Source organism: Spermophilus citellus, assembly GCF_964194105.1.
Source record: "Spermophilus citellus genome assembly, chromosome: 5".
Lineage (NCBI taxonomy): Eukaryota > Metazoa > Chordata > Mammalia > Rodentia > Sciuridae > Spermophilus > Spermophilus citellus.
The window spans coordinates 63076857-63148945 of NC_138186.1; the positions used below are offsets into that span (position 1 = coordinate 63076857).

At 37.8% G+C, this 72089-nt stretch overlaps 2 protein-coding genes across 2 annotated transcripts in view; both read left to right on the top strand.

The window, feature by feature from the left end:
* Window positions 1-13295, top strand: part of ADGRF4 (adhesion G protein-coupled receptor F4) — a 31823-nt gene extending 18528 nt beyond the window's left edge. The window contains exons 5-9 of the mRNA XM_081296180.1: window positions 860-1093; window positions 1916-3277; window positions 4191-4232; window positions 7287-7346; window positions 11029-13295. Coding sequence (XP_081152306.1) covers window positions 860-1093; window positions 1916-3277; window positions 4191-4232; window positions 7287-7346; window positions 11029-11196 — 1866 coding nt within the window. The 3' untranslated portion in view covers window positions 11197-13295. The remainder of the gene's footprint in view (window positions 1-859; window positions 1094-1915; window positions 3278-4190; window positions 4233-7286; window positions 7347-11028) is intronic.
* A 9054-nt stretch (window positions 13296-22349) lies between these two features.
* LOC308649990 (adhesion G protein-coupled receptor F4-like) lies at window positions 22350-35226 on the top strand (the record flags this gene model as incomplete). Its single annotated transcript, XM_081295917.1, has 8 exons — window positions 22350-22436; window positions 23400-23454; window positions 26347-26498; window positions 27765-27992; window positions 28955-30337; window positions 33740-33781; window positions 34209-34268; window positions 35179-35226. The coding sequence occupies 8 exons, from the start codon at window positions 22350-22352 to the stop codon at window positions 35224-35226; spliced, it is 2055 nt and encodes a 684-aa protein (XP_081152043.1).
* Between the last annotated feature and the right edge of the window lie 36863 nt (window positions 35227-72089).

The following is a 72089-nucleotide window of genomic DNA, read 5'->3' on the forward strand; positions in this document are numbered from 1 at the left end:
AGATTCCTCTTCCTGTGAAAGGGTAGGCTGGAAGTCCTTTCGAGCAAGGTCAGCAAACTTTTCTATAAAGGGCCACAGTGAATAATTTCAGTTTTGTGGGTCACATGTTCTCTGTTACTGCTATACAGCTCTTCCATTATAGTGTGAAAGCAGCCATAGACAATACTTAAGTGAATAAGCCAGTGGAGTTCCAATAAAGTTTTATTCACAAAAAAGAAAAAGCAAAAACCAAACAAACCAAAAAAAAAAAAAAAAAAAAGACAGTTACCTAGGGGCCATAGTTTACCATTTCTACCATAAAGCATGGGATCCAGAGCCTGAATCAATGGGAGATACTGTCTGTCACTGTTTTTAGACATTCTTGCATTCTTGTACCTCAGTGTCCTAATTGTTTTGTTCAATCTAGTTCAGTTATAGTCATGTCTCAGACTTTGGTTTTGGGAAATAGTAAAAATAAGCTTAAATTTCACTAAAAATCTAGTCTCTCTCTCTCTGTCTCGCTCTCTGTGTCTCTCCACACACACACACACACACACACACACACACACACACAGATGCACACATAGTATGCATACACAGAGGCTGTCCAAAATCTAATGTGAAAGATGACAGTTGCTGTTTTGAAGGAGGGGTTAAGGAGTAGGACATTGGTTTTTTTTTTTTTGTTGTTTTTTTTTTGTTCATTTACCTTGGTATTGATCAAGTTATTCTACCCCAAATGTGACTTTGAAATGGAAAACAGAAAATCATTATGCAATTCACAATTGTACAATAAGCCTGGTAAATTTTGGTAAAAGTACTCTTACTCTTAACATAAACATGACATATTAAAAATTTCTTTGTTTTGGCTGTATCTTAGGAGGACTCATATTTAGCTAAACCAGTTGGAGAAACCATAAAAATAAATGAATATGCTGGAAAATCTGAGACCATAACAGATATGTTGATGCAAAAGTGTCCAAAAGATTTGTCTTGTGTGATTAAAAACATTAAGCAGTCTCCCCGGATACCAGGAAACATCGCTGTCATTGTACAGCTCTTACACAACATTTCAACAGCTCTGCTGACAGATGTTGATGAGGCAAAGATGAAGGTGAGTAGCCTTGGATATTTAGTAGAGCACTGTCTACATGGAAAAGGAATTTAGGTTACTTGAAGTATTTTCTGAGCTTCCTGGAGGCTGAAGACTCTTCCACCTCAGTATTTCCAGTGTCTAGCACAGCAAGTGCTCAGTAAACTCTCAATGAAGACAGAAAGAATGAATAACTTGTTGAATTAACAAACATTTATAGACTGCACTTACTTGGGACTGTGGTGGACACTGGAGTCTGCTTTTCCAATTTTGGCTGCTGTAAACCTCTAAGAATCATTCTAGCTTTGGCAGAGAGAAACATCTTTCTTACTTTTATTTGTGAGTTAGAGCTGGTTACTAAAACAGAAAATAATGGAATGCCAAGAAAATAGCCATATTCTCTGCAGAAACGTTGAAATGGAACTGGATCTGTTTCTTTTGTTCAAAAAGCAAAGGATAGTTAAAAAGTAGCTTCAGCCTCTTGGGTCAGTTTCCCATTTACTATGTTCCTGCATAGGATTCTGCAACAGTTGGAATTTAACAGATGTTTTTAATCACATGATGGGTACTTGACAGGTTAAGCAAATTGTAGTTTTGCAAACTGTAATTTTTGTGAAGTGGAATTGATGATAGAAATGAGCAGATTGCCTGGGGATCTTGTTCTGATGCTGATTCTGATTCATTAAGTCTGGGGTAGGATCTGGGGTAGGAGTCTCTGCCTTTAAGAAGTTCTGAGGGGATGCCTGTGCTGCTGGTCGGAGGACCACACTTTGTAAAAGTGAATCTTGAATGCATTGGCTGTTTGAGAGTGGCTCAGTACTAATACCAGTTCTTCACTGGCAGAGTTACAGCACCATGGCCAACCACATTCTTAACAGCAAAAGCATTTCAAACTGGACCTTCATTCCTGAGAGAAACAGCAGCTGTGTTCTGCTTCACTCAGTCAATTCCTTTGCAAGAAAGCTTTTTGTAAGTAAACATCCCATTGACATATCAGATGTCTTCATTCATACCATGGGCACCACCATTTCTGAAGACAACACAGGAAAGAATTTCACTTTTTCCATGAAAGTTAATGACACTGGCAATGAAGTTACCGGAAGGGTGTTGATTAGTCAAGAAGAACTTCAGAAGGTGCCTTCCCCTTCTCAGATCATCAGCATTGCATTTCCAACTCTTGGGGCCATCTTGGAAGCCAGTCTTTTGGAAAGTGTCACTGCAAATGGGCTTGTTCTGTCTGTCATTTTGCCCAAGGAACTTAAAAGAATCTCACTGATTTTTGAAAAGATCAGCAAGTCAGAGGAAAGGAAGACACAGTGTGTTGGCTGGCACTCCCTGGAGAGCAGATGGGACAAGCAGGCCTGTAAAGTGATTCAAGAAAACTCCCAGCAAGCTGTTTGCAAATGTTGGCCAAGCAAGTTGTTTACCTCTTTCTCAATTCTTATGTCACCTCAGACCTTGGAGAGCCCAACTCTGATTTATATCACATACATAGGCCTCGGCATTTCGATTCTCAGCCTGATCCTTTGCTTGTCCATCGAGGCCTTGGTGTGGGGTCAAGTGACGAAGACCGAGATCTCATACTTACGCCACCTGTGTATCGCTAACATTGCGGCCACCTTACTGATGGCTGATGTGTGGTTCATTGTGGCTTCCTTTCTCAGTGGTTCAATGATACACCACAATGGGTGTGTAGCAGCAACATTTTTTGTTCATTTCTTTTACCTTTCTGTGTTTTTCTGGATGCTTGCCAAGGCACTCCTCATCCTCTATGGAATTCTGGTTGTTTTCCATACACTGCCCAAGTCAGTCCTGGTGGCATCTCTCTTTTCAGTGGGCTATGGGTGCCCTTTGGTCATTGCTGTTATTACAGTTGCTGTCACGGAGCCTGGCAAAGGCTACCTACGGCCAGAGGCCTGCTGGCTTAACTGGGACACCACCAAAGCCCTCTTGGCCTTTGTGGTCCCAGCTCTGGCCATTGTGATAGTCAACCTGATCACGGTCACACTGGTCATCACTAAGACCCAGCGAGTTGCCATTGGCAGTTCCATGTTCCAGGAAGTGAGAGCCATTGTGAGAATCAGTAAGAACATCGCCATCCTCACACCACTGCTGGGTCTGACCTGGGGATTCGGAATAGCCACAGTCATTGATGACAGCTCCCTGGCCTTCCACGTTATCTTCTCCCTGCTCAACGCATTCCAGGTAAGTCCAGATGCTTCTGCTCAAGATTGAAGTGAGAGAATATGTGAAGAAGTTTTGTGATCAGGAGTTTGTGGCATCAGATTATACAAAAGACAATTAAATAGTATATCTGGAATAAGAAAATTAGCCTTTGTTCCAGAAAGGCCTGGATTTGAATGTTGACCCTCTTATTTACTAATAATGTTTATTAAGATCTTGGAATATTTACTTAACTTATTCCAATTTACTTAACTTATGCCAATCTGTGGTGAAAAAAGTAAGAAACTCAAATGGACTAAAATTGCAAAGGAACAACCTGTTTTTCGTTTTATGGGATCCTCCTCTTGTATGGATGGTAGGAGATTGAAGAACCAATCAATTCCCTCTATTTTATCTTCTTTGGAGCAGCTGAAATATGGTTAGAAAGTAAATCTATTTTATGATTTATTAATTTTTCTGAGTATGCATATATTTGTTTTTTCTTTGCAAAGTTTTGTAATATTCTTTGCTGTGGATGGGAGAAGGAGGTTGAGTGTGTCCTGGGAAGCTAAGCACATTTCTTTTTGCTCTTTGTTGTGGAAGTTTCTTTCATTACTTATTGTTCAGGGACTGCAAGGCTGCTGTCAATTGCCTCACTTTTTCTTGGAACATTATATTCCAATAAGAGGAATAGCTTCTGCAAAATGCTAAACACTTTTATTTTGCTCACCTTAAAAAAAATCCTTCAACTATTCCTGTATGAAGCAGGGACCTTGTTCTGTTTGGTTTGCTGAGGTTTCACAGTGTCATAAAATAGGAAATTAGGATCTTAAAATAGGAAATTAAAAGATTGAATATATTGCTTTCTTTTTACCCAAATAGTGGCGGAATGATAAATACTAGTATTTATTATCATTTTGTAAATGGCTTCTCCTCCCTTTTTTATCTTTCACAGGGCTTCTTCATCCTGGTGTTTGGAACAATACTGGACCCGAAGGTACTGTATATAAATTCTTTTTTTTCTTTCTTGTGTTACCAGTACTTGGCCCTGAGATGCTCACTTGTAAAGGCCACTGAGAGTCTTTCACCTGAGTCATGTGTAGAGTCACATGAGTAGAGCACCACTGTTCCTTATAACAAAAGTGACATCTACCACCTTTTGAGCTCTTGAGAGGATAAGTATTTTATGCACATTAGTTCTAATACTTAAAGCCATCGTGGGTATTACCATTTTCAATTTTACAGATGGGGAAACAGAGTGATTAAGTAGCTTGTTCAGAACTCTGCACAAACCCACCATGACCCACTGATTCAGAAAAGGGGTTTGTTCCATCTCACGGTGCCATCTTTGGGAGGATTTCTCCTTGGCTTGGAGGTTCCATTGCAGGAATTGTCTCCAATGCACAGGACAGAGCTGTTCCAAGAGGGATACCATTGTTCCTGCCCTTTGGCTTGGCACAGATAGCAAAACTCAATAGGCCAATGTTACACAGTGGATGCTTAAACTAGAGTTGCTACTACTGCTGTGTGGGGGATTACCTCCAACCCAGCCTGTTGGGGCTCAGAGGTACCTGGTTTTTTGCATTGAGGGGGCTGATGATCTGAACTCAGGTCGTGTGACTGTACCTTAGCTGCAGAATTGGTTTGGAGGAGTAAGTTCCTGATTTTTACCTTGAAGAGCAGTGGACTAAAGGAAGGGAATTCTTTAAACACAGATGAGTGTTGATTGTTGTAAGTGGTGAGAACAAATAAAAATTAAACAAATAAAACCTCAGATGTTTACTGAGGCTTCTGAGATTGTCCCCCTTCCCCCCCCCCCTTATATTGTGCTGCCTCTTGGAATAGCAAACAACCCTCTCAGATATAGATACAAACACCTTCTACCAATTAAAAAAATTAATTTATAAAGTCAAAAGGGACAATACAAGGTTAGATATGCGCCCCCCCCCAAAAAAAAACACACACACACACATACACAACAAAACAAAAGCAAAACATCTTCACTGAAAAGTTGTGGCTTTTTAAAAAGTATGGATACTAATTCTATTATTAGGTTGATATCAAAGGCTTATGAAAGAAGACTTTCACAATTGTCCTTTCAGCATTTTTTTAAGGTTATCATATCAACCTGGTAAAAATTATTGAGAGGTGAAAGCATATTAGTCTTGATATTTCTATGTACCTAATAGTTCCTAACTTAACAAAGTTCCGATTTATGAAATTTTCACTTTATGATGGTGCAAAAGTGATATGCATTCAGTAGAAACTTTATTTCAAATTTTGAATTCTGATCTTTTCCTGGGCTGGAAATGTGTAGTGTGATACTCTCTCACCAGGCTGGGTGTTGGCAAGTCCCAGTCAGCCAGGTGTTGCAATGGTAAACAACTGATACTCCACTGTGTTGCTAAGCTATGATGTTCGGTAGGCTAAATGGATTAAGTTTAACTTATGATATTCGACTTACAATGGGTTTGGTTATGTGGTGTCTCCCCAAAGCTACTGTGTTAATGCAAGAATATTCAAATGTAAAATGATTGGATTGTAATTTAGTTTGAATCCCAGGAAGTAGGCATGGCTGGAGGAGGTGGGTTCCTGGTTGTTCTTTCTCGTGGCCCCCTTTGCTTTCTGACCCCACCAGAAACTGAGCAGATTTTCTCCAAGGGTCCATGATGCATTGTCTCAACTTTGATGCAAATCAGTGGATTCTGCTCACCTTAGACGAACCTTTGGAACAGTGAGCTGCAAATAAACTTTTCCTCTCCTAAGTTGTTCTTGTTGGTCACACTGACACAGAACTGACTGAAACAGGTTTATGGGGTTGCAGTCCCATTGTCATTCAAGGAGCTTCTGTACTAGCTGTGTGCAATTGGGGAGTTCTTAATGCTTATGAATCCCAGGTTCCTCAAAAGGTAAACACTCGAAAGCATTACAGGAGCCTACACGATTGATGGAAGAAAACTGTAATTTCTAGTCATCTCCAAAAACAAGTAGTAGTCAGTCAAAAACAGTGAGCATGTATGCCTAAATGTGCTTACTATTAATTTTTAAAGTATGAATTGTGTACCTTATAAAAGTATATAATTATGCAACACAGAGTTGAAAAAGAATGGCAACAAAAATTGTAAGTAGGAGCTCTAATATATCTCCACAAATCCCAGTGGATCACTTGGTGCCCTGGCCCCTGACCCCTCACTGGACCTTGGGAGTGACAAAGAAAACTGCATTTTCAGGGAAGGGTGAAGTCACCCTGAACTGGAGGGCTTTGGCATATGTTAATTGTGAAGACAGAACTTATACAAGGCCTTGGAATGTGAGTAACATTTTCACAGCAGAAGGAAAGTCAGAGGAAATAAGAAGAGGTACGCTATTCAACAGGAGAGGAAAAAATGATCTGGAGTCAGGGGATGTGAATTCAAGTCCTGGTTGTTTCTCTTAGTAGCCAGAAGATTTTAGATGTCAATCTTGGAGCCTTAATTTCCTCAGTTGTAGAATGGGGATAATAATATTTCTCCTGCAGGGTTTTTGTTTGTTTGTTTTTTCGGTGGGGGGTAAAACAATATGACAACTGTGAAAAGCACTTTAAAGTTATAAAACCAAATGTAATTGTTACTTAATATTCTTATTTACTTGATTCCATGGACTGTAGCTATGTTGTATAGTACTTTGTTTTTTCATCTAGAAATGGATGGAATCATTGACAAATTGTGGAAGTGATTAACTATTTAAATGTTCCAAAAATAAAATAAAGTACAATAAATAAATTAAAGCCTTATGTTTGAAATCCTCAAGCTTGTGGCCAACTTTACTTCTTAGCCATTAGGTCCAGGCTTAAGTTCCTGAATATGAATCTCCTAAGCCAGTTCTACCCCCCTGTCTCCCCCAAGGTCCCAATTCCTTCCCAGACCATTCCACCAGGTTACTGATCCCTCTGTGTTCTACCAATAGGGACCCAGCTGGTAACATTCCCTTGTCACAGTATTTGCCAGGTTCAGGTACATGTATTAACTTCATATAACCTTTTAATTCTTAACTCCTTTTGTTAAATATCCAGATAAGAGAAGCCTTAAAGGGTCGAGTGAACTCTGTGAAATGGATCGCCAGAATATCAGAGGTAAAGCTCTCCTGTGCATTTTTTGCATTGCTAAACCAGCAAGATAACAGTGCAGAACTAGCACCTCAACACTCTGTAATTGTTTTTTCCCCAAGTGAGTGCCTGTTTGAGCTGTTCATATTCTTTCTGAGTACAAGATTTACAGAGAAATAAAATCTTGAAATCCAGAGAAATTAAAGTAGGCCTAAATGCACTTAGAGGTGAGTAACAAGGTGGCAGGTTTGGAGATGTAAGAGAGCACAGGATGAAAGAGAGAAATGAGGGGAGCTGAGAAGTCTGATCCCACCAGACTGATGGTTCTCTGCTGATCAGTTGCATGACATCCACAGTGTGAAAATTTCAGGGAGTCATATTCTGATCCCACACAAAGAACTTCTTGAGAGCTTGGTTTTCAAGATGGGCCAGTTGCCATGATAACTGGAGTTAAGTAGGCTGGGGCTCAGTTCAAGGAGGTTGCAGAGAAGCTTCAGTCATTATTATCTAATAGGATAGACCATAACATGCCCTTTAACATATATTCTATTCTTATGACTTAGAAACCATTTATTGTTAAGCAAACTTGTTCTGAGTGAGAGAAAATCTGGAACTTTCTAGATGGCAGCAAAAAGGGATTCGAGGTTAACCTAAGACATAGACCAGCAACAAGAGAGGAGGTGATCTAGAGTTTTCCAGGCCACATCTGAAAGGACCAACACCGCCCGTCAAGAGCTGGTGCTACAGAAGATAGGCACATGGTGGGTGACAGGTCATTCTGGGACTGTGTACCTGTGGCCCTGAGTAGCACTATTATCACCTTTCCCTATGTCCCTTGCCTTCCCATTCTTTTTTCTTTGACTTCTTTTGTCTCCTTCTTATCTTCTCTCCTTTTTCTTCCTTTTCTTTACTTATTGCATTTACCCTTACTTTTACCTAAGCTTTGATCTTGTTCTTAGTCCTTGGTTTCTACACCTGGGAGATGACTGACTTCTCTATATTCCTTCCAGCTAAAGACAGAAAAAAAAAAACAAGCAAATTTACTGAGTATTGACACTAATAATTATTTAAAGCAGTCGCTTTCAACCTCAGCCACACATGAGAATCAACTGGGAAGATTTTTAAAAAATGGGGTTACTGGGTCATACTCCTGGATGGGTCTGCAGTATACCTTGGGTTTGGGGAGTTTTGACAGCTTCCCAGGTGATTCTAATGTATAGTCAAGGCTGAGATGCATTCACCAAAAGCCTTCTGAAAGGATCTAAAAATAAAATAAAGTACAATAAATAAAATAAAGTACAATAAATAAAGAAGCATACCCTTCTGTCACCTGTCCTCGGTCACAGCGCTCTCGGGGCACTGTCTTGATCTCTTCCAGGTTAGCACTACTCTTTTTTAAAAAATGTGCTTTCAGTATTGGTCCATTCAGGCCACCAAAGGGAAAGTCTACCTTTCTGTGACAAAGAAAAAGTGTCATCTTGCCCATTTCTCTTTGGTTTTTAAATGAATAAGTCCAAACAATACTCAGTACTTTATTGTGAATTGTCTATAGGCTGTCAGTGGTTTTCAATGCTAGCTGCACATTAGAAGCATCAAGGGAACTTTAAAAAAAATACCATAGTCCAGGCCTCACTGAAGAAAAATTACATCAGAAACTTGGGTTTTAGGGCCTAAGCATGTCTTTAAACTGCAGTAATTCTAATGCACGGCTGGGGTTAGGATTCATGGGTCTAAGTACTAGGTACCTTTGGCTCACTTCTTGAAATCCTTCCTGCATTCTTCTCACTAGCTTATTAGCTTTATCAACCTGCTCAGAAGATGGAAGTAGGCATGGTCTATCATCTGTTCTCCTCTCCAGCTTTGTCAGCCCCTGATTCGTAGGTAGCAATCTTCTACATCCAGGTTTAACTCACCCTGAGTAGTACTTGCCTGGACAGGGTCAGTCCCAATACCCTACACCCAGGATAATAAATGCTCGTCTGTGATTATATTACATCTAATATCAGGAATTAGCCTATGGTAATGGGATAGTAAATCTACTAGTGTATTAGTGTGTTACTTCTCTTAGGCAACATATATCTAAAACATAACTAAAAGATATATTTTCAATACATGTACATCTGAAGGGAATGACTTTAATGTTGAGGATTTCAGCAGATCAGATGAGAAGGGGTGCTTGGGGTCCGAGAACCGTTCTACACCATCCTCTCTGTGTTCCTCCCTTCCCAGGACCCCAAATAGGGACTCTTTCAAGAGAGGCATCCAGGCAGGCCTGGCAGGAGAGGAGGAGGAGGACCTTTCACACCAGCCTGTTCCTATGTTGTTAGTGGTTCTAATATAAAGAGGAGAAAGGGTGAAGTTAAAAGATAAAATAAATCTCTGCTTTAAATCCTCGTGTGCTTTAAATTACTGTGATAATTGCAAACAAACTAATAATAATAAGCACAATTATACTTTGTCTTTCATAGGACCTTTCTTCTGAATTCTCTTGTCAACCCACCAAAGGGCCAAGCTAACAAACTACATGCATTCCTAACTCAGGAGGTGAGTGAGTGCAAAGCAAAAGGGTCTCCACTCATGTGCTGTACGTGTGGCACTTCTTTCAAAAATGATAATTCGATTGTAATTAGAAATGATTTTTTCTTGATTGAAAGGATTCTTTCATACAATCTATTGTCACTTTGGTATAGTTAGAAATTCATTCACATTTCCAGTTCTTGAGCTACTGAAATTTTTGCCATCCTTGCAAAACCATCAGGCATGTCTGAGAAGGCTTGTGAATTAGAGCACTGAGCACAGGTGCCCGCTCTGCTTAACTGCTCCCTCTCTTCCATCTGTCCCCTAGTTTCCCATTCTAGGACATCATAAATTATATAAGCAATATCCCCAAATTTCCCACTGTCACCTCTCTCTTTTTTCTCATCTTAAAAGATCAAGAAATTATGATGGAACATATTTGGGAGAGGCCCTAGGAGTAATGTAAAAGGTAGTGTCTGAAAAATGGACATTTGAGGTAGTGTCTGAAAAATGGACAGAAAAATGTATATAGAGAGAGTTAGAGAAGGGAGCTACAGGGGGGAAACAAGCTCAGAGACATCTAGACAGAGGGACATGGTGGCTCAGAGTTGAAGACAGCATTCTCCATACATGGACATGTGTAGGTACACTGTCCCAATCCTGTGGCCTGATGTCCCTCTAGATCTAGAAAGGGAAAAGCAGAGAGGGAGACAGACACAGGATTCACAGAGACAGGGAGATGCAACACAGAGAGGCTGAGTGGTGCATAGGGACACTCAGACACACGGAATTAGGTAGAGGGAATGACTACACAGATGCACACAGAGTGACAGAAACAGAAATGAAGGCAGACCAATTCAGGCCTGCAGAGGGAGCCTCCTACCCCTTACTCCAGGCTCCAGCAGCCTTTGGGCCTTGGGCAATGCCCAGGGCCTAGTGCAGGGAAAAGGAAGGGTCTTTCCTAAGAGAAGTTTGGTTTGGAACACAACACTTGTAGGCAATAGAACAAGTTTGTTCTCTGGATTCTGGAATGGCCTCAAGAGAAGAGACTCTCCATCTGCCAAGAGGGCTCTACCCAAAGGTTCAAGAAAGAGTGAGCTTTATAATGCAATTGTTGTGAATAGCCTTTGGGTTTTGCTACATGTACGTTAAAGCTGTGATTTTCTGTTAATGACAAGGTTGTTCATTCCAGGAATGGCAGAGCCCAAAGAAGAAATGTGCTTATTCCTGTCTTCTTGCCACCAGAGAGAATGAAGGAAACCTCACGCCGTGGAGATGTCAGAGGAGGGCACGAACTGTGCAGAGGCTGGAAGTCCTTCTTCTGAGTTGTTCTGTGCTACTGAATACGTCTTGCCCATGAATCATATATATACAGATGTGACTCCTTTGGTCATAAGCCAAGTGAAAATCGTAGAGTTTGAATAAGAAAGAAAAAACAAAACAAAACAAAACCCTATTTCAAGTCAAGGAGGCAGAAGCCTGGAGTTGTGAGCACAGCTAATCAAAGGTTGAGCCAGAGGCAGAAGCCCAAATCTGTGGACTCCCAGTTCTTGACTTTCTCTCCAAGATCAGGTAGCCACTGAAGGGCTTTCTGTTTATACTTTCTGTCACCAACACTGTATATTTGAAGCCTGTGATGGGGAAAGGGAATATCATATTTCAAGGTCAAAGCTGCTCATTTTCTTAACTTTGTATGTAAACAAATTTAACCTTCAAACCAGGTGTTGCTTGATAGAGAACAATGTTATAGGTAGAAGCCCCTTTACAGAGTAAGTGCATTGCCAGCTGCCACAGGAGAAAACCACGGAACAGTGGATGATCCCAATTATCTCACCAAGAAGCCAGTGTTATTGATGTTCCAGTAGAAATGGGAATGTGAGGCTCGCTTTGTGCACGAGTAGTGTCTCTTTCTTTCTGTTTTTTTTTTTTCTCCAAGGAATCTTCCTCTAAGTGAGAAGTTTGAGAAGGCAAAGGAATAATAAAGAGATTCATCAGAAGGTAGAAAAAATGCATCAACCTGGAGAAAGAATGATCTTACAAGAGGCATTGCTTATATTGGGACAACAATAGCATTCTTCTCAAATGGAGTCAGAAAGTGGTTTGAATTTGTCTTTTAGCAATAGACCTGGAGAGACTCCTTAAGAGAAGGAGGTGAGATAGGCATAGTCCTGGTTTTTCTCAGTGCACAGAAATTAGGCATCAAGAAATGCCACTTATCCAGAGTCAATATATTGAGGCAAAGATGGAATCTTATAAAGCCAAGTAGTTAGATGACTGTAAATCTGGACAGACTTTAGAAAAGGCTAAATCTTATTGCCTCATTTTACAGCTGAGGATTCTGAGTACAGGGACAAAAGGAGGGATTAGCCTGTTGTTTGTATCATGCATTAAGCAGTCACAGCTGGTATGAAAACACTACAGTATACTCACTTCTGGAGATAGGATATTGGGAAAAATACCCCACCATGCTCATCATTAAACCAAGAAAGGCCCGTGGATGGTACAAGAAACTACAGAATTATTTTGGGACTCTGTGAAGAAGTTGTGCTCATTCTTCTGCAGCCCCAAACTACTCTGTACCATCTTAGAAAATGTCGAGGAACTGCATGGGATAGGTTGGCTCCTGATGACCTTGACAGGGATACATGCAGTATCCTGCTTACACCTCACAAAGGGGATGACTTGGTCAGGTGGACCAAGGAGAAATTGGTGCTAACACTGCCTAAGGCAGACTCATGGGTAGAGTACTTTATGGCCATCCTTGGGAAAGTTATTTACATTCCTTAGACTACTTTTCTGTAAATTGAAGATAATAAAACCTACCTCAGAGGATTACTGTAAAGATTAAATGTACAAATACAGGTATTTAGAATAGTACTTGGCAAATATTAATTGCTCATTAAATGTTAAGTTTTTAAAAGAGTACTTGTGAAAATGTGTACACATACAAACACACATAACACAAAAAATGTATAGCTCTGCTCTTTGCATGAGTTTGGATGTAGATATGCCTACAGGAACTAGTTGACTGACTGTTAAATAAAAGAGTCAAGCATTCAATTTGGTCTGTTCAATGTTAGGGTTATCAGTCAACAAAATCTGCTGAGTTTACTACCATAGAATGAGCCTTTTATCCAATGCTACTCTGGTAATGATACATGGTTCCCTGCCTTGGAAACAAGAGTGTGTGGCACAGGGCTCTAAGCCCTGTTTTTATCTAAGCTTAGCTTCACTTTCTTTTTTTCGGAGAAGTATTCCCTGATTGGTCTAACCAGAAATGCTGATCCTCCTTCCTTAATGTTTTATGTGATTTATAACCTATCCCCTTCACTTTACATCGGTATATATTGTGTTATATTGTTTACTTTGAGTCCTTTATGTGCATAAATTTTCTTTCCCAGATAAGACTGTAAAACCTTGTTGCTCACTGTGTTACCTACTTTCACATGCTTATAGAGCAGAGCAAGGTGCTTTGTATATAGAATGTGTTCACTAAATATGTAAAGTCCTTTGGTTACACAACCTCTTGATACTGGTTTTTCCTAATCCCAAATGACCTAGTATTTAACTAGTGACCTAAATAAATCTGACCCATTTCAACAAACATTGCCTCCTTGACTATCATTACTGTAAAATGTGTAATAGAGTTTCCTCTTATTTATTTCTCTATTGTCCATACCTTCCTCTGGTAACATCTAAAGGCAGGTTTGCATCAGATCTTTGAGGGAAGGAAGGCCTATAAATAGAAGACCCCAGAATTACTATGTATGAAATTATTTGGTAGTGAGAAGAACAATTCAAAGTAGCTACACAGCCTGAGTCAAATCAAGTAAAGTTTCCCACAAGTGCAGACTATGTGGACTATGTATTCTAGGTCTGAGTTACCTACAGCCAGGTGGAGGCTCAATAAGAACTACCGTTCCTCATCATCAAATAAATAAATAAATTCCTCTGGTGTCAAGCTAGAGATTAGATTATGATTTTCTGATGTAATTATCTAAAAGTCACCCCCTTTGTGAGATGTGCAGGACATTGCATGTGTCATCGCCAAGGTTCATCAGGAGTTAACCTATTCTGTGCAGTTCCTCAACGCTTCCCAAGACAGCACAGAGTAAGTTTCTGGCTATAGAAAATTCAGCCAGTTTTCTCCAAGTTCAACATCAGTATAGGCAGAAAAGCAATAAAAACCTTTTAAAATCATCAGCGATAGTGGTGCAACCTTGCATATTATCACTCTCCTACTCACACCAGTGTAGTAGGTGGAACACAGAGTCTCATGTCATCATCTGAGATAAAGATGAGGAATGGCAGGACAAACAGGTGACTCACTTTAATGGATCTGCTTCAGACAAGAGAAACCTGTAATTTCTCTCAGGTGTGCTTGACGGACCCACTGTGGAGTGAATCACACACTTACACAAGCCTTGAAGCTGTGGGCAGCTATACTGTTGTCAGATTGGCTTCTTACAATAGGCGGCTGGTTCTCACCAGGGCCTCCTGGACTTCCCTTCCAAAAGATGAAAAAGATGGGCCATGGCCACTGAAGGAAGACTGTGGGGGGCACCAGTGTGGGCACACGTGATGCCGGGGCATGATGGTGGGAACTCAGTGCCAACCTGCCAGCTGGGTGATTCTCCACCTCCCGGCTGCTAGATCTACTTCCTGGATTCCGTGAGTACCTGTCCCAAGCCCACACCTCTTTACTCCTGAAGAAATGTTTTTGAATATGTTCCAGCATGGGAGAAATGTGTGATTTATGATGGTATTTTCTGGAATGCTTGATTCTGCAGGATCCTTCCCGAACACTATTTAGAAATTGGCCAGCTCCAAGTTGGACTGTTTCCTAAGTGTCTTTTATGTTTGTTTTTCTTCAAAGAGTCATTGGTCAGGCTCTAATTGCTCACTTCTAGGAGTGAAAAATGAAAAACATCCTGTCAGGCAATTAGACTCACTGTCCCTGAATTGTCCTCTTGCATGATAAAATTCAATTCCCTTTCTTTAGACTGAATGCAAAGCTGAATGTTTTTTAAAAAGCATTCTTTAGTGGTTTCTTCTTTAACGAGGCTGACAAAGCTGTCTTTATAGTAACTTAAAACATTTCTTCCTCTTACTGTTAAAACCTATTGCAGAGGTGTCTTCCTTCCTTTGAGGGGACAGTGATGTACTGTTTGAAGTCTCATATTCCTTAGATTATGAGATAAATCGTGAAAGCTCTAAATTGTTGTGTCCCTAGATGGTAGTTGTGTGTGTGTGTGTGAGTGTGTGTGTGTGTGTGTGTGTGTGAGAGAGAGAGAGAGAGAGAGAGAGAGAGAGTGCACGCATGTGCACACATTTAGCTTTCTTCATGGGAGAGAGTAATTGCTGGGACTATAAGTTTCTTTGAAATTATGGTAAATACCAGGATAGTTGATGAGCTGTGTGGATGCCTCCCAACTCTGAGTTTTGTGATCTTGAGACCTATCAGAATTTGGATTCAGACTAATCTCAGAAAAAGATACTGAGCTACAAAAAGATTATCTGGAAGCCGTCTAAAATAGCCAAGGAAGAGATGTCCCCAATTCTAATAGATCTTGCTACCTTTCTTTTCCCCAAGGTTCTGTATGAAGTACCCTATCCTAGGCAAGAGAGAACCACTAAGAGTAACTAAAGAGAATCTATTATTGAGGCTAAGAAATAGTGGGTTTTAAACACATAAACAACTCACTTATCCATCTGATGTTATAATCAGAATTCTAATTGCAGTAATGGAGTATATGGGACATACAGTTATGGAATTTGGCTTAGGGCAACAAAACATACACACACCCTAAAATGTGGGTCACCTAACTCTCAGGTTCCTCGCCCTTCAGTTAACCTTTCTGAATTGGTCACTCACATCAGACAAAGGGATTGGCCAAGGAGTATGAGGTGAGTTACTGTCTAGATAAGCTGGTGGGAATGGATGCCTCCCTCTCACCTCGCGTGGTACGCTTCAGCAGAGAGGAGCACTTAGGGACAGTGTGTGCTGATTTCCAGATGTTCCCAGACCTCTCACCTTAGGGTGTTGGCATCAAGAGATCTGAGAGATCACACTTTCCACACATTCCCTCATCACTGACTGCATTTAACATTCCTGGTCTGACCCTTTCTTATTTTCTTTGGGAGTCCCAGTGCCAGTCCTTGCCCGGCATGTTCAGACAGGTGGGGCACATCTCTGTCTGTGAGAGTCATCTCCAGCTCCATCAAACACATACCCAAGTCAGTTCCAGGACCCAGGCTAATCATAGCTTTGAATTCCAACTCATTCAGAAATTCAGGCGAGGTACAAGGAAGATGGAGAAATTAGAAGATGGTGTCCAGGTTTTCTGGGTCTGTCCAGGGGAACAGTGTTCTGTGAGTTCTGGTTTGTAGAGACAGCATGAAAAAGACCCATGCATGGTCATGTCACCCTCTTATGACACCCATGGCACACATTCATATGCTTGCAGGGCTCTCCTTTTCTTTTTTCCCTTCCTTCACATGGATTTATTTCTTATTTACCTAGTTGGGACCTCCCACTACATTTTTACCTACATGCTTCAGGTACTACAATGAAGAAATACATAGTAAATCTAGCATTAGTGAGTATTTCTGCTTAAATCACTAGGTTTCAAAAATTACCTAGAATTGCAAATACCTTGGCCTTCTCTATCTGTGGGTTCCACATCCATGGGTTCAACCAACTTTGAATTAAAACCATTAAGAAAAAGCAAAATGTGTCTATACCAACACATCAATAATAGAGTCTAAAAACTATTACAAAGCATTTGCCTTGTATGAGATACATAATCTAGAGACGTTTTAAAGTTTAGGGGTGGATGTGCACAAGTAACATGCAACCATATTTCATTTGGTATGAGGGATTTTGTGTGTGGGTGGATTTTAGTGTCTCTGTGGATCCTGGGACCAATCTCTCAGGGATCCTGAAGACCACTGTATGATCACTTGCCTCTCTAAGATAGAAAAGTTTCCTGTTGATTGTAAAACAAAAACTTCAAACGCTGGGCAGGGATCTTTACTCATTCGTTTTCTCTCTGAGGGATCATAATTGACTTATACAATGGATGCTTACTGAGTGTTCATTTATGTACCTTACACTCTGCTGGGTGCTGAGAGAAAAGTTAGGTGTTCACCTTCAAACTAGCAAAAGCCTGATTCTTTTCCTGTCTGTACCCTAGATGTGACCTGATTTCTCTCAGTCTCTGGGACTAAGAGCACTGATGTGCTCTGTTGACCCATTGTGATCAGTGCTTGGGCAGTGAGGTGGTGGGTGTTGACTACTGTAAATTGGTGGGGAAGGTAGTTCACTCTGGGTCTATTGGATCATGCTACATTTTCTTTTAAGTTTCTGAGCCAACAAATGTTAGTTTCTCTCTCTTTAATCACTAGGTTAGAGCAGGGAGCCTGGCTTAATTCAGCAGCCTAGAGTTGCTGTTTATTATTGTGTGAAAAGCAAAGGTGGACTGTAGTGGGTAATTCACACTTGTATAAGGATGCATAGAGGTGATTTGTGGAGGAGGGGAGGAGGAATTTGGGAAATGGATTGATTACTTTTACATGTCTTGAGAAAATGCTGTGTAGTTGCTTTTATTGCAAAAATAAGTATCTTGCAGACTCTTTGGGAAGAAAATGTGGAGCTTTTTTGGGAGCAAGATGTGACTAGTTAGAAACTGGAGGGAGTTTGTTTGCAAATGAAAAATTATTATTTACCTCGTTGCCACAGATAACTTCAGGCAAGAGTTCTTTTGTATCTTGTTCTTTTCTTCTACTGATTTTTATTTTCCATTCCTGAACCTGTTCTTCTTGTGATTGTCCCAAGCTTTGGTGTAAGTGACTTAAAGAGCTCCCATGAACCCATTGGTACAGGGGCCCAACAAATACATAGCGGGACTGAGTTTGGGCAGATTAACTTGTTTGCCTCCAAGATGACAAATTTTCATGGAACAGCAGCTTAAAATTCCCCAAAGCATTTTTGATGAGCAAGCTAATTTTAATAAAAACTGGGTGACATGTTTTTTAAAAAAAAGTTTTATAAGAACTCTTGGAAGCTTTGGTGTGTGTGTGTGTGTGTGTGTGTGTGTGTGTGTGTGTGTGTGTTGGGGAGAGAAGGAAGTCTGGGGGAGGGTGGTATAGCACACATTGTTGCCCCAGTTGAACTAACCATGGAACGCCTTTGTCTTTCATGAGAAAAATATTCTACAGAAACTTAGTTTAGGGTACCATCCCTTTGTTAAATATAGCAAATACCAAACTCTATTGTTTGCCTACTAAAAGTAAAGCAGGCAGATTTCCTAAATTCAAAGAAAATTTAAATCCGTGGATACAAACACCTCACTGTTAAATTTTCCTTTAACTTTTAGTGCCTGCTACAAGTGCTTGGTAAACTAGTGGTGGATCATGTGGCAGACATAGATATTCATAGCTACGGTACAGTTCTGAAAGGTCTCATCCTTACTGTCTTGCTTTCCCTTACCCTAAGTACTGGGTTCCTGGATTTAGTAGCCAGTGACTTATCTCTCAAACAAAATGTTTCTCTGTCTCCGTATAGAACTAGGGATGTTATGGAGACTCATAATTTTGTTAACAAACTGAATACACTGTAGAATTAGAAGTCAATAAATGGTATAAAGGGAATTTAAGCATAAAATACATGGAACAACTCTGGATTTTCCATGTAGGATAGAACATGGCATTGACTCCAGCCATTTGTCACCCAAAACTGGTGACTCAGCGGGGTGAGTTAGCCTGGGGGAGATTTACATCTGAAAGCTGCTTCTTTTAGTCCTGTGTTTTGCTCATGTTCTTTGGGATGATTCACAATTCTCTTGTCCTATTTAACTTAGTATTCAAATTTTGCATCATTGTTCTTTTCTTTTCCCCATTCTTTCAAGAGATAACACAAGAGACTGGAGAGGGAGGAAGTTTGCTTATATTTGCAGAAACTTCTCAATTTGGAATCATGCACAGTTAAAGTTTACTTTAATTAAGTCTTGATCAGTGGTAAATCAAAGAATGTGGGCTTTCTCTACTCTGTTATATAAAATACCAGTCTCTGGTTATGAATTGTGCTGCTAGGACTTCTTTTTATGTTTTAATTCTCAGAGCTCTGTTCTCTCTCTGCTTTGCAGAACATCTGGCTTTTGGCTTTGGCCCCATCTGAGATACATTCAACTATTTTTTTTGGTGAGAAGAGAAACAACCCATTTGGGGCCAACCTGAGAACACCTATAGGATTTATCACAGTGATCAAACTCTGCAAAATAAGGATTCTATTACTCCTCTTGTGTAAGGTTATTGAAATTCTCCCAACATTTGTAGCAACTGAAGAAAACTTACCATTTAATTATCATACCTAATGATACATAGGTTACATATACAGACTACAATAACACAGGTGATCAAAACCCTCCAGGCAATTATGCTCAGTTCATGTTTCTTATAGTCATGTTTATGATTTTCATTTTATATCTCATACATATTTTTACTAGTAAAACTTTTTTAATGAATATATAAAATATATCATTATCTCATAACGTCCCATAAGAGTACAATGACCTATAAAAAATGTCTTGACTCTTGGATCCTACACCCTGAATACTTTTAAGAGGCTATGCTTACTGGGAGAACCCAGCACTGGGAGGGGAAGCATTTTTTGGACCCCACAAATTATATAATATTATTGTGTCAAATGCCTGGCTCTTCCAGCAAGTTTAACTTTAAATAAAATTTCTATATTGACAATTATGGATGGTAAAGGGACCCTTCTCCTGAAGTTTCAGATGGTAGGTGTTATTATTTATAAATACCTCCTTTTGATTCACCTTCACTCATTCGTGCATTTAAAACTATGATCTATAATGGAGGATAATTTGGTTTACAGGCAACATCAGTCTAATGATTTGGTCCTGAATGTGCATATCTTTTCTCCCTTGTATCTTGGAGGGAAATTTCAGCATAATTATGAAGAATAGCAAAGAGAAACGATCAAAATGACTACTTTAGTGAAAGAAATGAACAGTTTTCAAGTTGACAATGAAAACAAACCTTATAGTCTATACTTCTGGTTTTTTTTTAATTTTAATTTTAATTTTTGTGTGTGTGTGATGCTGGGGATTGAACCCAGGGCCTTGTGCATGCTAGGCAAGGATTCTACCAACTGAGCTATATCCCCAGCCCTATATTTCTGTTTTTTAAATTGCAGACCATAGTCCATTAGTAGCTTGTGAATTTAATTTAATGGGTAGTAACCAGTATTTGCAAGAATGTCAAATGGAATATAGTATGTATGAGATGAATTGGATATGCTAAGAATATCTTGCTTATAGGTAGGAAGGATAAATATTTTTACATAAAGAATTTTAAAAACATAAAGATCATGAATTTTTCAGATTTATGTATAATACCTATATACACACCTATACGTATATACATACTGAGTTATAATGTAAGATTCATTTCTTATACCATGGTCAAAAACTTTGAAAGTCACAGTTGTATATATGAAAGTTATGGATACATTTAATACAATTTATCCTGCCTCTGCTGGTAATTTCTTTTGTGATGATTGTCTACATATTTGTGTTAAACAATATTCATATTCTAAATTGGTTAGAGTGCCCCTCCACCATTTTGCAACACACACAATAGCTTCTTCCCACCCACGCTGTAAGATGATGAATTCTGTACATGCAATCCCCAGATCTATGCAAATTCATTACCACACTTTGCCTGTCACTCTGCCATGTTCTCTTTCCCCTGCTCAAACTTGCTCTACAAGATAATTTTGTAAATCAAAATACTTTCCCCCATTCATTGGTTAGGAATTTTAAACTAAAAGACAACTTAAAGCCTTCCTGCAAGTACCTGTGGCTCTGATTTCAGTAGGAGGCTCCCTAGACTCATGAAAGTTCATTTTAGATTTGACTCCACCCAGTAAAGGTCTGATGTTAGATCAGATGGTCTCAAGAGTAATGATGAATCAGAATTAGATCATCTCCCTTAGAGCTTTCCCCTCACTAAGTGGAAATGAGGTTTGCTGAGGGCTTATTCTCTGCCTAGCCCTTGTTAACCAGGTCAGTGTATGGGTGAACCCTCTTCTCACTATTAGATTGACTTGTCTGTGTCGCCACTGCACGTTTTTTATGGAAAGGACAGCAATTTTTTATTTTTGTTTCTCCAGCATCTGGTAAAGTTTCTGGCAAATAAAAGGCATTTAATAAATGAATGAATCAACATGTAAACTTAATGAAATGAAAACAAAAAGACTCAGTGAAGTTAAACTAGTTTATAAACAGTGGAGATAAGATTGCAGTCTAATGCTTATCAACTCTAAAATCCATGTTTTTTTCACTTTGCCGCCTGTACCCTTCCAAGAAAACCATTCTAAGGAACTCTTACCAATAACAGGTATAAATTATCACCATTATGTATGAAAGTATAATGGGATGACCAGGATCATCTGTGACAGCAAAGTTAAACCACGGCATTTGATACTATCTTGGAGATCTGGTTTTGAAAAATGGAAACATTAGGGAAAAAATAAAAGGCAAGAAACAAAGACATGGCAACAAGCAGAGATAACTTCCAGTACTTCTAGTGGATCTATACAGAAATCTATTCATCCAGTGGAGGAAGTCTCAGTGTATGTTCCAGTAGCAGACAATTGTGCATGTTATGTTCACTTTACTTGTCTCCAAGGCAAAGTATTATGAAGGACAGTGATTCTCAATGTGTGTGGGAGAAAGTCTCCTCTAGAACACATTTGGCAAAGTAAGGAGACAATGTTGGCTGCCATACCTGGGGTGTGTTTTTTTGGGGTGCTGGTGGCATCTATTAGATAGAAACCAGAGATGCTGCTAAACATCCTACAACTCACAGGAGAGCCTTCAACGAGTAAGAATTATCCAAATATCAATAGCATCATCCCAGAGAGACCCTACTATAGAAATCAGGAATGGCTGTCCAGCTGGGCCATCTGAGCTGGACTCTAGGTTCTCATACTTTTTATGCGATTGACCTTGGGCTCATAGTTGCTCAATTATTTGTGCTTTAGTTTCCCACTGATAAAATGAGGATAGTAATAGTATCTTCTGTTATATGATTAAATGAATTAAAGCAAAGAAAGTGTTTAGACTAGTATAGGCAATAGCAATTTTTGACAAATGTACTTTAAAGAAATGTAGATTAAATAAGGACCAATGCTCTGTTGGACTTACATCAGTCCTGGTGCTTCCCTTATTCCTGTCTTCTGCTGTGGATAGGTCAACAGTTCAGAGAAAGACTTTTCTTTTTTTATATCTTAATTGGGTAGAAAATAGATATTGGTTGGTGTCCCTTTGGCAGCAAGTTGTTTGGGTGTGGATATCTCAGAGTCCCCTTGCTAAGTGACTGATTAGCCTGCTAAGTGCAATGTTAATGTTACTTATGTGAACTGATCCCCTTTGGCAGGACCCACTTGTTTTTCTCTATTGCAGGTTAAGATCCTAATGTGTGAAAATGAAGTCCCAGGCTACCATGATTTGCTGCGTAGTGTTTTTTCTGGCTACAGAATGTTCCCACCATAGACCCAAGAATCATATAAAAGTAAGTTTGATCCATCTCTACACGGTCCCAAGAGAAATTCCTCAGTTTCTCTAGATAGCTGGCTTTCTGATAAAGAGCACGTCCTTTTAAATACATTTATATGACTATAAGTTTACTCTTGCTGATACTAACTTTCTAAGGAAGGGAATCAACATAGAGGAAAGGTGGCAGGAATGTGATTGGAGAGCAATGGCATAGTAGAACCATCCCTTCGCAAGCCACAGGGAATGTGGACAGGGAGCTGAAGAGAGGAGGAAAGCACTAGCCTGGCAGTTGTAGGGCAACTTAGATTCAGATCTTGATTTTGCTTCTCACTAGCTACACAAGTTGTTTTACTTTTTTGAGTCTTAGTTTCCTTATCTATAATATGAGGTTTGTTTTTTAAGATAATATTTATAGTCCTTTATAGGTCTAAAAAGATTGTTATTCTTTTATTATAACCAAGGACCCTTCCTAGTATATGTCCATTTCTTTCTTCTAAGGATGTAGCTGGAGGGTCACACTACAGCATTTCACCTTTATAGTTAATAGAGTCCGAGCTTGATTGGCATAATTAAAGCTTCCCAAAAGATGTACCCTAGGGGCTGGGACTATAGCTCAATAGAGGGCTTGCCTGGCATGTATGAGGCACTGGGTTCAATCCTCAGCACCACATAAAAATAAATAAAATAAAATAAAGGTACATTGACCACTAAAAAAAAATGATGTACCCTATCCCCTACCTTGACCTTCAGAGCCCAAGTGACGCTGTCGAGGTTAAGCCCTCGTGGAGGGCTGTGTGTTCTCTGTGCTCTCATCTGTGTTCCCTTGGGCAAGTACCTGCAATACCATCACAGGAATCTGCTGCAGGTATTTTCCTCATCATGAACATATTTCCTTTTCATATTTACATGGAGCCTCTAAGTTGAGATGAGCAAAGACAGTCCCACAGTAAAGAGGGCCTTTGGGGATTGTGTTTTTCAGGATAGAGCAAAACTTCAAAACTTTGAAGGGAAACCTGAGACCGGAAGGATACAAGGTATGTATCTCTAGAATCATCTTTATACATTTGGAGACAGGGCAGGATAAAGGAAGGACACTGATGTTCCAAGCATGCCCCCAGGCCACAGGTGTTCCAAGGAAATCATTATTTCTAATAAGTCCATCATATTTGCCACTATTGGTAGATTTATTACGACAATACCATTATCAATGGCATACTCAGTGAAGTGAGTTTGCAAACATTCCTGTGTACTCTACAGCAGTTGACAAATGTCCATTTTCAAACCCCAAAGGAAGTAAATCTGTTCAAACTAATGAGCTAACAACAGGCAGAACAGGAAAGAGGACCAAATTCCTCCTTTCTTTCCTTCAGATATTTTCAGGGTGCTTTAACAAATGCAACACTGTGGTGCTGAGAGGTCTATTGAAGCAATGCCAGGTGGATACCATGGTGGTGAGACTGGTCACTCTCAAGAAGTGAGACATAAACTAAGGAGGTAAAGTCATTAGTAGTAATATAACAAAATCATGTGGCTCACACCCACATAGTAGGGATAACTGGATTCTGCACAGTCATGGACAGGTATAGTTCTGGTGGCAAATGCATCTCTAAATAAATGTGGACTTGGAAAGAGAAAGAAGAGAGAAAGGTAGGTAACATTTACTGGGCATTTATGACAACACTTATCTAAGTGTTGAACAAGAGGCTGTCTCATTAAACCTTTGTAACAACATTATAGCATCATCTCCAAGCAAATGAATGAAAAAATTAAGAACTACTCCAGTTAAATAACTTGCAAAATTGTTATATGTGGTAGATGTCAAGGAAAAATACAAACCCAATTATTTTCTTTCCAAGAGAAAGCAGTAGTCCAGGCCCTAAGTATGGGTGCATGCCTTGATTCTAACCAGTTGGTCACCTCATTTTATTGACTTCAACACCTGATAGGTCTCAGCATCATCTACATATTTCCATTCTATTGTCACTATCTTAAAGGCAATTTTTCTAAGAATACTTCAACAGTTTCTTTCTTAGACTTCCTGTCTTGTGCTAATTCACTTTGACCTATGGGCCATATTTGGCCCACCACCAGTTTTTAATGGAACACAGTCATCCCCATTCAGTTACATACTGTCTTTGGTTACTTTTCACACTAAAAAGACATAGTTGAGTACATGCGACAGACACCCATGTGATCTGCAAAGTTGAAAATATTTATTCTGACTAGGGTTTGCTGTATTTAGAAAATAAAAATATAAGATGCCAGGTTAAATTTGAATTTCAGATAAGCAATGGATAATATTGCATGTGTCACAAATACAGTAAAAATAATTCTCTCTCTCTCTTTAAAAAAAAAAAAAAAACACTTTCAATCCACCCTCATTTTTTTTGTGTGTGTGGGGCAAATTCTAAATTTCCAAATTCACTTACTCCCTGAATTTTATTTGTAACCCTTAAATCTACAGTGTTCTTGTGATCATTCACAGACATGCCACAGAACAGTGAAAAATGGAGTTGCCTAATGCGCATGTTCCCAGCTAAGATTGGCCAAGGTGATACCCTGTGTTAGCTTTTTGTCACTGCAACCAAAACACTTGAAAAAAAAAAAAGTAGAGGAAGAAAAGTTTGCTTGGGCTCACAGTTTCCTAAGTTCAGTCCACCGTGTGTTGCTTCTGTTGACTCCAGAGCTCTGGGGCTGTGTGAGACAGAACAATATAATGGAAGGGAAAGGCAGAGGAAAGCAGCTCAGGACATGGCAGCAATAAAGCAGAGGGAGCTAATTCTGTTTACGAGGGTCAAAATATAAACTCCAAAGTCACACCCCCAGTGACCCACCTCCTCTAATCACATTCCATCTGCCCACAGTTACAGGCCAGTTAATCCATATCAGTGGATTAATCCACTGATTAGGTCACAACTCTCCTAATCTAATCATTTTATCTCTGGAAATTTTTGCATTGTCTCACACATGGACTTTTGGGGGACAGCTCATATCCAAACCACAACATCCTGCTTTCTTATTCTAGCTCTCATACTACGAATGAGTCCTCTTCCAGTCTGCATAATGCATGATTTTGCATTTATGTGCTTTTTGTTTATGATTTCTTTTTGTATAAAACGCCCCCCCCCAATCATAGTGCCAAAGTGCTGTCTAGTGTTTCTAAGTCAAAGAAGGCTGTAGTGTTTTCTGAAGAAAATACATGGGTTAGATAAACTTGGTTCAGGCTTGAGTTGCAGTGCTTATGGGCCCTGAACTCAATGTTAATGAATCAACAATATATATTAAATAAGGTGTCATTTAACAGAAACAAATAATACAAGTTCATATATTGATCAGTTGATGAAAATGTCATGAGCAGAAACTGGCAGGAATCTAACCTTAAGTTCCCCTAGGATGGTTGGTTCAGAATGCTAATTCATGGTGAATTCACAGAACATAACTCCTGTGAATAATGAGAATTGACTGTATCTTAAGTAAAATTAACATTTAAATGGGTTTTCTGTATTTTATCTGGCAACTCTACTTATACAGTTCTGTGCAGAAAAGTTTACTGACTCTTGCTCTATGCTGTTGCCAATTACCTTTCAATAACAAATCCAATCATGTTTTCTGGTAACTCTGATGCTAGCACAGCATTCAGTGCCCCTCAGGACTTTACCCGTGTTTTCCTTCCAACCTCACTGCCTGTACTTCCTCTCAGGTGTTCTGAGCTAGCTTTTCTGAATGACCTCTAGATGCCCTCTCCACATGCTGCTCACTCTGCCTAGACACCAGCATCCCCATTGGCCTAGCAGCCCTTATTCATTGCTGCAGACCCAGTTCAATGTCACTTCCCCAAAGTCCCAGAATGAATTACATGCACTTATCAGAGTGCCAGTGCAGAAATGCTAATTTGGTCTCTCACTCATTTCTTTTTTCCTTTTTAGAGAAATGTCATGAACCTTGCCTTTCCTCTACCAACTGCAGCCAACCCTGTGCTAAGCACTTTCGTGGAGAAATAGGATTTATATGTCATCAAAAAAAGTGGCAAAAATCAACTGAAACATGTACAAGCCTTTCTGTGGAAACACTTTTTAAGGTGACTCATTTGCATATTATTGGTAAAGGAGCTAATCCCCCAGGTGGTGACGGAGACATATGTAATGCTCTCTGTTCAGCTCAGACCTGGATTTAGGAAAATATAGAGTGGGTTAAATTTGTCTTTTGTCCTTTTTTTCTTACCCAAACTCTGGGGTACTCTCCCCTCTCCCAATTTTATTTCTCCTTCACAGAACATTTTCCCAACAAAGATTTGAAGCTCATTTATCCTTTGATTTAAATGATTACTTAGAGATTCAAATTTAGCCTTAAAGGTGGATTTGCATGCCTCTATGTTAATTAATCAACTGAATGTCTAGAATTAAATTTGATATCTTTCTTTTTTAAATATATTTTTTAGTTGTTGATAGACCTTTATTTTATTTATGCATTTATATGTGGTGCTGAGAATTGAACCCAGTGCCTCACACATGCCAGGCAAGTGCACTACCACTAAGCCCTAGCCCCAGCCCCTGATATCTTCTTTAATGCTTTCAGTCTCTTGACCAAAAGAAAGTAGACATGTGTGATTCAGAGGCAATAGAAATTCAATGAAGAGAACACATCTCAGTTAAAATTAAAATGTCCTGTTTTATATTTTTGCACTTAACCCCCATTTCTTTCTGTCTTTCCTTCATATCATTGAAGCATGTGGGTCCCTGCATTTCCTGTGTGGTTTTATAAAGGGACTTCCTAGGAGTCTGTCAATTAACATAGATAATCATATAATTATCCTTGCAACTACAGTGGCATTCAAAAGTGAATTAAAGGAAATAAATTATTGCTTTGTCTTATTCAAAGTCACATTCTGAGGGAGTCTACGTGAAAGCATCAGGAAATGAGCAAATAACTTGTAACTTGTAAATTATAAACTTTTCAAAATTGTAATTCTTTAGCATTTGGTATTTCAACTGCCAACCTCCAAAAACAACTCCCATTTGAAATTCCATGTGGTTTCTCTTTCTCTGCATCTCTGTGGAAAATCATCTTGTTATAATAATACTTGTGTTAAAGCCACTTTCCTGAAAGTAAATTCCAATAGGGAAGGTCTGTATCAGTATCCTGATTTCTATGGGAATTTGATGGAAGTTGATGCCTATTTGTGACCCTATCTTACCTTCCTCTACTTCTCAACACTAAAACCCCTTTTTAGGACCACTTGCTTCTTTTCCATGTGGATTGTTTGTGCTTTTAGTTTCTTTAGTATGATACATGCCAGAAACTCAATCATTTTTAATAAAACAACAATCTTTTTTTTTTTAAACAGGACTCAAATGTGGCATTACGTCTTTCTGTAGCAGCACCTTCTATAGCTCCAGAGCCTGTTAAGAGTGTAGCTCAAAGAATCTGCAAGAATTGCCCTCATGATTATGCTTGCATCATTGATGTTGTGAAATCCTCAGAAACTACATCTGGAAATATTGCATTTATAGTGGAGTTATTGAAAAATATTTCTACAGATTTGTGTGGTGGTGTTACCCGGGAGAAAATGAAGGTACTCTTACACTGGTAATAGTTTTTAAAAAATTTTACACTTTAACAGTTTCAGATATATTTTTCAGGGTAAAAACTGCAACTACCATAATAAGAACATCAGGCATTTCACTTCAGTTTTGCATATTGACTTAAGTTAGAAGATTTGAAATACATTGTGATCACCATGAGCAAAACGGAACTTACTCTAGTATTTCCAAAATTATGTTCTGGTAGAGCACAACTGTTCTGAGGAATGTTAACACAGATTCCATTACTTTTGATACTCAGGATGGAACCCAGGGGCACTTAAACAGTGACCCACAACCCCAGCCCTTTATTGTATTTTATTTAGAGACAGAGTCTCACTGAGTTGTTGGGGGCCTTGCTACGGTGCTGAGGCTGCCTTTGAATTTGTGATCCGCCTGCCTCAGCCTCTTGAGCTACTAGAATTACAGATGTGAGCTACCGTGCTCAGCTCAGTGGTTCTATCTTTGAAAGTGGCATAGCACTTGCAGGAAATTTGGGTTTAAACGCAGTTTTCCTTATGGCAGAATGTAGAGCCTTTAGTGTGCTAATGAACATCGGCACTTATTATTAAAGGGAGGAATAGAGATATGGTACATAGTGTTGTTCAAACTTAGATCACCAAAGAATCCACCGCTACTCCCCTCATGAAATAATCATTTATATCTCATGGGAAACTTGGGTTCCATATCCTGTGTTTTGGAGATGTTGCCTTTGGTACAATAATAAAGCAGGTAATGCTTAGCTGAGGTCTGTATCATTTGTATGTATGTGTGTACATGCATTTATATATGAGTTCTTTTACTTTTCTTCCCTGTGTGCAACCTTTCTTATGTGAGACTTGAATACAGAGAATTTGAAGAGAGATATATCAAATAAGAGCAGGTAATTAGATGTTTAGAAGTTTTAGATTTTAGAAATCCATTTTGTACAATAACGAGCTTTCCTCCACTGCAGAGCTACAGTGAAGTGGCCAACCACATCCTGGACACAGCAGCCATTTCAAACTGGCCTTTCATTCCTGACAAAAATGCCAGCTCCAATTTGTTGCAGTCAGTGAATCTGTTTGCGAGCCAACTCCGTATCCACAATGAGTCTGAGGACATCGTGGATGAACTCTTCATTCAGATGAAAGGCTTTCACATCAATCACAACACCACAAAGAGGAGTTTCAATTTCTCCATGAGCATGGATAATACAACAGAAAGCATCTTAGGAATGATAGAAATTCCCAGGCAAGAGCTACAGAAACTGCCACCAGGGAACACATCCCGAGCCATTAGCATAGCTTTTCCAACCTTGGGGGCCATTCTGAAAGAACCCCACTTGCCAAATGAGAGTGTTTCCAGACCCATCATTGGTCTGGTCCTTTCAGTCATTTTGCCAGAAACGATGAAGGAAATCTTATTCACCTTTGAAAAAGTCAATAAATCCCGAAGTACCAGGGCACAGTGTGTTGGCTGGCACTCCCAGAAAAGGATGTGGGATAAGAATCAGTGTAAGAAGATGGTGGATACCATGGACAAAGTGAAATGCCATTGTAACTATACCCATGTGATGATGTCCTTTTCCATCCTAATGTCCCCCAAATCTGTGAGTGACAAAGCCCTGGACTACATCACTGGCATTGGACTCAGCATCTCAATCCTTAGCTTGGTTCTTTGCCTGATCATTGAAGCCATAGTTTGGTCCCGTGTGGTTGTGACAGAGATATCATACATGCATCATGTGTGCATCGTGAACATAGCAGTGTCGCTCCTGATTGCTAATGTGTGGTTCATCATAGGCTCTAACTTTACTGTAAAGTCCCAGGAAGACAACTGGTGTGTCACAGTGACATTTTTCAGTCACTTTTTCTACCTCTCTCTGTTTTTCTGGATGCTCTTCAAAGCGCTGCTCATCATCTATGGAATATTGGTCATTTTCCGTAGGATGATGAAGTCCCACATGATGGTCATTGGTTTTGCCATTGGCTACGGGTGCCCGCTGGTTATTGCTGTCACCACAGTTGCTATCACAGAGCCACAGAAAGGCTATGTGAGATGTGATGCTTGTTGGCTTAACTGGGATAATACCAAAGCCCTCTTTGCATTTGTCATCCCAGCCTTGGTCATTGTGGCTGTGAATCTCCTTGTGGTTTTGGTTGTTGCTATCAACACTCAGAGGCCCTCTATTGGCAGTTCCAAGTCTCAGGATATGGCCATAATTATGAGGATCAGCAAAAATGTGGCCATCCTCACCCCATTGCTAGGACTGACCTGGGGTTTTGGAATAGTCATTCTCATAGAAGAAACTTCATTGATATTCCATATAATTTTTGCTCTGCTCAATGCTTTCCAGGTAAGTTCCAAGAGGGAGATTTTGTGTGTGTGTGTGTGTATGTGTGTATCTGTGTGTGTAACTTGGTTGGATAGAAAGAAAAAAAAGAAAAGGAAAGGAAAAAAAGGCTATGATTTAAAATTACAGAACTCAAAACACCCTTTCCATTTCCTTCCACATCTTATGGGTATTGAGTCTTTTACTCTGTTGACTGTCAAGCTGAATTTACCTGACCAGGTCAGTTGGGTGCAAATCTCCTTCCTTCTCTCCTCAGTGATCCTCCTAAGTATCCCTCCTAAGGTTTCAACACCAGAAGTCAATCTTATCTTACAGAGGAAGTCAGGGAGGTGTGAAGTTATGCTCACATCATGCCTCAAAACAAGCACAATTTTATCCTTTTCCAGTGGAATAGCCGATTTTTAGTGAAACAACCATTTTCTATAGTATGAAGAGAGGGCCCTTGGCATTCACTTTGGATGTTAACCAGTCAGGAGTTCTCATACGTCTTCCCTGCTAGTCCCTGTGAAATAAATCTAAGTTGTTATTTAATGAAATGGATCTTACCATATTTTCCCTGGTCTTGGGAAACATGGTAAAATCTCAGTCTCAGCCTCCTTATCTGTAAAAGAAAGATAAGAATCTAAAATGGACTCTCACATAGTTGGTTTGGCAAGATCGACTGTCTCAAAGTTGTTTTACTCCCTCTTGCTACTCAGCTTGTACATTTGGGACACTGTCATTAGCCAAATTGCTTTCTATGCCTATGAGTAATAGGTAATTTGGCAAGTCCACAGTCTCAATTATGCTGTTAATCAGGGGTTGGCAAACTATGACCTCCTGCCTGTTTTTGTAAATAGGGTTTTACTGGAATATAGTCTTGCTGGTTTCTTTACCTTTTCCCCCCATGACTGCCTTTGAGCTGCATTGGTACATGTGAGTCACTGCATGGCCCACATGGCCTAAAATATTTACTGTCTGGGTCTTTTCAGGAAAAAAAATGACCTGACTACCTCTTTCAAGTATATTAGTATAACTGCTTAGTTATATTAATATGCCATTATTATTCTATTTCAGTGTGGGATTCAAAAGATAAGACAGACTTAAAAAAATCCCAACTCAGATCACTTACATATCTTAGTTAGAATTCTTCTCTTTCTTTTAAAAACTATGCTCATTAACTAGTTAATTCCCTGTGTTTTATTGGTGCATTACATTTGTACATAATAGTGGGATTTGTTGTTATATATTCATATATGTGCACAACATAACAATATGATTTGGCTAATATCATTCCCCAGTATTTCCCCTTTCCTCTCCTTCTTCCTTCTCCTGGTTCCTTTCCTCTGTAATACTGATCTTCCTTCCATTTTTCACAAGATTAGGAAATCTTTCTTTTTCTTTTTCTTCTCTAGAAAAAATATATTATTCTTGACTTTCTGTTACTCAGAATTCTTTAAAAACTATGTAGCATATTTATTTCACTCTTCCTGTTGGATTAAAGAAAAACCTTTGTTTCAAGTTTTTTATTATTTGTTTATTCTAATTTGTTACACATGATGGCAGAATATGATTCATTTCATATTACAGATATAGAGCTAAATTTTTCAAGTCACTTATCGTACACAAAGTATTTTCAAAACATTCGAGTCTTCATACATGTACTTAGGGTAATGATGTCAAACTCATTCCACCATCATTCCTACCCTCATTCCCCCCCCCACTCCTCCCTCCTCTTTATCCTATCTAAGTTCCTCCATTCCTCCCGTGTTCCCCCTCCAATGCCATTATGAGTCAGCCTCCTTATATCAAAGAAAACATTCGGCCTTTGGTTTTTGGGATTGGCTTACTTCACTTAGCATTATATTCTCCAACTCCATCCATTTACCTGCAAATGCCATGATTTTATTCTCTTTTAATGCTGAATAATGGTCCATTGTATATATACACCAAAGTTTCTCTATCCATTCATCTACTGAAGGGCATCTGGGTTGGTTCTACAATTTAGCTACTGTTAATTGTGCTGCTATAAACATTGATATGGCTGTGTCCCTGTAGTATGCCGCTTTTAAGTCGTTTGGGTATAAGCTGAGGAGCAGGACAGATGGATCAAATGGTGGTTCTATTCCAACTTTTCCAAGGAATCTCCATAGTGCTTTCCAGATTGGATGTGCCAATTTGCAGTCCCACTAGCAATGTATGAGTGTGCTTTCCCCCCATATCCTTGCCAATACTCAAAAACTTTAACATCAAAATAATCATCATCATCATCATCATCATCATCATCCAATCAATAAATGGGCCAAGGAACTGAACAAACACTTCTCAGAAGAGGATATATAATCAATCAACAAACATGAAAAAATGTTCATCATCTCTAGCAATTAGAGAAATGCAAATCAAAACTACTTTAAGATTTCATCTCAAGCTTTTTCTTTCTTTCCTTTTGTTCTTATTTTTTGGAAATCAAAAGCTTTTGGATTCATATGCATTGTCCCACTATAGAAGTTACTCTGGTGACTAATGATCTCATCCTCTTTCTTACTTTGCAACTTAAGTAAACTCCAGGATGTTTTGTTCTATATTTCTTTTTCAGCTCATTTGTATTTCTGTTTTCTTGATAGGAAGAAAAATACCCATATTGTTTTGATTTGGGGGCTGAGGTTTGAACCCTGGATTTTGCACACACTAGGCAAGTGCTCTGCCAACCCAGCTGTCCCTCCAGCCCCCTAAATACTTTTTTTTTATTGTTGGTCGTTCAAAACATTACATAGTTCTTAATATATCATATTTCACAGTTTGATTCAAGTTCCCTAAATACTTTTACTTGTATACAATCCTGCTTTCTCAACAAGCTATCCCTGTGACTCACCTTTAACATTTTTAGTCACCTGACTGGTGTTTCTTCACCATTAAACTATCTTTAGATGGTGAAGAGACCCTCCTGGCCTTTCAGGTCTTTGTAACTTTCTCTTTCTTTCATACAAAAATATTCTTCCACTAGCTGAGAGCCCATGATTGCCTATTTACAGAACAGTAACTGCAACTCAAAGCAGACTAGTTTCATTTTCTTAAGACGACTTCCATGATTGTGATTTTGGATTACAAGATTCAGTGTATGTGAACTGTCCTCATAAGTAAGAACAGCTACTACAATGTTTGGAAAGAAAGTTCAGAAGATTTAATACAGTTGAAGATTCTATTTTATATTTGTAGTCATTCAATAAATATCAAGCCTCAAGAGAGGGATGCTCATCCAAGGAGGAGGTACACTCAAAGGAAACACCCATTAATGAATTTTTGTCTGCATCAGTTTCTAATGTCCAATTGCTGCCCTAGAAGTTATGGAGAACAGTGGTATTAAAATAACAGCTGTGGTACTGTTTGAGAAGCTGATCTTCGTCATTCTGTTGAATTTTACCACAGGGTTTCTTCATCTTGCTGTTTGGAACCATTATGGATCACAAGGTAATTTGAATTCACTTAATTCCTTGCAGATGATTTCCATGTGGCTAAAGGAAGCAGCAGTACAAGGCAATTTGATGGGAGGGCATAGTCCAGGGAGCAGTGTTTAAGAGCACAGCTCAGGGTATCAGCTGTGAGGGGAGAACTGTACTCTCTCATCTCACTCTTTATCAGGTCAGCAGGAGGCTGTGTAAGAGCATAATTGGTGAAAGGAATAGAAACCATAGCCACAAATTTAATTTTAATTCTAAATCTGATCACAACCACACCTCCACTTTTACCCAAGTCATATTATTTGCCACTATATTAAGTCATCGGATGCTGCTTTTGTCAGAGTTACTGATCTTAAAGTTTCAGGACAATTTTGAGTCTTGGGATTTTTGTTGTTTCCTCTGATGGTTTTGAGATATTTCTGTCATTGCTTTTTTAGATAAGAGATGCTTTGAGGATGAGAATGTCTTCTCTGAAGGGGAAATCGAGGGCAGCGGAGGTAAGCTTTTAGACACACATGGGATGGTCAGTGTCCTCCTCAGTCATAAATATTGCAGCTCAGTACCCAGGACTATTAGCAAAGACAATCAATAGGCCACCTTTCATTCACTCATGTCTTCATTTTATAAATTTGGAGTTTCTTGCTAAAACAGAACTTCAGCAGAATATACCTTATGAGAGATTTTTGCACTTTGGGTGTATTTGAGCTAGATATTTGGGCCCATTGAGATGGGACAATGTGAATCCATGATCTATGATTTATAAAAGATGAGAGGCAGGAAATGAAAGTTGAATTGGAGATGAGGTTCTAGTGCAGCCCACTCATTTTATGGGTCAGGAAGTTAAGATGGAGTGTACTTATTAGATGTGTACACAGTCACCCAGTTTGGTGAGAATTGCTCCATTAGGAAACACTGAGGAAGATTTTGACCTGTTTGTCTTTTAGGGCATTGTCTAAAATTGCCAACATGGCTATATTAATTAAAACTTATTTGTTCAACCAATAGATTCTTATTAAGAGCTACTTCCTTGAAAACAAGCTTTCTGGATATACTGAGAGCCACCATTTAGGGTTAGCTTGTACTGAGTATGACTTTTAGTACCACATCTTTTCAATGTTAAGATAGGCATTTTCTTTGCCTTTTAACACCTTTAAAGTTGAAATGTATCTTATAACCAATTAAATATGTCATGGCTTAATTGACAAGTTTTTTTTTTAGCAAAACAAAAAAGATGTAACTGATAACCTTACATTCAGTGAAATATGTTAATTTAATTCCTTGTAGTTGTGATTTTCACATGTTTATCTCTAGGAAGGCTACACATAAACACATATATATGTAAATATATATCATTTTTTTGTCAGTATCCTTACTGTTGTCACCTCTGTTATTTTTACCCCCATTTAGAATGCATCATTAAGTCCAACCAATGGATCTAAATTAATGCATCGATGAGGGTAAAATGTGAGTATGAAAAACTCAAAGAGAAACTTCACTTGAAAGTTGTACTGGGCCACTCTGTACACAATAGCCAGATCCATGATGCTCTAATGAGGTGGGAGGGGATTAAGGGACATATATTTTAGAAAATAGAACATCTTGAACATCTTTATTTCCTGGCACATAAATGAAAATGTGTACATTTTCTTTAAAATCTGTGTCACTTGAGTTAAATGACCAAACCTTAAGCACCCAGGGTGTTTGGTAAGCACACGAAAGGGACATACTCCAGGGCAGGGCTAACCCACAGGGAAAAGCCAGTACTTAAGCCACCATAGAAAATTACAGACTGACCCTCGGGAGGGGGAGAATTCCAACGGTGAGAAAGAGGGCGGGAGATGAGAGCAGAACTTGCAGTGAACTTGGAGGCCCCCACTGTGGGTGGAGACTCCTTTTATTCCAATAATCTAGGGTTTAGATTGCTTTTAGAATCAGGACTGAAGTAGATCTGTCAGGTGGACCCAAGATGAGAGGAGGAGGGCTGCAGAGACGTGAAAAGCAGGCAGTTCCTTTCAAGTGTGGATTCTAGGTGGGAGAACCCCATCTGGGAAGGCAGAAAGGGCGACCTCCTTCCTATGAGGCCACAGCCGCACAGCGCCCTCTGCTGTTCAGGTGAAGGGGCAGGCCTGTAATAGGACCGCAACAGGCTCTTTTACCCACTGTGATTCCAGGGGCAACAGGGAGGCTCCAGGTTCTTACGAAATATCTTCTACTTGTTGTTTAGCCCTGAAAGTCACTCAAAAGGATACAGAGTTCAGTTCATAATTAAAAAAGAGATGACTGAAGAAATACTGAAAGAGAAGCGACAGGGTGTACAAAGGACAGTTGTAAATTGAGCTGCAGAGTTGTTCTAGAGACTAAGTTCAGACTCGGGAAGAGGAGAGAGAGCACTGAACACCCAATTTAGGGTTGGAGGAGCAGTTCAGGGAAGGCAAAGGGCACAGAGCAATACAGCTGGAAGACAAACCTTTCTCCTCATGCCCTGAGCCTCATTTCCTCATCTATAGATCAGGATTAGTAATAGCACACACCTTGGTTTCAGGAGAAGATGAGCTAGAACACACGAATCCCCTAGGACCCCTGGCTCAGTTCAAATTGTCAAGAAATGTCAGCCATTGTTCCTGCTAGTAACAAGAGTTCCAACCATCTTTCCCAGGATGCCCATTTCTCACTGTTGTCCTGGGTCCTGGGACTGAGAGGTGAGTTCCAGAAGAAGAATGCATGGGAAGTAGTATGGAATGAGGAGGGACAGCCACGGTGTCTTTGAGGACTTTTTCCTCTTGCCAGGAGTGATGCCTAAGCTTAGGAGAAATCGAAGGTGCCATGTGATGAGGAGACTTTAAAATGGCTGATCTACTGACTCTTTGACTCATTCGTGGCCTGCAAAAGTCTGGCTTCTTGTCACCCTTGGCAAGATTAAGGAAACCTGCAAACCATCTTGTGGCCTCTGTGACAAGTCTGGGGCTGGTGGGACCTTGCTGGGCGTGGGCTACTCTCATTTCCAAGGCTACCTCCTGGCTCCCTGACTCAGTCACCCCTCCCTGTGCATAATTCCTGAGGGACAGGGGTTAGATCCAATTTCAGGAGCAGGGTTGGGAGTATGAGTGTGATGTTGGATTGTCAAGACAAACACTGAATATACTTTAGAAATGGCTTATTCATGGTAGGTTTCATAAAGACAAGGAACAAAACAAAAGAAAGCTATTTAATGTGTTTATTATTTAAGTCTATTTTAGACCTTGAATGAGATAATTTACCTTTTAGCATCTCAGTTTCCTTAGTTGCCTGTTTGTACAACAGGCAAAATTCTTGTAGACAGTACAGTGTATTTGTGTACCTGCACACAAGTGTGTGTGTGTGTGTGTGTGTGTGTGTGTGTGTGTTTATGTGTTTGTTCATGTGCATATTTTAACCATTATATGTAAAGAAAAATTCTGGTTGGTATTTTAGGAATAAAATACATATGTTTACCTTTCACAACTTGCTCACGTGTGAGTTCATTCAAGATGAACTTCCCCATTGATAGCACAATGTTCCTGAATATCATCCTGTTACCAATCCACCTCAGCTAATGGGCCAGACCTCCAGGAGGTCTGGGAATGCAATCCTGCCACATGCCCATGGAGTGAGAACTTGGAAATGTTTGGCAGAGAACACTACCCTGACTTGCCTTTCAGATGTCTCAATGATATTATTAACACCATTTTTGTTTTAAACAGCAAGGCTTTCATTAGAACTGAAGATGGCTGTGTGGTCAGGGGTAGGATATTCTGTCCAAAGAAAATATCATAGAAGTCACTTATTCAAAACTTTTTCACAAAACAAATCAACAAAAAACATAGTGAGTACCTCTTTGCAGGGCTTCAGTCAAAATCTTTAATAGTGGTTTAAAAGCAAGAAAAGGATGTTTGACAACAAATATTAATTGTTCAAAGGATGAAAATATTTAGTAGTTGGAAATCATTTCTCTCTTATGTTATTAAAATAAGATGTTCACAGGAGAGATGTGAATTTAATTTCAGTTTGTAAAGACTCTTGTGCATTAGTTTATTGATTCACATTTCCTTATTGACTCATGCTTCTATGAAAACAACTTTTATTTCTTTCACTTTTTAAAAATTTATTTATTTATTTATTTTTTATTGGTTGTTCAAAACATTACAAAGCTCTTGACATGTCATATTTCATACATTAGATTCAAGTGGGTTATGAACTCCCACTTTTATTTCTTTCAATCCAGAAATTCCAGAGCATTATGTAATTCCAAGCCAAATGGTTGCCTTTAGTTTGTAGATTTATACTTGGTTTTATAAGAAGGTCAAATTAAAAAAAATTCCTTATAATAATTCCACTTAGTCTCCTGTCTTTTTAATATTTTCTTAAGTGTTCCATTTATTTAACACATGTTATAGAGATACTGTGCTAAGTGCAGTCAGTTCTGCAATTACACCACAGGTGTGTTTCCAAAAATCACCTTGCTATGAAAAACTGGCAATAGAAACCACAGAGCTTATGAGCAAGATGAGTCAGGGCTGTAACATGTCAGAGACACACGGAAAAGATAATTAATAAAAATGGTAACATGGTTCTGCTCATGTTAAATGGTTAAGAAATACATAAATATGATAGTAAATATAGTACTTTCCTTTGTGAAAGACCCGAAGTTTGTTTTTGGAAATAGCTGGTTGCTAGTTATGGTGAAGGAAGGTTATCAGACAGAAGGCAAGGGCATAGGGTGGATGGATGTGGCTTATAGCAGGTGGTAAATTGATCAACATTTGAACTATGTGTGTGCACACAAGTGTATGCACACATACATGTTTTTTGTCCTCCCCCTGGCTTGTATGTGCAGTTTTCTATGTTCTAATGTTTCTTCCAGATAATCTCACACATAAGCAAACAAGAAATTTACATGATATTCAGATGCTTCCTTAGTATACCCATCTTTTTAGAACAAATTCTGTTTTTTGTGGGGGTGGGGGGCAGGGTACCAGGGATTGAACTGAGGAGCACTCTTCCACTGAGCTGCATCCCCAGCCCTATTTTGTATTTTTTATTTAGAGATAGGGTCTCATTGAGTTGCTTAGCGCCTTGCTTTTGCTGAGGCTGTCTTTGAACTTGCGATCCTCCTGCCTCAGCCTCCCGGCTGTTGGGATTATAGGCATTTGCCACCATGCCTGGCAAATTCTGGTTTTTAAAACAAGTATTTATTATAGAAAAATTGACCATAACTCAAGGTGAGCCACCATAGAGAACAATGATTCCCAGCACCACAACATATTAAAAATTACCCAGGAAGCTTCTAAAACTGTGAAAGTCTGAGCCCTATCCCCAGAGATTCTGATGTCTGATGTCTTGATGGGGTGCCTGGATGCCTTTCTGGGTGACAGAACAAAGAAAGAAAAAAAATAATTGCTCAGTAATTTTAATTCCAGCAAATATTTATTGATTCCTATATGACCTTACTGTGATGGGTACAAGTGGAGAAATAAAGACGTCTCCTACTAGTCTTTTACTTATGACCAAATGTCTACTCATGAAAAAATGATATGATAGAAACCAATGGCAGCCAATGTGGAATTGGTACACAAGGAATTGGTGCAATGAATGCTTCACAGAATTGAGAAATTGCTGTGGCTAGGAGGGCACTGGGACAGCAGAACTAGAAAGGTTGGAATCAGGGATGGGTCTAATGACTGAGAAGAATTTGAATAGATATGGCAAGTGCTTATTTTAGGCAGAGAGGAGCAGAGTACTTCATAAAGGAAAGTGAGAAGAAAGAAGGCACTCGTGGGAGACTATGAAGAACACGGCCTAACCCCAGTGGAGAGCCATGTTGGTCACAGAGGAAGAATATGTCCGATTACAGAACTAGAATGGAAGGTTGGGTATTTGGCTTGATCTGACAGGGCATAGTAAAGGTAAGAAACAGTATAGCACTGCTTTCTGTTTATGTGATCAAAGTGGTTGATCACATAAAACCAAGCAGAGAAGTGTGTGTGTGTGTGTGTGTGTGTGTGTGTGTGTGTGTGTTTGTAAGGGCTGGAGGGGAACCAGAGTGGAGTGTGGAGAATATTTGTTATAGGAGGCTGCTGGCACAGGTCCTTGGATGACTGTCTGGCTCTGACTCCACCATCTAGGCATGAGCCTGAGGCAGAAATAAGTCAGCCCTGAGCAACTCAGATTGAAGATAAACCTTTCCCCCAGGAGTTTCTCCCTCTTGGCAATTGTCGCCTTTGGGCACAACTCAGTGACTCAATGGATGTGGTCTCCTATTTTGGCTCTTTAAAAAGAATCCATTTTAAAAATCCATATGTAAGAAAATGGAATTGAACCCCTATCTCTCACCCTGCGCAAAATTCAACTCAAAGTGCCTACAGAAAGAAAAAGTAGACACAATTCTCCATCATGTCTTTTATGGTTTGGATGTGAGGTGTCCCCCCAAAGCTCACATGTGAGAAACTGGGAAAAGAGTCAGATGCGAAGTGGTTAGGTTTTGAGAGTCTTATCAGTGAGTTGATCCCCTGATGGGATTAACTGAGTGGTAACTGAAGGTGGGTAGGGTGTGGCTAGAAGAGGTAGGGCATTGGGAGTGTGATTAGGGGGTATGTATTTATATCTCTCTGCTTTCTGATCATCCTGTGAGCTGTTTCCCTCCAACACACTCTTCTGACATGATGTTCAGCCTCATCTAAAGCCCCAAGGAATGGAGCCAGCTGTCAATGGACTGAAACCTCTGAAACTGTGAGCCCTCAATAAACTTTTCTTCCTCTACACTTGTTCTGGTTGGATCTTTAAGTCACAACAGTAAAAAATCTGAGCAAAACAATGTCAGATTAGGAACCAAATTCCTCAATAAGACCCTGAAATGCAAGAAGTAAAATCAAGAATTAATAAATGGGATGGTATCAAACTAAAAAGCTTTCATAGCAAAGGCAACAATCAAGAATGTAAACAGAAAGCCTACAGAATGGGAGAAAATCTTTGTCACCTGCACTTCAGATAGAGCATTAATCTCCAGGATATAAAGAACTCAAAAAAACTTAATGCCAAAAACCCCCCAAATAACCAATCAATAAATGGGCAAAGGAACTGAACAGACACTTCACAGAAGAAGAAATATTATCAGTCAACAAATATATGAAAAAATGTTCAACATCACTTGCAATTAGAGAAATGCAAGTTAAAACTACACTGAGATTTAATCTCACTCCAGTCAGAATGGCAATTATTAAGAATATAAGTAGCAATAAATATGGGTGAGGATGTGGGAAAAAGATACACTCATACATTGCTGGTGGGACTGCAAATTGGTAAAACTCCTCTGGAGAACAGTATGGAGATTCCTCAGAGAACTTGGAATGAAGCCACCATTTGACCCAGATATCCCGCTCCTCAGCCTATATGCAACAGACTAAAAATCAGCATATTATAGTGATGCAGCCACATCAATTTTTATACCAGCTCAATTCACAACAGCTGTTATGGAACCAACCTAGGTTCCCCCTTCAATAGATGAATGGATAAGAAAATGTGGTACATATACACAATGGAATATTGCTCATCTATAAAGAAGAATGGAATTATGGCATTTGCTGGTAAATTCTTGGAACTAGAGACTATTGTGCTAAGTGAAATAAGCCAATCCCACAATCCAAAGGCTGAATGTCCTCTTTGATATGTGGATGCTGACTCACAATAGGCGGTAGGGAGGGAGAAGTGGAAGTTCACCAGATTGGACAATGGGAAATGGGGGGAACCAAGAGGGCGATAGGAATGGGAAAGACTTTTGAATGAATTGGACATAACTTTCCTATGTTCATATATGAATACATGACCAGTGTAATTTCACATCTTTTACAACCACAAAAATGGTAAGTTATACTCCATATATGTATGATATGTCAAAATATGTTCTACTGCATGTATAAGTAAAAAGAACAAAAAAATGTTAAAAATAATACATTTTATAATCATTTTGTAGCCAGGTAATATTTTGTCATCTCTTCCCACCTCTCTATATTCCAGTCATCCTAATAAGAGGTATGGCTGAAAGTTTGTATTACAAACAGAAAGGGAAACTTTTGCTTTGTGTTTGGTTTCCTAACCTTGCTCTTCAAGAAATACCCATCTACCCAATAAGTGGGGAAGTGGTTTTCAAAGAGTTAGAGAGCCTTTGGAAAACAGTCAATGAGTGGCACCACTAAAAAAAGGCAAAAGAAGAATGGAACGTACATACTACCTACTCACCATAACCTCCTCTAGGAGGAGACCTGATAAGAGCTCTTCATGGTGGGCTGGCCAAGAGGAGCTGATAAAACAAATGAAGAATGTTGAAACTCATTATACAGGCAATAGTCATATGGGCACAGAAGAGAATCATCCTGCTCTATGATACAAGGATATTCTAAGACACTGGGCAGAACCTTTGCTCAGACACAAATAGGGTATGGAAGTTCAGGCACATTGATTGTAAATATCTAAGTCTTGGTTCTGGGGGCATGGGGAAGGGTCGATGGAAATGGAGCTTGGTGACATGATGCCTTTCTTATAATAAGCAGTGGGGTACAATGGAAAGAAGCCAGGATTTGGAGACAGACAGAGGTACATTTCCGTTCTGTCCTTTCCACGTTCTAATGGGTGACTTGGGCAAGTCATTTAGACTTTCAGAGTCTACTACTTTGCTCATCTATAAAATGGTAGTAGAAAACACACCTGTGGTATTATAGAGAATAAAGAAGGTGTTTTCTATGAAAATAGCTGCCCCTGGGTCCAACAGGTGGTGGATGCTTGAGAAGTGTTGGTTCCCTGCCCCGTCCCCCTCCTTGTCTGGGGTTGGGCATGTGAATACAATGCTTTTCTTTTGATGGTGCTTTTGGCTGTGCAGCAAGTAGGATGGTGGTGGGAACTAGAGGAGTGGAATCAAGGACTTCTATATTTGGACTTCTATCAGGCTGAAGAGCAAGAGCTAGTGAGGCTTCTAAATGTCCAACAAAAGAGGAGATTTCATTCAAGACAAATCTAATCCAAATATTTATCATGGGATAGAAAAGGAAACAGAACTCCAGAGCAAGGAATCTGCTCTAGGAATAAAAATGAAAACTGGGTCTGGAACCTGGCTCAAGAGCATGAATCCTGTATGTGATAACATTATTTTTTCAGAGAAACAAATTATGGACAGGATAAATTCTATTCTTAAACGACTTTAGAACTTAATTCCGCAATCCAAAGCAACCTCTGGGGAATATTAGTGGGTAAGGCTCTCTGTATGTTTATATTAATAAAGGTGAGCAAGGGATTCTAGGAGCAAGTTTGTCCTACAATCACATCAGGGTTAAGAAAAACCTTGGGGATAAGAAACATGAAATGTGCTGGATGCAGTGGTGCACACTGTAATCCCAGCGACTGGGGAGGCTGAGGCAAGAGGATTGGAAGTTTAAAGTCAGCCTCAGCAACTTGGTGAGGCCCTAAGCAACTTTGTCTCTGACTCAAAACAATGAAAGAAAGAAAGAAGAAAGGCTGGGAATGTGGCCCAGGGGCTAAGTGCTCCTGGGTTTAATCTCTGGTACCAAAAAAGGAAAAAATAAATAAAGAAAGAAAGAATGAAAGAAAGAAAGAGAGAGAGAGAAAGAAAGAAAAGTGAAATTTGCCTCAAGCCAAGGAGAAAGACCTCAGAAGAAACAAACCCTGCTTCCAACTCAATTTTGGACTTCTTAAATTTTTTTTTTCTTGAAGCCACCTAATCTGTGACACTTTATTATGGCAACTTCAGAAAATACATGTACATGCCTAGAGATGTTTTTAGATGACTGAAATGTTTCACAAAATGCATATTTATTTCTAAGAACATAAGAGATTTTGTGGATACATTATTAGCATTAACATTCTATTGATGCTCTGCAGCAATGAAACAGACATTTTATCCCAGTTTCACTGCAGGATCTTTTATATTTATTTTAAACTAATATGCCAACAAAAGAGGAGATTTCATTCAAGACAAGTCTAATCCAAATATTTATTATTTTGAAGAACACCAGAGTAGCTAGTGTAGGTATAAAGACTACCAGATGCATAGCCCTACTGCAGAGAATTCACAGGGAATACAGGAACGCACTGCCAAGACTTCTTTTCAGGATCAAGGCCCAGCTGCTGATAGTTACAGTTGAGGTTTTCCCTAAGAATTGTCCTCCAAGGACTGATGGAAGCAGCCTCGCTCCAGGACATGCCATGGCCAGTTTGCATCCAATGACTGATACTTCAGATATAGGCCTTGCTCAATTGGGAACATTTCCAAAAGATTGCTCAGCTCGAGAGCTTCATGTGGAGTCAACTAAAGCCCCTGCCTCGACTGCTTCCTTGTCCAGTGTCTCCCTCTGCCCCATCTCACTCCTTCCATTCCCCAGCATGTATTCCTAGGAGCATTCCTCAGAAAATTTCATAAAAGCAAACCTCTGTCTCAGTCTATTTTCCAGGGCATGTGACCTACGACACCACTATAGAATACTACTTTCATTGGCACACTCATGACATTCTTTGCTCAGAGTAAGTGGAAGAAATTGGTGGGCTGACTACTTTGCATAATAGACTGAGGAATTTTGGTAAAAAATTTCTGACATTTGACTTCATGATGTGTTTGATGAAATAAGTTTGATGAAATAACCAAGTGTGCACCAAGTATGTAAGGGTATAAATGCCAACAAGCATGTAAGTAAGTATGCACAAGTATGTAAGTGTGCACATGTGTGCAAAAGTATGTGTGTGAGTGTGTGAGTATGTAAGTGTATAAATATGTAAGAGTGCATGAATGCACAGTGTGTAAGTGTCCATGAGCGTGCAAGCATGTAAATGTGCAGGCATATTAATGTGCATGAGTGCATAAGTGTGTAAGCAAATGTGCATGAGTGTATAACTGTGTGAACATATAAGTGTATGAGTGTGTGAGTATGAGTGCAAGCATGATGCATCAAAGGCAGGAGCACTGACAGTCAAAATGCCAAAAGAGAAATCTGGACATCCAACTCTGAAGAAGGGTAGTCAAGTACTGGTGTCTAGGTTCGAGGACAGAGTAAGTGCTTGGAGCCAGAACCAGTGGCACAACAGCAAACAAGGACAGAGATTGAGTGAAAGAGTACATCAGTGAGTGAATGAATGGAGGGTTGGTGCCATGAGAACTGGCTCTGGAATATGCCCTGGTGTGTAGCTTTCATGCTCCGGCCAAAAGATGAAGAGAGGGGTTTGTTTTAGCTTAAGAGCCAGGGGAAGAACCAGTATGGAAATGCCTAGAAAGGGATGGATGGATGTGGATCAGTATTTCAAAAACTCCAGTTCTCACAATGTTGCTCCTTGAATGGTCCTTGAGTAAATAGTTTCTCAATCAAGTGATCTGAGGAAAGGCTGTATACTACGGTGCCAAGGCTCTGAGAAGAGCTGTGGTAAAGAAATCTATTGAACCATTTCCCCAATGGATGAGACCAAAGGACTTCTTTGCTCCATTTTTTAGTTCCCCCATAAACACTAATTAATATCTTATAGGACATGAGGTCTCCTCTGAATATTGAGAAGGCTGGTTTAGGTGAATGGCCCTTTCAGACCACAGCAGCATCTATAAGCACCACATACCAACCCCCACGACACCCACTCCACTCTTCTCCTGTCCTCTCCTCTCCTGTCCTCTTCTCTCCTCCCTCTCTTCTTCTCTCCCTCTTGCTCCCCCTGCCCTTACTTTTCTTCACTTGGGAGTTCCCTCTCATTTCCCTCTTCCTCTTGCACACCTTTCTGGCAATGCCCTTGGACTTCAAGGGGTCTCCTGGCACATCCAAGAGTCTGAGAGCCAAGGCTTCACCACAGCTGAAATGAAAAAGGTTTCCCCTTATCCTGGGAGCCATCCAAAGATACCTATCTCAACAATTTGCAACTGGTGCCAAGAATTGTGCACTGTTCCAACAATGGCCCAATAAGCTGCACTTCACCCGCCTGCAGATTAATCGACTTACATGACTGAGATGGAGAGCCAACTGTAGCCCATTAAATTGATCTGTTCCCCTAACAATTTACTGTGCTTCCTACCCATTCTCACGTTTTCACAAAACTTCCAAGAGAAAAGTAAAAGACCCAAGCTTCAAGTAGAGGAATGGTTTCTCAGTAGCCACCCCATCCAGAAGCCTGCCTTTTCTCCCTGTCCTCCCTGTCCTCCTCATAGGCACAGTCATCATGCCACTTTTGTAGCTGTGGACCCATCTGCAAATAAATCAAATTCTCTGCCTTTTTCTCAGCCAATGGATTTCCATTGCTTTAATGTATTGGTTTCTGCTTTTCCATGAAAATATGTGCTCCTTATTTCCAAAATGCTTTAGCTGAGGATTTTGTTCATTTTCTTTTTTTTAAAAAAAAGTCACATTTAGAGTCTCCCTAAGACTTCTCAAATAGTTATTGGACCTCCAATTCCAAGATTCCAACATACTGTTTCATCACATTCAAGATGGAAATGGAGACTGCCCAGGTGGAAATCTATAGTCTCTCTCATAGTGAAGAGCCTATTTCCCCTGAGTAATGTCTGCACCTCTGGACTTTTGAGAGTTGAGCAGCTACTCAGTTTTTATGGGACTGTTCTCTAGGCAAGGAGGTTCAGCCCAGCATATCACCTTCTCCTTTCCCAGTAGCTTTCTCTGCCGAGGTCTCAATACTTTAAATAGGGGCTGCTTTTTTTTTTTTTTTTAAACCTCCCAGCCTTACTGTCCTGTGCCTTAGCGTTGCTGTACAGCCCAGAGCAAGTTAGGTTGGGAAGGCCTTAAACATAACAAGTCCTCCTCAACAGGGTTAAAAAACCAATTATTTTATGCTTCAATCTGTGTATGTAACAACAATCTGGTACCAATATGGAATGGACCTGCTTAGATACCAGTCTCTGAAGAAGCATGATTTCCCCCAGCTGACAGGGTCACTTCATCTTAAACAGGATCAACCTTGCCTTTGGCTTCAGGACTGATTTTGTTTATTTATTTTTATATGGTGCTGAGGATGGAAGCCAGTGCCTCACATGCGTGAGGCAAGCTCTCTATCACTTAACCACAACCCCAGCCCTTAGGACTGATTTGACCTTAATCAGAAGTACAGGAGTCATCCTTTTAAATCAACTTGTTTTACAACTTTAGTTGTAGTAACTGGGCTTCCACATTTCTCTTGGAACCAACTTTCCTTGTTATGAGAGCCCTAATAACAATCCTGGACTATGTATGTCCTTAATCAATGATTGGGGAAAAGAGAGATTGGGGCAATGAGGAAGAAATCCCTGGGCCTCTCTCTTTTCTTCAATTACTGATTCCCACTTCCCACACTGACCATATACTGTCCACTTACTGGGAAATTCCTTTCATCTCCTATAGAAACTACTTCTTGCACAACATTTGCTTGATCTGCCATCTATCCTAGTTCACAATACACATATTGATTTAACATTTATTGAATGTCTACACTAGTTTTGCAATTATAATCAAAGTCCAGTCTCTGATTTCAAGAAGCTTACAGTCTACTAAAGGAGACTATTAAATAGGAAATACCAGCAGCAGAAAACTGCAAAATATGTTGTTTAAATTAGCCCATTTTATCCTCACTGCAATCCTATGAGGTAGATATTTTTATCTACATTTTAGTAGAAATGGAAAGTGAGGCTCAGATAGGCTGAGTAGGTTGGTTTGGGTCATAGACGAGAAGATGTAGAGTTATGTGTGGAACTCAAGTTAGCCAAATTTTGCTGTACTATTAATCCTCATTTTGTGCAATGAGGGTCTAAGTACAATCTGTCAATAAACACAAAACAACCTGCTGAGTTTTAATGGTAATTATATTGAATTGACAGAGAATTAAAATCTTTGTAAAATCTTATCTTCTCATTCATCAGCATAGTTTATCTTTCTAGGCTGGTCTTTGGTTATGGGTCTTCTTAATTCTTTACTTGTTTTCTAGTTTTCTGTATGTCTTGCACACATTCACTAGACTCAGTTTTAGGCATTCGATGGGAGGTTTTGGATATTTTTGGTATCATTTTTTAAAAAGTATTAGTTTCACTGGTAGAGTAGAGGAGGTGGAATACAAGGAGGGAGGAAGAAGGAGAAGGTGGAGAACTGGGGATTGAAAAGGAGTAAATTAAATTCTATGCATGTATGATTATGTCAAAATGAACTCATCTATTATATACAACTATAATTCACTAATAAAGGCAAAAATATAAGCTTTTAATAGTTTTTCTGTTATGAAAAAAATCTTTGTATATTGCTCCTACATCCAGCAAACTTGCTAAATTTATTTATATATTCTAATAGCTTATCTGTGGATTTTTCCTATGTATAACAATCTGGAATTATGCAAGTAAAGATGGTTCTCATCTTTTCTAATTCTTACATCTTTTATTTATTTTTCTTGTTCTACTATTCTGACATCATTTAATCACCTAAATAAATGACAGATAATAAGGATGTTATATGTTGTAGTTTTCTGACTGATTTCACAAGTTTCTGTTGTCTTTACTACATTAAAATGGAGACTTTTTCACCCTTATCTAATCTATAATCTGATGCTAGCCAGAGTTGTTGGTGTGTGGTACCCAGAGAAGCCAAGAGTTGGATCTGTGTATCTATACGAGAGCTTCTCTTTATGACTCATTTGTTAGTAAGGGTTTCATTCTATTTTCCATAGCTCACAGATGACTCATTGGTACTGCCTTGTATATATTTCTTTATTCAAGGAGAGAGAGAGATTCGGGGAGCGTGCATCTTAACTTTGTTAAAAATCTTTCTCAAGCCTTATTATCCTGTTTTGTGGCGGTCACTGCATAATACCTTGGGAATCTCCCTAGTGTTCTCACTATACTATTGTGAGGCTTTTGAAGGCAAAGGAAAATCAAGTCATGGTTAACTTTGAATAAATCCAATGCTTGCTTTATTCCTATACTGAAGAGGCCAGTGTTTATTCCTATATTAGAGAAGGTCACAATATCATTCATCCCCCAATTGAGAGAGCCACACTATCACTAATGTTAGTCAATATTCTCCCTGAGATTATCTATGACTAAGTATCAAATGCTGATACCCATTCCTAAATGATAATCGTGATACTCACCCTTTTAATATTTTTTCTTTATATTTTATTAGTGGAGCAGTTGTGGAAATGTGTAAGGTTAAGACTCTTATACAGCATAAGGTTGTGTACTTCAGATCAGATGTGCTCCCTGAAGTAAGTTCATGACTTTATGGCTGATAAGAATATGAAAAAAATGCACATGAGCATCAGTACTTCTTTCCATGAGGAAGAGTATAAGTATTATAGATAGAAAGTTAGGGCTAGTTAGTGTCTGAGAATAAAAATTCAAGTATGTAACAAGTACAAAGCTTTCTCCAGTAGAAATATAATAATATAATTTTCACCTAACATGTCAATAGGATTGCATTGTTGTGATAAAAATTGAGATGTGTATGTTGATATTTCTATTTATCAGTGTATTACATATCCAAATTTAATAGACACTTAGTTTTAAGCCATGTATTCCAGCATATAAGAAATAGATTTTTTAAAATTTTAACTTAATCTTCATTTTAAACTTTGCTTCATCTTGGCAAAAATATTATATATATATATATATCAAGTCCATTCAAAATAATCTTGTTTTATGTCAATTTCAATCATTTCAGGATTTACCTTTAACCCTATTCCCACTTCTTCACTTTTCTGAGATTCATGAGATTCATTTAAGTTCCAGGGGTTTCCATAAGTCTTGTTCATCAGTCAAAAGAGCACTTAAATCTGTGGCTGTGGCCTATCATATATTGGCATCTGCCCTGGTTAGGTACTACTATCTGGTCTTTGGGCACAAATATTCCTCTGTGCTGGCCTCTTTGAGATTTCTGTGACTATATCTTGTCCTTTGCTAAATAGTCTTCCTCACTTTCTTTCTCCTTTTCAAATCTTAACTTCTGTGTTCCTTTTTAAGCTATTATTCTATGTCTCTGAAGTCATGGGAAACATAATGAGGTAGCTTCTTATTCTCTGCTCCTGAAAATCCCCATAGCCATTTCCTCTCTACCCTTCCTGCCCCATCACATATTGAATGTCTGTGAGTCTGCCACCTCCCCAAATTGCAGGTAAGAGCAGGGAAAAATTCTGTCTTTATTTGGACTTACCAAACTTACTATCTGCTTTCTGCCTAGGTCATGCCAATCTGGAATCTAACCTCAAGGCATAGAACCTGTCTCAGACACTTCACCATAACAAATGATCTTCCTGTGTCTTCATTTCTTCTTTTCCCCACAACTAGGAAAATCCTATCCTAGTCTGTGGATGGAATAATCCATTTTTGAAATTTGAAAAATTGTTCAAGTACTGTTTCAAACCTTTCCATTTTGTCTATAGACTAAGATATTTTTTAAGTATCTTTATTTATTTTATTTATTTTTTATCTGGTGCTGAGGATCAAACCCAGTATCTCACAAGTACAAGGCAAGCGTTCTACCGCTGAACTATAACCCCAGTCCCTATAGACTAAGATTATTAAAACTAAAGTACTAGGAATTTGATTCCAAGTTAATAATTCTGACTGGAACTTATATACATTTTATGTCTATAAACCCAACTGGGATAAAGGAGAAGGTTCATATAAAAAGGGGTTTTATGCATAAAACATAGTGATTAATATCTCATGTTTGTCTGACTATCAATCCATCTATCCATTCATTTATCCTACTATCCATCCATCTACTCATCCATTTATTCATTCATTCATCTAGCCATCCATTGATCCTTTGAATACCTCAGGAAAAAAAATGTTGAAGATGCTGCTTGACTTGGGAAATAGTTTTTCCCAGTGCAAAAATATTAAAAATCAAGTCATTCTAAATGTTCCAAAAACATGTTAGATTTATTAGGTAGAGCAGTGGCCCCAAAGATGTACATATCTTGTACTGAAACCTGAGATCATGTTAGGATACAGAAACAAGGGGGTGGGGTTAAGGTTATAAATGTAATTAAGATAGCAAATTAGCTGGGTCAACGTGGGGAGATTATTCCAGGTGGGCTCAATGTAAACATAACAGTTCTTAAAAGTGAAAAAGGGAAGTTGGCGGGCGGGGGATGTGGCTCAAGTGGTAGCACACTCTCACCTAGCATGTGTGAGGCAATGGGTTCGATTCTCAGCACCACATAAATGTAAAATAAAGATATTTAAAAAATGCTTTTTTACAAAAAGGGAAGTTGGAACTATAAACATGAAGATGTTTTGTTGCTATGTTTGAGGATGGAGGAAGGAGCCATGAGCCAAAAAATGTAGATGCCCTCAAATACTGGAAAAAGTAAGAAAATGGCTTCATCCCTAGCTTGTTCAGAAGAAATGTAGGCCCGCTGACACCTTGATTTTAGCCTATTGAGACTCATTTTGGACTTCTGAGCTGCAAAATTGTAGCATAATACATTGTGATATGTAAAGCAAATGAGTTTGTTGTAATTTGTTACAACAATGATAGGAAACTAATACAGTAGCTACAACTACATGCTCATAAATAATTGCCAAATTAATTTAAAACTTGGCTAACCAACAGTGAAGAAAGAATTGATTTTAACACATTAAACACTTAGGTGCCACCTGGTGGTTAAGATGACATTGACCTGTAGCTATGTCCTCCCAAAACAATAGAAATACTGTGCTTCACTAGGCTTATTATTTATGATTAAATGACAAAACAAAAACAAAACGAAACAAAAAAATCTTGAAATGACTTATTTGAACCACCAAATAATACAATGGAGAAAGAGCTCCATATTCAGGAACATTGCATTCTACGGCAAAGACATGTGACAGAAGGTAAGAAGCCAGCAAGATCTGCTGAGAATCATCATCCCCAGTGAAGGTACCAACAGGGGTAACTTTTACTCCCTAAAGACAGTTAACATTTTCTCAACCCCATGTAAAGTATGATGCAAAGGTAGCATTGTTTTAGCCAAGAAGCACACTTACCACTTTTCTATACGGATATTCTGGGACCCTTTGTGCCTAGACAGCACATTCAGAAATGCAGGGTACTTCACCCTCATTATGATGGCTGATATAAAACAAAACAGAAAATAGTGAGAGTTGGTGAGAATGCCAACATGTTAGACTGTTGGCAGAGTGTACAATGTGTGATCACTGCGGAAAACAGCACAAGGACTCCACAAAAAAGTAAAAGTAGATCTATCATATGATCTAGGCATCCCACTTCTGGGCATATATTCAAAAGAATTGAAAACAGGCTCTCAAAGAGATATGCATATACCCTTATTCATAATAATCCTATTATCATAGCAAAGAGGTAAAAGCTCAAATGTCCATTGAAAAATGTATGAATAAACAAAATGTGATTTACACACACACACACACACACACACAAATATAAAAGAAAGGAAATCCTGTCACATGCGATAATATCAATGAATGCTAGTGGAAATAAATGTGAAATAAACAGTCCCTAAAGGCAAATACTATATAATTCTATTTATGTGAGATATCTAAATTATAGGCATACCTTGTTGCATTGAACTTTGCTTTATTGTAGTTTGCAGATACTGCATTTGTTACAAATTGAGATTTTGTTGCAACCTATAGCCAGCAATTCTATCTGCATCATTTGTCCAACAGCATTTAGTGACTTTGTCTCTCTGTGTCAAGTTTTGGTAATTGTCACAATATTTCAAACTTTTTCATATTATCATATCTGTGTGGTGAATGTGACTAGTGATCTTTGATGTTACTATTGCAATTATTTTTTGGGGCACCATGAGCTGTGTCATATGAGATAGCCACTAAATAATAAATGTTGTGTGTGCTCCACTGACTGGCAGTTCCCCGCCATCTCTCTCTCTTCTCGGGCTTCTTCCCTATTCCCTGAGACGCTTCACTACTGAAATTAGCTCAACTAATAATCCTACAATGGTCCCTAAGTGTCCAAGTGAAAGGCAAAGTTCTAGAGTTCTCCATTCAAGCTAAAGCTGGAAATGGCAGATTTCCATGTGCCAGTGAGCAAGGCAAATGGAAAGCTGAGCCACAGCAAAAGCTAGGCCTCTCACACTGTTTTGCCAAGGAGTGAATGCAAAGGGAAGTTTTTGAAGATTAATAGTGAACTCTAGTGAGCAGATGAGGGATGGGGAGATGAAATGGCCTTATTGCTGACATGGAGAAAGTTTTAGTCATCCAGAGAGAAGATCCACCCAACCACAACATTCCCTTAAGCCAAAGCTGAATTCAGAGCAAGGCCTTCAATTTGGTGAAGGTTCAGAAAAAAGTGAGGAAGCTGAAGGAGAGAAGGTTGAAGCTAGCAGAGGTTGGTTCAATGCAGTTTAAGGAAAGATGCTCTTATTTCTATAACAAAAGTGAAAGGTGAAGAAACACGTGCTAACATAGAAACTGCAGCCAGGCACCTAGATCTAGCTAAAGTCGCTGATGAAGCTGCCTAAACTAAGCCACAAATTTGCAGTGGACAAAAGAGCCTTCTTCTGGAAGAAGATGCCATCTAGGACTTTCACAGCTAGAGAGAAGTCAGTGCCTGACCCGCTGTAAAGAGATGATAAATGTTTGCCAAGATAGACATGTTTAAGCTGATTTAAACATCACACAATGTACACATGCATCAAGACATCATGATGCCCCCTTAATATGTATACTTTTATATGATATTTTTGGGTACTAGTTGAAATTGATTTAAACTAAAAACTAAAGACAAGCAAGAGTAAGAAAGACGAAAAGAAGAAAGAAACAAACACATATGTATTTAGTTATGAAAAAAATACCTATAGGAAGAATAAAGCAGGAAAGGTGGCAACCTGGTTACCCATGGGGTGGGGGGGTGAGGACAGCAGGGGGTGGGCATGTGTCTTGGTTTATTGTGGGTGCTGTAACATATTGCTACAGATTTATGGGTTTAAAGCAACATAAACTTATTATTTTAAAGGTTGGGAAGTGCAAAGCAGGTATTAATGGGCTGGAATTGAGGTGTTGGCAGGGCCCCATTCCTCTCTGGAGCCTCTAGAATTCATTTACCCATGTCTCCAGCTCTCAGGGGCTGCCACATGCCTCAGCACAGTCCTGCCATCTTCAAAGCTGGCTAGGACAGGTTCAATCCCCACACTGAGTCACTCTGGCCTCCCCTCTGAAGTCAGAGTTCACTTTGCCTCACTCCCTTTTCTCCCTTAAGGATCCTTGTGATTACATTGGGCCCACCCAAGTTATTCAGGATAATCTTTCTATTTCAAAATCTGTAGTCACATCTGCAAAAATTTCATTTTGCAGGTAAGGTGACTTTTTTAGTTTCTGGGGATTAAGGTGTGGGTTCTTGGAGGTGGGGTAAAGGCGGATACTTTTATACCTCTCGGCATGGAAATGATATAATGGGTTTATTTTTTTATTTTTTTTTTTTTGAGGGGGGTATACTGAGGATTGAACTCAGGGACACTCAACCACTGAACCACATCCCCAGCCCTATTTTCTGTTTAGAGACAGGGTCTTCCTGAGTTTGCTTAGTGCCTTGCTTTTTGCTGAGGCTGGCTTTGAACTTGTGATCCTCCTGCCTCAGCCTTCTGAGCTGCTGCGATTATAGGCGTGTGTCACAGCACCAGGCATGGGTTTATTTTTTAGCCATGTGAAATTAATCAATGTAGAAAGAAAAAGAAAGCAAACATAAACACAATAAACACCAGGACACTTTGCATGATTCTGTGCATTAGTCTTCAATAAAAATATGAAGCAGAAGAGTTTTACTGTTTCATAACTTGTCCAGTTGTTACCAGTTGGCAACAATTACCAGGATGATTCTGAAAAATTTCCCAAGGTTACTCAATACTAGCACTTAAACACCAAGCTTGTGTTCTTTCTGTTATTTCATAGTGCCCGTGATCAGGGACAAAGGGTACACACGTCTTTCCTCCTCTTTGATCTGTTGTCTGTAGTAAAGTCTTTTGTACTAGAAAATTGTTATGAAATGTCCTTTTCAAATTCTCTTAGAAGCTCCTGGCAGTTGGAAAATATTATTTTGACTAGCAAACGTAAAGCTTCCCATATCTGTGATCTAATATCTAGAGGTCAGGGCTGGCTCTAGGGAGTATCAGCCCAGGTAGGTCAAAAGCCAGAGTCATTGACTAGAGATGCTAGTGGGTGGGCAGTTGTGATGGCAGAGGTCTTTTGAGGTTCTCATCTGGTCACTTTTATTTTCTCAGAGAAATAGTACAAAATTTCATTGGTTTAGACTGAGGATGGGGAGGAATTGTGGAATTCAGAGAGAATGTGTGGAATGGTCTTTTTGGAGAGTGGGGTATCTTATGATTGACTGTGGGTAACATGGTCCTTCCTTATTCACTGGGAGAGTGTGGAACATTGTCCCAGAGGTGTCTGTTTCACTTGATGCCTTTACCAATGTCTTGGAAGATTCTGAAGAAGTGGATGTAATGTCAATTGCACTTCTTTTCATCCATAGTGATGAAGGCTGAAGGCATTATCCTGTTTTCACAACAGGAAAGTATGAAATTTCAATAGTAACAGTCAGGAAGCCATCAAATTCTCACAGGGAAGGCAAACCAAACAGATGGTACTTGCAAAATAAAAAAAAAAAAGACAAAAATTTACATTCTGACATAAGAAGCATTCAGAGGCACCGAGAACCATAGGATCCTGAGTTCTTTCTCATCAAGTGATATTCATTGAGTAACTACTAAGTGCCTAGCACTATGTAGGGTACAGCAAGGCGTCCAACATACTGATGACACAATCTGTGCCCTTGAAGCAGAGACAACTGGAAAACAATGGGAAGTATTGTGTATAAAGCTGGTGCTGTACGGAGGGTCCATGGTGGAGGGGCTAAGGTGGAGAAGGTTGAAGTTTAGATTCTGTTGATCTAGAATTTGACTTTCATAGAGTATTAGCAAATCAGCAACCATAAATAACAAGACAGAAGAACTGATTTATTTCCTTGTGTTGTTTTCTTACTGGCATTTTTTTGTTTTTAAGTATTTTAAAATGTGGATTACATATATGCTGTCACCCAAAATGCCAGTGTCCTATCATGGAAGGTTGTTCTTCAGAGGGAAACATTCATACTTGTTTTATGTTTTATATTTCCATTATTATTATTATTATTATTATTATTATTATTATTATTATATTTTTATTGATACTTGCAAATAGTTAAGTGATAGATTAGGGATTATGTTCATTAATTACAAAGCCCCTTTGATCTATTTTGACTTATGATTTTTTTTTTAATCCATCTAGGTCTTACCCTGTCCCACCATTTCTTTTAGTCCCAGTTTTGCTGTTGACTCACTATCAAAGATACTGACTCCTATGAGTGGATTATCTGGAAACGTTCATCCTATTTTAAGAACAAATTAAAAGTTGACTCAGTTGGTGGTGTCTAACTCTTGAACTTAGAGGAGAGAGAATATTAACAGGTATCAACTCTGCTTATTTAACGGGTCAAGTTGGTCTCTGGTGTCCATGGGGACGCTGGAGGAGAAGCCGATTACATTGAGATGTGTGGAAAGAGGATCAATAATTTTCAGTAACTGAGGAAGATTACCAGAAGTCAACGAAGGCTTTATCAGAGGTTGTGCCGCACCAAGCCCTGAACTGTCAAGCACTTGGCAGGCAAAGGAGAAAATCTAATTGTGGCTGATGATGAGTCATTTGACACTACTGTCACACCTCCTTTTTCCGTGTTCCATTTTAGGAACAGTATAACTTGCCCAGCTAGAGATTGTCTAATTTAAACCCTGACTTACCTGTGTGAATCAAAATGACTCAGAATGTGTAAATAAAATAGCCCCAAGGAGTCAGTGGTTGTCTCATTTTTCTCATAGCTTCTCTTCTCAGAACTGAGTCCTGTATCTTCTATGTGTGTAAAAGAAACTAAGTGCTAGATTTGTATTTGCCTGGCAAGGAAAAGAAGAAAAGTCTCACCACTGTAAATCAGATTATTTTCCCTGACATGAAGATACAGGAAAGGTTATTTTTAAATTTATGACAAAAATTTTAATTATACAAAAGTAAGCACTGATTCTCTACAAAAAGAGATTACTGCGGCCTTTTTAATGTAATCATTGATAAGCAAAAACAGAAAGTGTGCATATGTGTATGAACACACACACACATAAATATACATACATATACACGTACACACACACATGCATACTATGTGCACATACACATTTTACTCCTGTATGTTCAGCTTCTGTTTCTGCCCATTCTACTCCCTGTTCCTCATTTTTAAATAACCACAGCCCAAATCCTAACAAGACAAGAACTCACAAAAATGTGGCATATAGGCCTATGAGACACTGAGCAACTAGTGTTCGGTTGTCAGACATTCACAAAGCTTTATTTATTGCAGCATTCATCAGATATAGGTGTGTACAACAATGGCCCTGAGTCACCTTGAGTGTAATAAACATCCCATTTTTGTATATTTCTCTCTAGTTTTGAAGATGCTTTAATAAATACCTCAATTGACCTTCACAAGCACTTAGTGTGGTAACCAAATATGAATTTTAATTTCCAATTTATAGATGAGAAAACAGAAATACAGAAAGTTTAAGTGATGTGGTAGAAATATGTAAAATATGACCTAAGAATTTTCAGCACAATAATATTAAGATCTCTGACATGGTGAGGATGTAAAGGAAATGGCTTCACTTATTCAGAAAAATTGCATAGATGGAACATCATTTCTCTGACTGATTAGGTATTGCTGTATTTTAAAAATATGTTGAAATTCCTACATGCCTAGATTCTTTTCCTTTGATTCCTTTTAGAGTGGCTTTATCCTGTCCTATGTCAGGGGTCACTTTCTGTAACAGTAATCTGGTCTCATTTTGAGTTGTGGCATTGATTACCAGCATAATGTAATGTTTCTTTTTATTAATTGCAACCAACACATGCTCATTGTAGAAAGTTTGGGAAATACACAATGAAATCAGTTTGAAAAATAAAAATTACTCATTATCTAGACAACCACCATTCTGTGCATTATGTCTATTTCCAATTATTTATCATTTATTCCTATCCAATCATTTAAAAAAATACAATGGAGGAAGTACTGCACATATAAATTTTATGCTATCATTATTTTACTTATTCTGTAATTATTTTCTTTTCATTAACATTAAAATTTTGAATATATTTTATTTTTTTATTTTTTTTCCTTTTTTTAATTGGTTGTTCAAAACATTACAAAGCTCTTGACATATCATATTTCATACATTAGATTCAAGTGGGTTATGAACTCCCATTTTACCCCAAATACAAATTGCAGAATCACATCAGTTACACATCCACATTTTTACATAATGCCATATAGTGACTGTTGTATTCTGCTACCTTTCCTATCCTCAACTATCCCCCCTCCCCTCCCCTCCCATCTTCTCTCTCTACCCCATCTACTGTAATTCATTTCTCTCCTTGTTTATTTTCCCATTCCCCTCACAACCTCTTATATGTAATTTTGTATAACAATGAGGGTCTCCTTCCATTTCCATGCAATTTCCCTTTTCTCTCCCTTTCCCTTTGAATATATTTTAAATTGCTTCTTTATGTTTTATACATAATGCACATGCTCTACAATATATAATCATACTCCTATCATTGGAGTTTAGGGCTATTTCCAATTTTTGTAATTTAAAAATCATAAGGGTAGGGACACTGTCCAAGTTTATGATTATTTCTTTGAAACTGAGTTACATAAGTAGTATGACTGGATCAAATGGTGTTAATGTAATATGGCAATACATATTGCCATTTTTTTCAAAATAAATTTTCACCAACTATGTTGGATGCTGCATCATTCAGTGTGAAGTTATTGGAGTGGAGTTAGTGTTGAAAGATTTATTGCTGGGGGGGATGGGAATAGGAAAGAAGTAGAATGAATGAGACATAACTTTCCTATATTTACATATGAATACCCGACCAGTGTAACTTCATATCATGTACAACCACGAGAATGGGATCCTAAGTAGAATAAGTTATGTTCCATTATGTATAATATTTCAAAACACATTTTACTGTCATGTGTATCTAAAAAGAACAAATAAAATAAAAAGATGCATTGCTACTGTGACAAATTCCCACAGAAATAGTAGCTGAAATCTATACAAATGCATCATCTTTTTAGAGAGAGAGAGAGAGAGAGAGAGAGAGAGAGAGAGAATTTCAATATTTATTTATTTTTTTAGTTATTGGCAGACACAACATCTTTGTTGGTATGTGGTGCTGAGGATTGAACCCTGGGCCGCACGCATGCCAGGCGAGCGTGCTACCACTTGAGCCACATCCCCAGCCCACAAATGCATCATCTTAAGAGTTTGGATGTCACAGAGCCATAAAATTGAGGTGTTAGCAGGGCTTCCTTCATTCTTAAGGCCTTCGTTCTTAAAGCTTTGCGGAGAATCTTTTCCTTACCTTTCTCAGCATCTGGAGGCTGCCTGCAGTCTTTGGCTAGCAATCCCTTCTTTCATCTCCACTGATAGCAGTCGCATCTTCAACCTCTTTTTGGCCTCCATCAGCACATTTTTCCTATCTCTGACCCTCCTGCCTCTTTTTCCTAAATAGGCTTGTGATTGCATTAGTTTTACCTGAATAATCCAGGATACTTTTTCCATTAATTCAGTGACATTTACACAGTGCCAAGCTAGGTAAGGTAATATATTCACAGGTTCTCTGGACAAGGACATGGATGTCCTTGGGAAGCCATTATTCAGTCTACCACCAAAGATAAAATTTAATTTGACTTTGAATTTTCACATGTCATTTGAAGAATCGCTCATTAGAGTACTGATCTTCTTGCCCTGTTTATTCAGAAAAAAGTTTTTATTTAGATTTTTATGTGAATAAAGGCATAAGGCAGATAAGAATGTATTTATTGAACAGCTATTGAGACACTGAGGACATGGAACTTCTCTAAAGCAGTTAGAAGGTGATAGATATAGCTTTCTTCCAAGTTCATTACCTTTTTTAAATTTGTTTTTGGTTGCATTATCCTCTATTAAAAACTAATGATATGAAAGCCTACAAGGTATAGCAAATCTCTAACTTTAAAAAGTTCATTACTAATTTTTCAATATCATTATGGTTACAGAGGTAGCTGTATTCATGTTGATAACATTGTAGGAGGAGGTCCAGGCTTGTCACTTCCTTAGGTTTTGGTACCACTGGCGCCTACAAGACCCAATATATATTTTAGTACTTTTATCTTTATAAATCATATGACTTTTCAGCCTCATAAAGTTTTTAACTTATAGAAGCATGTGTTATTGATGGGGAAGCAGATATTAGAGAGCTTCATGTCCCTGGACCCAACTGAATGTTTTATAAACACTTCATGCGCTACCTACCCTGGAAAGAGTATAAATCCATATAAGTATGCAAACTATGAGCATTCTTTTAGAAAACCTTACAGAAGTCTCAATAAGAATGATCAGTTCACTCCTCTACCCTCAAAGTATTGAAGACAACCAAGAATTGCACATAACTTAGTAAGTATGTTTCAGAGAAAACATGAATAAAGATAAAACCAGATGAAATTGTTGTTTTATGTCTAAGTCTATGGATTATTGATTCAATAAAATTGTGTCTTTTTGAATAAAATTGCTTGCTAAAAGTTGTTCATACCACTTTCATTAGCCTTGTTATAAAAATTATTTGAGTATTTGCATTACATTTTGGAAAAAATAATGTAGCTAGTAATTCAGTATTGTATGTTAGGAGTTGCAAAATGTAACTTCTGCTGCCCTCTCAAGTATGAGAATTTGTAGCTAGATTTATACCTATAAAGATGAGAACTGAAGGTTTAGAAAAAGGGTTTGTACCTTTCAATGAATGCATGTAGGTGAAACATCTTCCCAATTGGCTTGGTTTTCTTTAGGCACCAAGTCCATATTGACTTGTTTACATTTATGGAAATTCAAGAAGTCAGTATAAAGATACTGAGCCTGATAGAATGGACCAGTCATCCACTAACTAATTCAGGATTGCAGAATTCAGTTCTAGCTGTAGACTCACAAATGTCTTATAAGTGGAACCATAGTTATAAACCATACTTATAGTCATACTCTCATGAGTATAAATTTATGACTATTTCTTTGAAATACGGTTTAGTAGCCACCTAGGAGGTGAAATTATTAAAGGTGGCTTTCAAATCTTAGCCAATTTTGAGGTCATAAAGAACATTGTGATTTTCTGTCAAAATTATGTATTTCTTTCTATACTCTGCATGAAGGTACAGAGAAATGTTGTCTATAAAAGTCTTATTTGCAGAGCATGTATTTACTAAGGCAACTGGGAAGGTGGCACTAGCAGAAGAGAGATTCAGAACTGCCCTATGGGTCTTTCACCTTGCAAGGAAGCACTGATTCTGATCTTTTACTATTACTACTTGCCACATTTTTGCTGGTATCATGCAAGACTGGAATAGCTACAAAGTATTTAGAACACTTACATGATATTCCCACCTTCTTTGCTGGAACACCAGTTTTCAATAATGAACTTCTGATTCAACAGCAAGGATCATTGCTTCCACTTTGGATCTTTTCTCTTTTTTCACAGGTTCAGTGTGCTCTGTGATGTGCTTACAGGCATACCATTATTTACACTTTGCTAATCTTTTGCCTGATTTCCAATTCCATCAGGCTACCTGTGGTGTCTGCTTATCTTCTGAGCTTTAGCCTGATGCTCATCTTGTCCCTCACCTAATTCCCAGACCTGGAGAGCAATGAAGAGTACTTAAGAGATGTGCAAAATCAGTAGGCATACACCGTCCCAGTTCAAGAGACCAGTCTAGCACAGTACTCTCTATGGTTTTGAGCTAGACCTCTTATTTTCATGAATAAAAACAAGTCAAGATAGACAACAGTCATTATGGTGTTAACTCATAATACATTTGGGACATTGAACATGAAGGTGCAAATCACTGGTTAAGAAGAAATGAAGAATCATCTACTGAGAAACAGAGTTAACAGGTTATTTTATAGAATGAACTGGAAAATTCAATATTTAACCTATTTATTTTGATTTTTTTTCTTTGCAAAAGATTATGCTGTTTTACAAAAGAATTGAGACAACATAAAAGCAAAGATGATAAACATGTCAAGTAATAAAAGCAAGTAGGCTAGGAGAAGTATTGATAAAATAGAAAGCCCAGATGGAGGAACATTAAGAAAACAGAGGTGTCTGTGTTCTTCACTATCCTTAAGTTATGGGAACACAGCCAAGGTAGGTAAAAAAGTTTATGGTTCCTCTTACAAATACCCTCTTCTAGCTCCGTCATTGGGAGCGTGGTGCTCTGCAGAAGAGTTTGCTGGTAATTCACTTTACTCTCCCTAGTAAGCCAATTTAGTCTTTTCTCTTTAAATAAATATAGCTTTTTGAAGGTTTCTTGCTTATTATCTTTTTACTTATAATATTGAACTTTCTGATTACTGCAAGTGATTTTTTCTTTAGCATCCAATTAAAAGTTTAGGCTACTAGGGACTTTGAGAGCACAGTACTTCTAAATCAGCCAACAGGTGGACAATATTCACACATTCTTGGTCTTTGCAAAACAAGTACTGAACGTGCAAATATAAAGCAAAGTGTCATTTCTATAATGGCTTATTTCCTATCCTATTTTTTCATGTATTGAACCCAAATAACCTGAATGGCTCATTTTTTTTCTAAAATTAGCTTCTATTTTATTTTCTAAAAAGAAGAAGAAAGAAAGAAAGAAAGAAAGAAGAAGAAAAACAAGGGGAAAAACAAAATCTCTTCTAACCATCCATCATTTATCTTAGAAATTAAATAAAATATATTTTCTTTAATTAATCATAATTTTTACTATGTTAAATGATATCTCCCAAAGCAAATCCTTGTATTATATTATATTCAGTGGTTCAAAGTTATTTATTTATTTCTTGTGGGTAAATAATCAGTGATCATTTCAGAAGCTCCACCATTGTATTAGAAATAAATTGAGCCTTAAAAAACTCATTGGAAAAAGTTCAAATTATTCTCCTACTCATTGTTAATTCCTCCTCTCTCTCTCTCTCTCTCTCTCTCTCTCTCTCTCTCTCTCTCTCTCTTGATTATTCAGGAATACTATTAGAGTAAGATCTCATTTTCTTAAGCTAATAAAATGTATGTTTTAAAAAAAGCCTTTAACAATTTTACTGAAATTGACATTAAAATACCATCTAAGATTCTTCTGTACACTACTCATTTTGAAAATAGATATTGCTTACACATGTGCAAGTTTACATAGTACTTTGAGTGCTATTTTATGAACACTTATTTGATATATGTAGCTTTGTATTTTTCATACTTTCCATTTTAATGTTTGCATAAGATATATCTAGCTGACATTATTTTTCTGCTTGAATACTATATACTATATGGCGTTGGACATTTATTTGTATGGCTTCTGTTTTTCCCTTATTTTTATGAATGTACACAAATATCCTCTTAAGCTTATTAATGCAAGTTGATAATTTTGAATTTTGAAAATTATTTAAACTGCTTTAGGGCTCAGCACACAATAAATTTTGATAAATGTCCAAAGTGCACATGAAAATATTCATATTCTGCAGTTGTAGAGTGCGGTGTTTTATACACATCAGTTATGCAAGGTTGCTCATTTTTTCTGTTCAAATCTTCTATGCTAGTGCAGTCCAATAGAAATGTAATGCTCTCCAGATATGTCATTATTTTTTTAAATTTTTTTTATTAATTGCTCAAAACATTACAATTATCTTGACATATCCTTCATTTGATTCAAATGGGGTGCAGATATGTCATTATTACTTTAAAATTTTCTAATATTTCACATTAAAAAGCAAAAGAAGAGGTGAAATTATTTTTTCACATTTTAGTTAACATACTACATGTGAAGCATTCTTTCAACATATAATTATATAAGATGATTAATGAAAAATTTTTATAATTTTTAGTACATCTCAATGCAGTACTATTTTTTAAAATCTCAAGACCTTCAGTTTATTTCTTTATTTTTCACATACATTTTTACCTAAGCCAATATTTTGATGTTAGCTAAACAATGAGATACTAAATTTTGAAAATAAATTTTACTGCTAAAAGTATAGACTCATAAACTAACATCCAGTTTGTTTTAATCAACCTTAAAGTTCCAATTCCTGAATCAAGTGTTAAATTTTTTTTTCCTTTAGTATTTACATCCACATTGACAAAAATGGATGTGTGTGGTTTAAAAAACTTCATTTGATTTTTCCCTTCCTTGTGCTGCTGGGGATTGAACCCAGGACCTCATAAATGCCAAGCAAGCACTCTGCCTACTGAGCTACACCCTTTGCCCTTTGATTTGACCTTTAAAGGAAAAGCATATAATTTTTAAAATTATGTCTATTCAAATTAAGTAAATTTACTAATTCATGCCAACTCAGTACTATTAAAATCAGTTTCAGAGAAGTATTATGAAAGTTGGAAAACAACTTTAAGTTTATCAATATCAGGAAAGCATTATTTAAATTATCCTGAAGTGCTTGCAACCAATTTATGTTTTATTTTCAATAGCAATTAAATCTTTTCTATATTGTTTAATGTTAGAAAAATGTATGAAAAGCTATATTATTGATTTCTAGCATAAAATGTTTAAATGTCAACATAAGTTTGCATATCTGTCTTGTGGGGGCTTGGAAATTTAGCTTCTTTATATGCAGTGCGAGACTATAGTGAGAAAACATAAGTCAAACCAGTGGGTTTTTAAAGCTTTGAGCTTTGGATATTTGAAAGGCATTTCTTTTGTTTTAAGAAATTTTTGAATTGGAGTTAACAATACAATAAATACTTGTAAAACTCTTCTACAAGTCAATCCATGAACATGGCAAAGAACAAAACAGATTCATTGTCTTCTTTTTTTTCCCAATAGTTTTATTACCTGGTGATGATTCCTAGAATTTGCATATACAAATTGAACCATTTTAAATGTATAAATGACTCTCAGGGACTGTTTAAAAAAATGAACACAAATATTTTCACTACATGTTAGAGTAAGTATTGAGGAAAACATGAGTCCCTTGTTCAAAATTCCAGTAAATCTGGAGTTTTGATCTAAAATAACCAGAGCAATATCTGTTGTTTACGATTTTAAATTAAATCAATTAAAATTATATATAAATTTTAAATCCTGTTGTTTCGTTACACTAGTCACATCTGTTGTGATAGAAACAAAATTTTCCCTCACAGTTGGAAAGGTATCCAGAATCTATGACACAAATTCATATTTTTAGGCTATGAAGTTGTCATTTCTCTCTCTCTCTCCCTCTCTCTTCTTTTAAATTAGGAAGTCCTTTGAGAAAATATATACCCAAATTAATTATATGTTATATTGTATAAATTATTTAAAGATAAATAAAAATACTCATCATTTTTCAAATTTTCAATTAATCCTTGATATTTGAAAAAATGTCTTGGAATCTATGATCAATGATTCTGTGGCTTAAATCAGTATTTCAGACTTTACTACTTCACGTAAAATCCAAGCTATTTTATAGCTGTACAAAGTTACAAGGCTATATCATGTAAAAATTGTCTTTCTTTTTCAACATTCGATTCTGGTTGCAGGTGACTAGTTTTACTAATTCATTTTTCTTATTAAAAGTCAACTTTTACATAATGCTAAATATATCTCAATGTTCTTCATTACATCATGAAACTTTTTATGCAGCAAACAAATGAACAGCTTTTTTCTTTGTTCTGTCATAAAAAAGTAAAATTAATTGTGAAGTTTGCAGCCTCCTTTTCTTCAGTCTTTTACAAAAGTTATTCTCTAAGTTGAAGTACTACTATTACTGTATCTCTACTTTTTTCTGAATCTCTTAGTGCATAATTTTAAAAATTTATCTTATATTTTAAATTGGAGAAACAATTTAATTACATTAGAATTTAAAAAAATGTTGTCATTCATCACTCATACAACCAACATACTTATTAGTATAATCTTTACTGTCTGCTAAAATACTAAAACACACTAAAATGTTACAGTAGTGTATAGAAAAAAAATCATTCCAACTTAGTCAATGTGTTGACTACAGCTGGATTGATGCTACCTGTATGTGTGATACTTGGACCAATGTAGGCAACTGACACATTAACTACAAAATAGCAATAATGTCTTTTCTTCTTTTTAAAAAATGCAAATATATTTTAACTAATACATAAGAACACAAAATTGTACATATTAATGGGGTACTATGTGATGTTCAAACACACACAGAACAATAAGATCTTGTTGAATGTAGTAAAGTCAAATGAAGTTCTACCAAAACAATAAAACTGTGGTTAACAACAACAACAACGACAAAAATTCAGAGTGCTTGTTTTCAATTTTAAATTTAATCAATTAAAATTATATATAAATTTTAAATCCTATTGTTTAGTCACACTAGTCTCATTTCAGTCCTTAATAGCCACCTATGCCTAATGGCTATCAAATTGAACAGTTAGGGTCTTTATTCTTATTAATTTTTTTCCATTTGTTCTAACAAAAAATAAGACTTATGGGGTTGTGATCTCCCACTATGATTGGGAAACTGTTTATTCCTCTTTTGAGTATTGTCAGCTTTATATATTTGAAGCTGTGTTAATGTGTGTATATATTTTTAGAAATGTCATGTCTTCCTGTGCCATTGATGTTTTAACATTCTAAAATGTCCGTCTTAATATCAGGTCTTATACTTATGTCTAATGTCTGTTTGTATCATATTAAAATAACTACACTAGCATTCTTTTGGTTAATGTTTCCATTATATACCACCTTGTGTTGTAAATTCTTATCAATCATCTCTCACCAGGTGAGAGGGAAACACTTATTTGTAGCATTTGCCAATTTTTTAAAGTAATTACTTCCACCAAGGCTGATTTCAAGCTTCTAAGATTTCTAAAATGACATGGATCACAAGATTTCCATTATTTTAATAATTGCTTCTGTTAGCCAAAGTGTGTCTGCCTCAGTAGCTTACTGATTTTGTATCTATTTCCGTCAATCTCTCTCTGTGTGTGTGTGTGTGTGTGTGTGTGTGTAAAATAAAAAAAAATTAGGGCTAATGTTGAGCCCTGTATACAATCTGTATGTGTGTGCGTTGTGTGTGTGTGTGTGTGCGTGCGTGCGTGTGTGTGTGTGTGTGTGTATATATATATATATATATATATATAGGTTCTTCAAAGGAACATGTTTTTTCCTAGTATTATAACATTTTTTATTTGAATTTTGATATATCCTTTTACATTTATTGTAATTATTGAAATATTTGGGTTTAAATTTATCATCTTATTTTTATATATGTCTCACTTTATGTGTACTTATTTCTCTTATTTCTCTCTACAAAATAAATAAATTTTGTCATATCATTCACTCTTTCAATTACCGTGTTAATTATGCATTTATTTTCTTAGCGATTAAACCCACTAATTCTTGACTTATTATGGTTCTCTTTAGTCAGTATTTTTGTTACTTCCTCTATAATGCTAGTACTTTGGGATACATTAACCATGTTTACTTCCTTCTTACCTTTTTTTGGTTGTCATTTTTGTCACATTTTAATATTCTATTTATAATTTTATACTCGACAGATAATTTTATAATTTTTTTATAAGTCTGTATCTATTTAGCTATAACCACATATTTCCCATTTCCATTACTCCTCATGCTGTTTTAAATGTCTATGCTTCTTTCCAATGATTATTCCCTCTGCCTAAAGAATACCTCTTGTTATTTATATATTTATTTTGGTACTAGGGACTGTATCCTAGGGATGTGGCACTTAACCACTGAGCCACATCCCCAGCCCTTTTTGTTTTTTATTTTGAGACAGGGTCTTGATAAATTGATTAGGGCTTCACTAAGTTGCTGAGAATGGCTTTGAACTTGTGCTCCTTCTGTCTAGTCTCCTGAGTCACCAGGATTGTAGGCGAGTGACGCTGTGCCTGGCTTTGGTGTTTATTTTTATACAATTCTGATGGAAAAACTACTATTTTTACTGGAAAAGTTCCTTTGTTTTTATTTTTAAGCGTATATTTACTTGGCATAGAACTTAGGGTTAGCAGGTATATTATTTCTTTGCTATAAAGAGGGGCTTTCCTGGTTTTCCATTATTTCTATTGAGATGAGGCCTATCATTATCCTCTTGCTGATTGAAGGAAATCGATCAATCAATCTCTCTCTCTCTCTCTCTCTCTCTCTCTCTCTCTCTCTTTCTGTCTCTGTCTCTGTCTCTCTCTCTCTCACCCTCAACGGTATTAAAGGTTTTCTCTTTGTCCTTGGTTTTCTTTGATACATGTTAGAATGGATTTCTTCAAAATTATTGGGGTCCACAATGGTTTCTGAGTCTGGGGTTTGATGTCTTTCATAGTTATTGGGAAAATTTGACCATTATATCTTCTATGTTGCTTTCACTTAGTTTATCTTTTGTTATTATTGGTAACCTCAAATATATGTCTCAACATTAGCCCTGAAATTTTTTTATTTACCCAAGTTATAATTAACTAATCTGCTCTTCAGTGTTGTCTGAAATTCAACTTATCTGTTGAATTTCTAAGCTCACTTATTTTTCAGTTTTAGAATTTCCATTTTATACTTACTTGATTCTAGTTGTCTGATGAAGTCCTCTTATTAAAATTTGATCATAGATATTACTATTTCTTAAATGACCTTGCTTAATAATTTCAACATATGTATTCCTGTGCATCTGTTTTTATGATCCACTTTATGTCTTGTTCTTTCCTCTTGATATGTGTGCCCGACTTACTTACTTATTTATTTATTTATTTATATTTTTAGAGGCTTGCATTTACATATAATAGTGGGGTTCATTTTGACATATTCATAAAATGCACATAACATAGTTTTCTCCATTTCAATCCCCAGTACTATTCCCTTCCCTCTTCTCCTTCCTCCCTCTGATTCCCTTTCTCTACTCTATTGGTCTTCCTTCTATTTATTTATTTATTTTTAATTGGTGCATTACAGTTATAGACAAAATTGGAATGCATTGTGATATATTCATATATGCACATGGCATAATTTGGTCAACTTTGGGGGACTGCATAAAACAGAAGGGAGAATGGTAGAATAGAAGCAGGGGTCCAAGGATGAGGGAGGAAAGGAGACAAAGGGGAAGAACTGGGGAATAACACTGCTTGATGGTTTTTCATTGACTATCAGACATTGTGTATGAAATATACTGTACAGACTTCGGATGACTATCTTACTTCAGAGAAAAGCAGATTGCCTTAAAAGCAGATTATCTGTAGAAGCTATAGAAGGTCCAGAAATATGAGAAACATCATTTGTTTTTTCAGAGATGATTACATTTAACATATATGTTATGGGTTGAATGTGCTTTCTCTAAACTCACATATCGAAGACTTACCTTCCAATGTAATGGTAATTGCAGGAGGTGAGCCTTTGGGAGGGAGTTCAGTCAAGAATGTGGGACCCCCTCATGATGGGAAGAAAAGAGACCAGAGAACTTACTGACTTTCTGGCCCCGTATCGCAGGGATACAGGGAGAAGGTAGTGGCCATTTGAAAGCCAGGAAGGGGGACCCTCACGAGAACTTGACCATATTGCCTTTCTGATCTTGTACTACTAGGTTTCAAAAATGTGCCAAAAAATTTTCTGTTCTTTAATTCATCCAGTCTATGATGTTTTGTTATGGCAGCCTGAGGTGAAAAAAAAATGCACACACATACACACACACACACACACACACACATATATATATATAATAAAAAATAAATTATACATATAAATTAAACTAAATAAAAACAATATATCACATAAATAATATATACTAATATATATTTGCGTATATGCTATTTGTAAACTATATTTATATATTTAAAAATTACACTTTTTAATTTCTTATATTATCAGTATACCATAGTCTTACACTTGTATGTGTTTAGTTTGTGTAAGAGACAGTCTTGAACAGAGCAGCTGCATTTACATTGCTATATAGGAACTCTGGAATATCACAGCAGATCTGAGGTATTTCATTTTTCCTTAGAACGTCCAGAAAGGTTGGGAGAAGAAGAATGGGACTTTGGGCTCATGGCCAAATGGAAATTAGAATGGGTTAAACTAGAAGGATTAAAAGACATAGAAGAGGGAAAGAAGGGTGTTCCTGGGAGAGTAGGTCTTCAAGGTTTAGTCAGAAGATATATGCAGTTTCCTTTTGGATATTGGTCCAAGTCTCATAGAGGAAGGCGACTGAGAAATGTCACAGAAAATTTCCAGACTCAGATTCCGTAAGACTTGGGAACTGGCTATCAAATGAAAGAAACAACCTTTAAACTAAAGTCTGCCTCTGAGAGCAAACATCACTTAAAGCCTGGGTGATTTAAAATTGGCTGAAATTTTAAATCTGCTCCTTCGTGTGCAGACCCATTTGTTGTACTGAGAGTGAGAGAAGCTGTTGGGGGTAACCAATAAGGGTGTCATCTGAGTCAGAGACTGAAGGACCGGATGAAGAGGAGTTGGAAATGGTCAACAGATTCAGAGTAGAAAGGAGATGAAGCCGATTCTGGAAAAGTCATCTAAGAACCAAAGGTAAAGCCCAGCACTGGTGGGAGGAGTGGGAGCACATGTCAGGGTGATGTGTGCTCACGAAATCTGACGCCGAGGATTTGGGATGGGGATGAAAATGTGGCTCCAGCCACCTCTTGGTTTATAGAGTAGACTCTCAGCTTCTCCTCATGGTCAGGGTAGCCTGAGAGCATCACTTTATTTTTGCTGTTAGTCATTTTATTTCATGTGACATCATCTTATTTTCTTTTACCAAAAGTAAGTATATTAGCCCTTACCAAAATAGGGCCATATTACAAATTAACAAAGAAATCACCTTGTTGAATCACTCTTCTACCAAATTTTCTCCCAAAGCAAATTTATTTCCCAATATCACTGCATTAAGTGTGTGTGTGTGTGTGTGTGTGTGTGTGTGTGTGTGTGCATGCACATGTGTGTAGATGGGGTAGAGCATAAGATAAATGTAGAACAAAAAGGCCAGGCAGGCTACACTGAGGAAGAAATGTTGGAGGAAACATCTTCAATTGGGCAAGTTTCATGAAAGAGAAAAGAACCTCTGATGTTAAATAGGATCACAAGAGTGAGGGTAGAATGAGTTCAACATCAAAGCACATGTGCTGGAGGTTAGAGGTACAAAAACATGTGAACGATTAGGAAGCACTTAGATGCCTTGTGGATTGGCCATAGGTGTTCCACAGAAAGTGGGAATTAGCTGGATGGCATGACGGGTGCTGCCAGTCTGGGAGACTGCAGTGCAGCAGGACCTGGGAATTGGCCAAATAATTTTGGGAACACTGCTTTCTTATGATTTATCTGAACAATGACTTAAAAATCTTCATTTTTTCCCTTTAAACATTTCCTTTGATTTAAAAATCAATAGAGGACTTTAAGGCATTTTTTTTTTTTTTGGGAAAAAAAAAGAAGCATAGAAAAAAAGTCACCTGCTATTTTACCAGCCTGGAATTGACCTTTAGCTATACTTTCTTCCATGAATATTTATTCTGTGACCTTAGCATCTTTAAAGCTTTAAAAGATTTATTTATATGTACAATATTACCTCATAAACATTTTTCCATGCTATTTTTACAATTTTTGTAAACATACATTTTGGCCTTCAATATTCCATGTTAGGGAGTACCATTGTTTAATCTTTTGCTATTGGATTCAAGCTTTGTCACCTTTTTTCAGGGGGAGGGGAGTAATGATCCTATGATACAGAGATTAAAAATTAAGTTCTTTGCAGTAGAGAATAATAGCCAGAAACAAATAAAATTTAGTGGGGGAATGGGCATAGTCCTTTAAACAAATTTATTTAAATTTGGTTTGAAAGAATAAAAAAAAAACCCAGTAAAACACCAGAAGAGTTATGAAGAAGACCCAGCTACTTAATTTAATTAGACTGTTATTAAAAGGATAATTGTGACCAATTAGCTAATGAGATCTTGTGTTTTTAATAAAAAGCATAGTGCTACAATAAAAGTAAAAGTCTCTCTAAAGTTTGACAAACTTACTTTATGAAAATATAAGCACTTGAGAATGAAAGAGCATGAACAAGTCAATACTTCCCAAGGTGGGTAATCATTCAAATATATGATGATGAGCTTCAGACTCTAATCTCTTAAATAATGATTGGCGATGAGAAGGAGGCATCTTATGTTCCCGGAATGACTTCTCCAGAATATCATGCTAATACCTAGCTTGGGATACAAAGATTTAAATTAAATAAGT